General features: G+C 54.1%; 1 protein-coding gene, 1 non-coding gene and 2 pseudogenes across 2 annotated transcripts; 3 read left to right on the top strand and 1 right to left on the bottom strand.

The window, feature by feature from the left end:
- Nucleotides 1-12,443: 12,443 nt before the first annotated feature.
- Nucleotides 12,444-20,387, bottom strand: LOC126983125 (uncharacterized). The gene is made up of 7 exons (XM_050835622.1): nucleotides 17,630-20,387; nucleotides 16,923-17,581; nucleotides 14,485-14,691; nucleotides 14,072-14,363; nucleotides 13,524-13,795; nucleotides 13,042-13,279; nucleotides 12,444-12,787 (listed from the first exon to the last, which is right to left on the bottom strand). The coding sequence occupies exons 1-7, from the start codon at nucleotides 20,385-20,387 to the stop codon at nucleotides 12,444-12,446; spliced, it is 4,770 nt and encodes a 1,589-aa protein (XP_050691579.1).
- Nucleotides 20,388-22,075: 1,688 nt separating this feature from the next.
- On the top strand, nucleotides 22,076-22,501 carry LOC126983375 (histone H3-like; annotated as a pseudogene).
- A 23,036-nt stretch (nucleotides 22,502-45,537) lies between these two features.
- LOC126983422 (5.8S ribosomal RNA) lies at nucleotides 45,538-45,697 on the top strand (annotated as a pseudogene).
- A 559-nt stretch (nucleotides 45,698-46,256) lies between these two features.
- On the top strand, nucleotides 46,257-51,252 carry LOC126983424 (large subunit ribosomal RNA). Its single transcript, XR_007735887.1, has one exon. It is a non-coding gene; the product is annotated as a large subunit ribosomal RNA (ribosomal RNA).
- The last annotated feature ends 13,211 nt before the right edge of the window (nucleotides 51,253-64,463 follow it).

Genomic DNA, 64,463 nt, shown 5'->3' with positions numbered 1-64,463 from the left:
CGGGCCGGCGTGCGCCAGGAAAGATTAGGTGATCCTGTTGACCCCGGTGGCGGTGTCCTTCCTGGGGATGGCCCGCTCCAGCTCCCATAGCTCTATAGGCGCGTCAGTGGCATGCGCCTGTAGGCAGGCCTCCCTGAAGGCGGCTACTCTCCCGGGGGCTGTGGGTGTAATGCTAGGCGCGCAACGGCACCCCCCGCGACGGCCCTCAGCTTCCGCCAGAGGACTGCAGCGGACGTACAGCCGTCAAGTCCCTCGCACCACGCCAGCCAGTGCTCCTCCTGCACCCGGTCAGCGGTTTCCCTGGCGCGACGGACAGCAGCGCGCAGCAAGCCTCGCGTCGCCTCCGTGTTTACTCTCCTGTTAAGTTTGCGGGCCTGGTTGACTCGGTGGTTCGCATCCCTCACCTCCTCGGTGTAGTACCACCTGTCGCGATGGACCACCGCCACAGGCCGGAGGAGGGGGATCGCCTCATCAGCAGCCGCTGTGAAGGCGTCAACCAGGCGCGCGTCCGCCGCCTCGAGGTCGTCGGGCCGGATGGTGGCGGCCAGACGACGGGCGACGGCCCCGCGGAACCGAGGCCAGTCAGCCCGGCGCAGGTTCCAGCGCGGAGGCCGCTGTGGTAACACAGGGGGCGGAACAGGGAGTGCAACAACGGAGGCGAAATGGTCGCTCGCGAGGTGCGGGTGGAGGGTCCACGTTGCGCCGACTGCAAGTGGCTGCGACTCAAAGCTGAGGTCCAAGACGCCACCAGCCACTTGCGTGGGCACCCCGGTGTTGAGGAGAGTAACCCCAGGCACGTCCTCCAAAGCCGCGGCAAGGTGGCGCCCGGCGCGGTTCCTCCCCCCGCTCCCCCACCTTTCATGGTGGGCGTTGAAGTCGCCCCCGATGAAGGTGGGTTCGTCATTGGCTAGGGAGAGGAGTTCAGTGAAGTCGGGCTCGGCCCGCGGCCCGCTATACACGCAGTAGAACGCGACACACGCGCTCGACAAAGTCATCTTGACTGCCAATACCTCCACACCGACACCGCACAGCACGGGGCGATGCACTCGAGAACAGGGAAGTACATCCCTGACCAAGATACAACACCCACGCGCCGCACCGGCGACGGTAGGGAGGTAAAAGGCCCTGTAGCCCTTGAAAGGCACCGACTGGCCTCCCGAAGGAGCGTCTCCTGTAATAGGATGACGTCAAAGCCGTCGGTGCCGATCGCAGCTCGCAAGAGGTTAACCTTGCCGCGCACGCCGCACACGTTCCACTGCATAACACTTAGCGGTCGGTTGCCGAGGAGGCCCCCGGGGTGATCACAGGGGCCGCCGCGCGCGAGGGGGCCGGCTCCCGGCGCTTCGGGGTCACCATGCCCTTGGGCTGCGGGATGCGGGAGCGGGTTGGAGCCGCCCGCACTGGGATGTGCGACCGGGGCTTGGCAGTCTGAGACGCCTGCGCTGGTTGGGCCACCGAGACGGCGGGTGCCACTGCTACCTGGGAGGGTGCGTCGACCTCCATGCGGGCCTCCGCCGCGGGAGGTGGAGCGTCCTCGCGGGCAGGGATCTGCACAGTTGGGGGCGCAGCAACTGGAGTTTGCAGCGGGGTGGCGGGAGACGCGACCGGACTGTCGACGGTGGGGAAACTCCTCCACCGTCGCCTTCGCGATGACTCGCAGCGCCGCCTCGTCCGGTGTGAGCTTTAGGAGGCCGGTTAACGCCAGAGCGAAGCTCGCCAGCATCCCCTCTAGTGCAGCCCTGGTGACCAGGACATGGCCGGGAGGAGGAACCAGGGGTGCAGCTGGCGCGATCAATGGGGGGCGCGGCCCGCGGTTCCTCCGACGCCTCACGCGCTGGGGGAGGGCCGGTGGAGGCAGTGCGGGAGTGAGCTGCGTGGAGGGGACCGAGGCGGATGCCGGGGGTGGGGGAGGGGCTGGTGTTGAGGTGAAGGCCGGTTGGGTTTGCGTGGCGGGCGGTGGAGGAGGCGTGGCTGGCGGCGGCACAGCCGGAGGAGCGTTGCCGCGGGACGTGGCCGGTGGTGGGAGGGCCGGGAAGTGCTCCTGGGAGGCGAGCGTTGTCTGACCGGGTGGGGCGGGACGACGCTGGGACCTCGAGCGGGAACGCCCGGCCCACGCCGGCCGAGAGGGGTTGTGTGCCGCACGCCACTCCTCCTGCCGCTGGATTCCCCGGTCCACTATGTTCAACCGGGAGGGGCAGCGCCGGCTCCACGCATGGTGATGTTGGCGGCAGTTGGGGCAGAGGGCGGTCACGCTCTCCCCGGCCTTGTATTTCGCAAGGCAGGCCTCCGTCATGTGCGGCCCCGAGCACATCCCGCATACTGCCTGGCGATTGCAGCGGGAGCGATGGTGGCCGTATTGCTGACAGCGATAGCCCCGGAGGGGCTCGGTGTTGAAGGGGCGCGTATAGAACATGCCCCAACTCCCTAGGTCGAGCTTACACGGCAGGGGGCCCTTCACTGAGATGAGGACCTGCCTCGTAGCCAGGTTGTCCCGCGTAAGGCACCTCTCCGCCGTGACGACGCTCGGGTGTCGGAGGAGAGCTTTGAGAGGCATGGCAACCGGGTAAGATGTTATAACCCCCTTCGTGGTTGCGTCGCCCATCAGCCGCAGCTGCACCACCTTCCCGTGCACCTCCTTGGTGTCCAGGAGGGCGCGGATGGCTTCCTCGGTAGGTAGAGTTACCAGCACGCTGCCGTTCTCCAGGAATCTCATCTGGAAGCGGAGCCCGAGTTCCTCCTCCAGGGCTTCCGCCAGGTCGAGGGCAGTCTCGAATCCCGGTGTAGGAGGGACGACAACTTTGGGTTTGGCAAGAGCCGCAGCAGCTTGGCGGGCAGCTGCCTGCTCGGGGTGAGAGACGGCACCGTGCAGGGTGGTATGGGCAGCGGCGGAGGCAGGTAGAGCAGTAGCGACGGAGGCAGGTGAAGGAACAGCGGTGGAGGCAGGTGAGGTGGCGGTAGCAGTAGTACGGGGGAACGGCGTCGGGCGTGAGCCGCTGGGCTGGGTGGGGGTAGCAGAGGTGCCAATATGCGAGCGGGAGCGGAGAGGCGAAGGTGGCGGAGGTGGGTGGGAGCGGTGGTTACGGTCACGCACCTTCCCTACTACCACCCAATCCTCATCAGAAGAGTCGGGGAGCGGGATAAGGGCCGCCTCATCACTCTCACTCCCCGACTCAAGGCGTAGCTGCTTATCCGCAGGCGACTCGGAGTCGGAGCTGTCCGAGTCGCTAGCGGGGCGGACACGCTTGTCCGTGGACATCCTAACGACGAGACAGCTCTAGGGCTCTAGGGCTGGACCACAGCTAGACATTTAACAAAAAACAAAACAAAAAAAAAGTTTAACAAAATCTAGCCTACAGAGAGCCGGGTAACCTACGGCAGCGGAGGGCTACAGCCAGCCCACCCTCTAAAGGGCTCGGCAGGCGCCGCTGTCGCCCCTTGCGGGTCTTGGGGGACCTAACAATAACCCTGTTTTTTCCTTTAACCACCCCTTTATCCTAAGGGGCCCCCTCGTGGCACTGCCCTCGGGGTTCGGCGTCGTACTAAACCAGGGTCTAAAGGCTCAAACACACAAACAAAAGACAAAAAAAAATGCACAAACACAGAGCAGTAGGAAGGCTGCAGTCGCGTGTAACTAGCGACGCGTGACCAGTGAGACGCAGACAGTGTACACTGGCACGGCAGAGCGCGGAGCAGGGTGAAGTGTGCAGCGCGGGGCAGGGAGTCGGCGTGCACAAGGTGGAAGGCGCGTGGTAACGGCTGGCAACTCCGGGGTGTGAGTGACACGTAGTCAGGGAGCACTGACACGGTGACTCACAGCCTGGCAGTAGCAGAGCAGCTCAATCGCTCGCCCGCGAGAGCTGTTGCTAGAAGGTGGGGGAGAGGTGTGCACGCTGCCAGGTCCGGGAAGCCAATGCCGGGCCGCCCTTCCTTTCCTTTTAAGATTAACCCCTAAGAAGGGGAACGGGCCTTTGTCGACTACGACGGCCCGTCGCAGTTATGGCTGGGGCTGTATATGTGCATACACGGCACGCCGCGCGCACGTGTGCATGTACATATATACATACACACGCGCACACACACGCCGATGTACGCACATATATAGATAGTAAGTCCAGCAGTCGACTATAACCGCAGAGGGGTCACCCTCACCTCTGCAGAAGGGCCACCCGGCTGCCCGACGGTCCACTGCCCATTTATGCTGGCGCCGCTTACTCGGGATCGCGGGGACGTGAGGCGGCACGCGCTCCCATTGGCAGGCTCGCTCGGCATCGCCAGCACTCGTTGAGCGAGCAACTCTCCCGGCCTCTGGGTCACCTATAGACTGCTGAGTTGCTCGCTCGGCTCAGCTACGGGCTGCTCCTGAGCGCCTGCTCGGAGGGCCCGTGCCTTCGTCGCTGCTCGCCGGCTTCTACCCGTGGCTGTGGCGGCGGCGGAGGCTTCCCCACACCCGCCGCACGCCAGCGGCGGGTTCCTCCCTGTGACGGGCCGTCAATCGACAAAGGCCCGTTCCCCCTTTTTAGGGGGTAAATCCCTAACGAACGAACGAACGAGGTGGCGGGTCAGTGGAACGCCAGCAATCCTCGGGCGCGCAGCCGGGTGGCCCTTCTACGTAGGCGAGGTGGACCCGCGGGGTCATCCTCGCTTAGGGCCACCCCTCCGTGGTCAAGTCGACCAGTCGGCTGCTCGCACGTGTCAGCTACGGGTGTCTGCTGGGCGCCTGCCCAGAGAGCCCGTGCCTCCGTCGCTGCTCGCCGGCTCTTACTCGTGGCTGTGGCGGCGGCGGAGGCTTCCCCACACCCGCCGCACGCCAGCGGCGGGTTCCCCCCTGCGACGGGCCGTCGCACAGACAAAGGCCCGTTCCCCCTTTTTAGGGGGTAAACCCAAAGAATAAGAATAAGAAGAAGCTTGCGGGCAGTGGAACGCCAGCACTCCTCGGGCGAGCAGCCGGGTGGCCCTTCTACGGAGGCGAGGTGGACCCGTGGGGTCATCCTCGCTTAGGGCCACCCCTCCGTGGTCAAGTCGACCAGTCGGCTGCTCGCACGAGTACCGCTACGGGTGCCTGCTGGGCGCCTGCCCAGAGAGCCCGTGCCTCCGTCGCTGCTCGCCGGCTTTTACCCGTGGCTGTGGCGGCGGCGGAGGCTTCCCTACACCCGCCGCGCGCCAGCGGCGGGTTCCCCCCTGCGACGGGCCGTCGCATAGACAAAGACCCGTTCCCCCTTTTTAGGGGGTAAATCCTAAAAGAAGAAAAAGAAGAAGAGGTGGCGGGTCGTCATTCGCGCTGCCGCTCTGACTACGATGGTATGTCTGCCCCGCTTCCTCCGCTCCTAGTCAGTCTCGCACGCGACGCTGTCAGCTGCAATTGTGCACCTGGCAGCCCGGCTTCCCAGCCCGCCATCTCACTCACTGTCCCGCGCTGCACTCCTGCTTCGCGCTGCCGTGTCAGGTTGCACTGTCTCGTGCACCTGTTCACGTGTCACTTGTTACACGCAACTGTGTGACTGTTGCTTCTCTTTTCTTTTGTTTTTTGTGTACTTGAGCCATTACACCCTGGTGTGGTACGAAGCCGAACCCCGAGGGGATTGCCACGAGGGGGCCCCCTAGGATAAGGGGGTGGTCATAGGAAGCACCAGGGTTCTTGTTAGGTACCCCAAGACCCATTAGGGGCAACAGCAGTGCTTACCGAGCCCTTTAGAGGGTGGGTTTGCTGTAGCCCCCTGCTGTTGTAGGCTATCGACTCTTTGTTAGGCTAGTTCTGTTTTTGTACTTTTTTTTTATTTTGTTTTATATGTCCAGCTGTGGTTCAGCCTTCGGGCTGTCTCGTTGATAGGATGCCATCTGACAAACGTGACCGCCCTGTCAGCGACTCGGAAGTCTCCGACTCCGGGTCGCCCTTGGAGAAACAGCTCCGCCTCGAGTCTGAGAGCGAGTGCGATGAGGAGACCCTTGCCCCGCTCCCCCCCTCGTCTGATGATGAGTGGGTGGTGGTGGAGGGGAGACGTCGACGCCGCTCTCGGCTGACGCCCGCTGCCGCAGCTGCTCGACCCTCTGCTTCGTCCACCGCTGCTGCCACGCCCGCTTCCTCTGACTCCTCGGCTGCCTCCTTGTTCCACGGTGGGCGCCAGGCGCCCCCAAACCGCGCCGCTACCTCTGCTGCCTCTGCCTCGCCCGGCACCGCTTCTATCTCCAACGCCGCTCCTGCTGCTTCCCTCCCTGCCACGCCCGGCACTGCTCCTCCATCACACCCCGAGTCTGCTGCTTCCGGCCATTCGACCCCCAAAGTCCTGGTTCCTCCGACGGCGGGGTTCGATACGGCTCTCGACCTTGCCGAGGCCCTGGAGGAGCAGCTTGGCACCCGCTTGCAGCTCCGTTTTTTAGAGTCGGGGAGCGTGCTTGCGACCCCGCCGTCGGATGCCGTGCTCCACTCCCTCCTGGCCGTTACCTCGGTCCAGGGCAAGCCTGTCGCCCTGCGACAGGTTGGCGAGGCCACCACCAAGGGCGTGGTGACCGCCTATCCCGTGGCAATGCCCCTGAAAGACCTCCTTCGCCACCCAGACGTCCTCTCTGCAGACAGGTGCCTGACGCGGGACGGGCTCGCCACCAGACAAATGATGATCACCCAGAAGGGGCCACTCCCGGGCTCCCTCGACCTGGGGAGCTGGGGGGTATTCTACACCCGCCCCTTCAACAAGGAGCCTCTCAGATGCTACCGCTGCCAACAATTCGGGCACCACCGCTCCCGATGCAACCGCCCCGCTGTGTGCGGCATGTGCTCCGGGCCGCACATGACAGAGGGGTACTTGGAAAAATACAAGGCCGGGGAGGGGGTGCAGGCAGCTTGTCCGAACTGCAAGCTGCACCACCACGCCTGGAGCCGCCGCTGCAGGTGGAATGGCAAGCCGCCCACAACCCGTCTCGCCCTGTTTGGACCCGACAGTCCCGCTCCCGCTCCCGCCCCCGCCACGTGCAAGCCCCTCCTGCTCCAGCAACGCTCGCCTCCGAGGAACACTTCCCCAGCCTCCTTCCGCCACGCGCCACCCGAGCCACAGCCCCGACCCCAGGGGCACCACCTGCCCCGCAACCTCGTGCGGACGCCATCAAACTCTCCACCTCAACACCTGCCTCACAACCCCCTCCTGCCTCCACCTCGGGCCCTTCGCAGCGGCAACACCGCGCTCCCACACCGCCACCCCCGCCCAAGGCACAGCGCAAACACCGGCGGCGCAGCTGTCAGTACCCGCTACGTCCGCAGGCTCCACCTCCAGGGCCAGTGCTCGTCACCAAGGACGCGCTGGAGGGCATGCTAACAAACTTTGCCTTGGCCCTCACCACTCTACTACAGATGACGCCGGACAAGGCAGCGATAGAGGTCATTGCGAGGGCGACCGTGGCGGAGCACTTTCCGACAACTGCAAACACAGCTCCAACACCTGCAGCGCCTCTAGAAATACGGAGCCCCGCCTCTCTTACCGCCGAGCCCATGCCGACCGTTATCCCCCTCCCTCACCAGGAGGCTGTGATGGACACAGACGCACCCGAGGCTCCCGCCACCCAGAGCTCACCACCGGGTCAGACAGCAGTCACCTTCGCCATCGGCCGCTCCCCACCACGGTCGCACGTCCCGGTGAGAACAGTCCCGCCGCGCTCCCGCATCCCACAGCCCAAACGGAAGGTTGAGCAGAGGCGCCGCGGCACTGCGCCCACCCTCACGACGGCCCCCGTGTCCACCCCGGCGGTGTCCGCGAGGGGCCGCCGCTGAGCGTCCTGCAGTGGAACGTCTGTGGCGTGCGGAGCAAGGTCCACCTCCTGCGGGCTGCGCTCGGCGCCGGCGGCTTCGATGTCGTCCTCCTGCAGAAGACACTCCTGGGTGAGGGCCAGTCGGTGCGGTTTAAGGGCTACAGGGCCTTCTACTTCCCTGCCGTTGCCGGTGCGGCGCGTGGGTGTGGCATCTTAGTCAGGGATGCACTTCCCTGCACTAGGGTGACTCACCCCGTGCCATGCGGTGACGGCGTGGAGGCGCTGGCAGTAAGGGTGGCGTTGCCGAGCGCGACCATAGAGCTTTACTGCGTGTACAGTGGCCAGGCTGCGGTTGCAGACTTCACTGAGCCGATGAGCCCACCTTCATCGGCGGCGACTTTAACGCCCACCACGAGAGGTGGGGGAGCCGCCAGAACAACCGGGTCGGCCGCCATATCGCAACAACGCTGGCGGACCTGCCAACTGTCACTCTGCTCAACACGGGGGAGCCCACTCACGTCCGCGGGGGGGTGCTGGACCTCTCCCTGGTGTCGCAGCCTCTTGCTGTCGGCGCGACGTGGGCCCTGCATGACAGCCTAGCCAGCGACCACTTTGCCACTATCACCACCCTACCTGTGGCCCCGCCTGTGCCTCCGCAACGGCCGGCACGCTGGAACTTGAGCAGGGCTGACTGGCCTAAGTTCCGCGCGGCGGTTGTCCGTCATCTGGCGACCACCGACAGGCCTGACGACTTAGAGGGGGCGGCGGCCCGACTGATCGAGATGTTCCGCAGTGCAGCTGACGAGGCCATCCCCACCACCAGACCTGCGAAGCGGAACTATAAGGACCGGTGGTACTACAATGCGGACATAAAAGAGGCCAACCACCGAGTAAATCAGGCGCGTAAACTCAACAGGCGTCACAACACCGACGCCACGAGGGGCCTCCTCCGGGCGGCCATCCGCCGGGCTAAGGCAACAGCAGAGAGGGTGCAAGAGGAGCACTGGCTATCCTGGTGCGACACCATTGACGCCGGTGTATCCACTGCCGTGCTCTGGCGGAGGCTCCGAGCGGTTGCACGAGGGGCCAGGCTTCACCCGCTTCACGCTTCACCCGCAGCCTCAAGTCGAGGCCGGGAGACTGCTTACCACCTTTGTCTCCCGGGCCTCGTCTGCCAGGCTGCCTCCGGCCACCAGGGAGCTACAGAGGGAAGCCTACGCTGCCAGGATCGAGGCATTCACGGCAGCCTGCAGGGAGGACCACGCTGCGACGCCCCCATCCGCGTGGAGGAGCTTGTGCGAGCCATCCCCAGGAAAGACACTGCCCCTGGAGATGATGCTATACCGTACACTTTCCTTCGGAACGCTGGGGCGGAGATGCAGGACGAAATAACGGCTATTTTCAACAAGTCCTATACTCTCGGTGCCCTTCCCGCGGCATGGAAAACAGCCACCATTGCCCCTATCCCCAAGGGCGAAGATGGCCAACACCGCCCCATCTCCATTCTCAGCTGCCTGGGGAAGACGATGGAAAGGGTCATCCTCTCTTGCCTCCTCTGGACCATGGGCCCTCTGCACCACCATCTGTTTGCCTTCCGGCAAGGCAGGGGGACACGGAACTGCGTCTCTACCCTCCTTTCAACCATCCTCGATATGGCGGCGTTAGTGGTGTTCCTCGACTTAGAAAAAGACTTTGAGCTTGCATCGGCGCCTGCCATTCTCTCGATCCTGGCGGAGAAAGGTGTACGGGGCCGCCTTTTAGCCTGGATAGGGCACTACCTCATAGGTCGACAGGCCGCAGTGCGCTATGAGTGCCCTCACACTCGAGGAGGTAGTGGAGGAGTGGTTGGAGAACTTCCTCCCCACAGTACGAGCATGCGACAGGGACTGGATCATCGGGATTCAGCATAGAAGCACACTTATAGCCAAGACGCAGGCGGCGGAGGCTGGTTTCCGCCCTTCGTGGGAGGGGCAGCGGTATTTCGCTTTGACCGAAGTCAGTGAGTGTGGAATACCAATGCGCTGATGGCGAGCCCACCGCCACTTCCTCCTCGAGCTCCCTCCTGCTCTCGGCTGTGGCGTGCTTAGGTGCGCCCCGTTTTACTTGTGAGCCGCTGGGTGGTAGCCTGTGCTTAACCACAGGGAGCAGTGTGGCCTCCGCAGCAGCCCTGTCCGCAGCATCGTTCCCTGGGACGCCGGCATGGCTGGCCACCCAGTTGAAATGAATTACCCGCCCCTTCCTCTGCATTCCTTGCATCCGGGCGTGGATGCTGGTAAGAAGGGAAATGTCGGTAGCAGGTTCGGCGAGGAGGGATTGAATGGCCGGCACCGAATCGCAGTGGAGGACGACAGCCCCCACGCCCTCCTCCTCAGCGTGTTTCAGGGTCCAGTTGATGGCAACAAGCTCCGCCTGCGTCGATGATGAGCCATCCTACAGTCGAATGAGCTTTGTGTGCCCCGCCGTAACAAACGCTGCACCGACGGCCCCTGTGTGGTGGTCGACAGAGCCGTCGGTGTAGTAAGTAGCTGCCCGAAGGTGCGAGACTTCCTCCACCCTCGCTGCTGCCTCCCTTGCCAGCTTCTCCTCAGACAGAATGGCCTTTTTTGATGGCAGGGGCTTGATGGTGGCGGTGAAGGACCGTAGAGCCCAAAGCGGCAGAGCCACATAGGCCGGGTGGGGCGCGTCAGGCGTCACGATGGAGGCACACGCCAGGGCATGTGGCCTTACCCTAACGGCTCCTACCGCCGCCCACAACCTTCGTCGGAAAAGGTCTGGGTCTTGTAGGAGGGCCTGCCCCACGGAGTCACGGAGTGACTCCGACCCCCTGAAGCGGAGCACCTTAACTAGGTGGCTGATGGAGAGCTGGTTGACCCTGGTGGAGATGGAGGGCAATTGGGCCTCCGCTCTTAGGCACACGCATTTTGTCCATCTCGGGGCCCCGAGAATGTGGCGGAGTGCCGCGTTCTGGGCCACCTCAAGCGGCTCGAGTGCAGCGGGGCTAACGGTGAGGAGGCATGGGGACCCATAGTCCACACAGGAGCGCACCGACTGGACATAAAATCGCCTCAGCACCCTGCCGCTCGCACAGCCCTCCGTCCGTGCCAGAGCGCGCATGATGTTGGTGCGGCTCTTCACCCTCGCACTGAGAGAGGCGATGTATAGCACAAATGAAAGCCGTGAGTCGATCGTCATGCCCAGGTACTTGTACGAGGGCACCCACGGTATCGGCTCGCCGCCAAGCAGGAGAGGCTCGGGGGGACGCCTCTGCCGGAACATCATTGCCTTGGTCTTGTCCCTGTTGACGACGAGGCCGAGGGAAGCACAAGCCTGGGTCAGGCGGCGGAGGAGCAGGCGAGCGCTGGCCACAGGATTTGGCCCCGTAGCCACCATGACCACGTCATCAGCATAGCACAGCACTTTGCAATACCTGCTAGTCGGGAGGGCCGCCATTTCCTCGACTAGCAGGTTAAAGAGAACGGGGCTCAGCACTCCATCCTGTGGCGTACCGTTCTACAGGTGCTCAACAGCGGAGGTACAGCCCTGATAGCGCACTGCGGCCTGTCGACCCATGAGGTAGTGCCCTATCCAGGCTAAAAGGCGGCCCCGTACACCTTTCTCCGCCAGGATCGAGAGAATGGCAGGCGCCGATGCAAGCTCGAAAGCTTTTTCTAAGTCGAGAAACACCATTATCGCCGCCCTATCGAGGATGGTTGAAAGGAGGGTGGAGACGCAGTCCCGTGTCCCCCTGCCTTGCCGGAAGGCAAACAGATGGTGGTGCAGAGGGCCCATGGTCCAGAGGAGGCGAGAGAGGATGACCCTCTCCATCGTCTTCCCCAGGCAGCTGAGAAGGGAGATGGGGCGGTGTTGGCCATCTTCCCCCTTGGGGAAAGGGACAATGTTGGCTGTTTTCCAAGCCGCAGGAAGGGCATCGAGAGTATAGAACTTGTTAAAAATAGCCGTTATTTCGTCCTGCATCTCCGCCCCAGCGTTCCGGAGGAATGTGTACGGTATGGCATCATCTCCAGGGGCAGTGTCTTTCCTGGGGATGGCTCGCACAAGCTCCTCTCTGCAGGCTGCCGTGAATGCCACGATCCTAACAGCGTAGGCTTCCCTCTGAAGCTCCCTGGTGGCCGAAGGCAGCCTGGCAGACGAGGCCCGGGAGACAAAGGTGGTAAGCAGTCTCCCGGCCTCGACTTGAGGCTGCGGGTGAAGTGGCGGCCTAGGCCTGGCCCTTCGTGCAACCGCTCGGAGCTTCCGCTCGGCAGTGGATACACCGGCGTCGATGGTGTCGCACCAGGATAGCCAGTGCACCCTCTCTGCAGTTGCCTTAGCCCGGCGGATGGCCGCCCGGAGGAGGCCCCTCGTGGCGTCGGTGTTGTGACGCCTGTTGAGTTTACGCGCCTGATTGACTCTGTTGTTGGCCTCTTTTATTTTCCGCATTGTAGTACCACCGGTCCTTATAGTTCCGCTTCGCAGGTCTGGTGGTGGGGATGACCTCGTCAGCTGCACTGCGGAACATCTCAATCAGGCGCGCCGCCGCTCCCTCTAAGTCGTCAGGCCCGTCGGTGGTCGCCAGATGACGGACATCCGCGGCGCGGAACCTAGGCCAGTCAGCCCTGCTCAAGTTCCAGCGTGCCGGCCGCTGCGGAGCCACAGGCGGTGCCACAGGTAGGGTGGTGATAGTGGCAAAGTGGTCGATGGCTAGGCTGTCATGCAGGGCCCACGTCGCGCCGACAGCAAGAGGCTGCGACACCAGGGAGAGGTCCAGCACCCCCCCCGCGGACGTGAGTGGGCTCCCCCGTGTTGAGCAGAGTGACAGTCGGCAGGTCCGCCAGCGTTGTTGCGATGTGGCGGCCGACACGGTTGTTCTGGCGGCTCCCCCATCTCTCGTGGTGGGCGTTAAAGTCGCTGCCGATGAAGGTGGGCTCATCGGCGGCGAGTGAGAAAAGCTCGGTGAAGTCTGCAACCGCAGCCTGGCCACTGTACACACAGTAAAGCTCTATGGTCGCGCTCGGCGAGGCCACCCTTACTGCCAGCACCTTCACGCCGTCACCTCATGGCACGGGATGAGTCACCCTAGTTCAAGGAAGTGCATCCCTGACCAAAACGCCACACCCACGCGCCGCACCGGCAACGACAGGGAGGTAGAAGGCCCTGTAGCCCTTAAACCGCACCGACTGGCCCTCACCCAGGAGTGTCTCCTGCAGGAGGACGACATCGTAGCCGCCGGTGCCGAGCGCAGCTCGCAGGAGGTGGACCTTGCTCCGCACGCCACAGACGTTCCACTGCAGGACGCTCAGCGGCGGCCCCTCGCGGACGCCGCCGGGGTGGACACGGGGGCCGTCGTGAGGGTGGGCGCAGGGCCGCGGCGCCTCTGCTCCACCCTCCGCTTGGGCTGTATGATGCGGGAGCGCGGCGGGACTGTTTGCACCGGGACGTGCGACCGTGGTGGGGAGCGGCCGATGGCGAAGGTGACTGATGTCTGACCCGGTGGTGAGCTCTGGGTGGCGGGAGCCTCGGGCGCGTCTGTGTCCATCACAGCCTCCTGGTGAGGGAGGGGGGTAACGGTCGGCATGGGCTCGGCGGGAAGAGAGGCGGGGCTCCGTATTTCTTGAGGCGCTGCCGGTGTTGGAGCTGTGTTTGCAGTTGTCGGAAAGTGCTCCGGAACGATCGCCTTTGCAATTACCTCTATCGCTGCCTTGTCCGGCGTCAGCTGTAGTAGAGTGGTGAGGGCCAAGGCAAAGCTTGTTAGTATGCCCTCCAGCGCGTCCTTGGTGACGAGCACTGACCCTGGGGGTGGAGCTGACGGACTGACAGTTGCGCCGTCGGTGTTTGCGCTGTGCCATGGGTGGGGGGGGGGGCGGTGTGGGAGCACGGTGTTGCCGCTGCGAGGGGCCCGAGGTGGAGGCAGGATGAGATTGTGAGGCAGGCGTTGAGGTGGAGGGTTTGATGGCGTCCGCACGAGGTTGCGGGGCAGGTGGTGCCGCTGTGGTTGGGGTTGTGGCTCGGGTGGCGCGTGGCGGAAGGAGGCTGGGGAAGTGGTCCTCGGAGGCGAGCGTTGCTGGAGCAGGAGGGGCTTGCACGTGACGGGGGCGGGAGCGGGACTGTCGGGTCCAAGCAGGGCGAGACGGGTTGTGGGCGGCCTGCCATTCCACCTGTCTCTGGATGCCTAGCTCGACTATAGTCCTCCGTGTGGGGCAGCGGTGGCTCCAGGCGTGGTGGTGCAGCTTGCAGCTCGGACAAGCTGCCTGCACCTCTTCCCCGGCCTTGTATTTTTCCAATCACCCCTCTGTCATGTGCGGCCCGGAGCACATGCCGCAAACAGCGGGGCGGTTGCATCGGGAGCAGTGGTGCCTGAATTGTTGGCAGAAGTAGCATCTCAGAGGCTCCTTGTTGAAGGGGCGGGTGTAGAATACCCCCCAGCTTCCCAGGTCTAGGGAGCCCGGGAGTGGCCCCTTTAGGGTGATCATCACCTGTCTGGTGGCGAGCCCGTCCCGCGTCAGGCACCTGTCTGCAGAGAGGACGTCTGGGTGGCGAAGGAGGGCCTTCAGGGGCATTGCCACGGGATAGGCGGTCATCACGCCCTTCGTGGTCGCCTCGCCAACCTGTCGCAGGGTGACAGGCTTGCCCTGATTCGAGGTAACGGCCAGGAGGGAGTGGAGCACAGCTTCCGATGGCGGGATCGCAAGCACGCTCCCCGACTCTAAAAAAACGGAGCTGAAAGCGGGTGCCAAGCTGCTCCTCCAGGGCCTCGGCAAGGTCGAGAGCCGTATCGAACCCCGCCGTCGGAAGACCCAGGACTTTAAGGGTCGAAGGGCCGGAAGCAGCAGACTCGGGGTGTGATGGAGGAGCAGTGCCGGGCGTGGCAGGGAAGGAAGCAGCAGGAGCGGCGTTGGAGGTAGAAGCGGTGCCGGGCAAGGCAGAGACAGCAGAGGTAGCGGCGTGGTTGGGGGGCGCCTGTCGCCCACCGTGGAACAAGGTGGCAACCGAGGAGTCAGAGGAGGCGGGCGTGGCAGCAGCGGTGGCGGTCGTGGTAGCAGCGGTGGCGGTGGACGAGGCAGAGGGTCGAGCAGCGGTGGCAGTGGGCGTCAGCCGAGAGCGGCGTCTACGTCTCCCCTCCACCAGCACCCACTCATCATCAGACGAGGGGGGGAGCGGGGCAAGGGTCGCCTCATCGCACTCGCTCTAAGACTCAAGGCGGAGCTGTTTGTCCAAGGGCGACCCGGAGTCGGAGACTTCCGAGTCGCTGACAGGGCGGTCACGTTTGTCAGAGGGCATCCTATCAACGAGACAGCCCGAAGGCTGAACCACAGCTGGACATATAAAACAAAATAAAATAAAAAGTACAAAAACAGAACTAGCCTAGCAAAAAATAAAAGCCGCTAGCCTTCAACAGCAGGGGTCTACAGCAAACCCACCCTCTAAAGGGCTCGGGAAGCACTACTGTTGCCCCTAATGGGTCTTGGGGGACCTAACAAGAACCCCCTCATCCTAGGGGGCCCCCTCGTGGCAATGCCCTCGGGGTTCGGCTTCGTACCACACCAGGGTCTAATGGCTCAAGCACACAAAAAACAAAAGAAAAGAAAAGCAACAGTCACACAGTTGCGTGTAACAAGCGACACGTGAACAGGTGCACGACAGTGCAACCTGACACAGCAGCGCGAAGCAGGAGTGCAGCGCGGGACAGTGAGTGAGGTGGCGGGCTGGGAAGCCGGGCTGCCAGGCGCAGAAGTGCAGCTGACAGCGTCGCGTGTGTGTGTGTGTGTGAGGATTTATCCCCTAAAAAGGGGGAACGGGCCTTTGTCGGTGCGACGGCCCGTCGCAGGGGGGAACCCGCCGCTGGCGTGCGGCGGGTGTGGGGAAGCCTCCGCCGCCGCCACAGCCACGAGTAAGAGCCGGCGAGCAGCGACGGAGGCACAGGCTCTCTGGGCAGGCGCCCAGCAGACACCCGTAGCTGACATGTGCGAGCAGCCGACTGGTCAACTTGACCACGGAGTGGTGGCCCTAAGCGAGGATGACCCCACGGGTCCACCTCGCCTCCGTAGAAGGGCCACCCGGCTGCTCGCCCGAGGAGTGCTGGCGTTCCACTGACAGAGTCGCGTGGTGGTGAAGGATTTGCCCCCTAAAGAGGGGGAACGGTCGCGTTGTTGTTGTTGTTGTGTGGGATTTACCCCCTAAAAAGGGGGAACGGGCCTTTGTCGATTGACGGCTTGTCGCAGGGGGGGATCCCGCCGCTGGCGTGCGGCGGGTGTGGGGAAGCCTCCGCCGCCGCCACAGCCACGGGTAGAAGCCGGCGAGCAGCGACGGAGGCACGGGCCCTCCAAGCATGCGCTCAGGAGCAGCCCGTAGCTGAGCCGAGCGAGCAACTCAACAGTCTATAGGTGACCCAGAGGCCGGGAGAGTTGCTCGCTCGACGAGTGCTGGCGGTCCACTGAACGGTCGCGTTGTTGTTGTTGTGTGGGATTTACCCCCTAAAAAGGGGGAACGGGCCTCTGTCGATTGACGGCCCGTCGCAGGGGGGAACCCGCCGCTGGCGTGCGGCGGGTGTGGGGAAGCCTCCGCCGCCGCCACAGCCACGGGTAGAAGCCGGCGAGCAGCGACGGAGGCACGGGCCCTCCGAGCAGCTGAGCCGAGCGAGCAACTCAGCAGTCTATTGGTGGCCCAGAGGCCGGGAGAGTTGCTCGCTCGACGAGTGCTGGCGGTCCACTTGCTTGCTTTTAAGATTAACCCCTAAGAAGGGGAGCGGGCCTTTGTCGACTACGACGGCCCGTCGCAGTCATGGCTGGGGCTATATATGTGCATACACGGCACGCCGCGCGCACGTGTGCATGTACATATATACATACACACGTGCACACACACGCCGATGTACGCACATATATGGATAGTTAACACCCCTTCCCACTAAGTGGGTTGGGGCACAGGCGCACCAGGCGTCCTGTAGCTGACTTAAAAATCCAATCACGCACATACACACAAACACCCACACATACATACAGCCACTCTAACACGCCCACATATACAGAACAGAGAGCCTACCTGGGCGGCTCATATGCCCGCACTAGGGCAGTAAGCGCCCTGTCGTCCAGGGCCCCCACCAAGGCTGGCGCTGAGAGCCCGTCTCGGTTGGGAAGCAGGTTGCGCGTCGCACCGCACTCGAGGAGGTAGTGGAGGAGCGGCTGGAGGACCTCCTCCTCGCAGTAAGGGCACACGACAGGGGCAGGGTCATCAGGGTGAAGGACTGACGCACATTTGTAGCCGAGACGGAGGCGGCGGATGTTGGATGTCTCCCGTCTCGGCAGGTTTGGCGGGGGTTGGCGGGCGCCGGTGTTAGTGGCCGCCGAGTACCAATACGCGGACGGCGAGCCCGCAGCCAGGGCCTCCTCCAGCTCCCTGACAACCCCAGTAGCAGATCGTGCGGCCATGTCCCTCTTCACTTGGGCCAGGCTCACCACAACAGGCCGCGTGACAGCAGGCAGGAGCGTTGCCTCAGCAGCAGCGCCGTCCGCCGCCTCGGTGCCCGCCACGCCCGAGTGGCTGGGCAACCAATTAACTTTTACTGGGCGCCCCGCTCCTCTCAACTCTGCCAGCCTCGCGAGGATGGAGGTGAGGAGGGACACGTTGTCGCGCGGGGGGTCCTGTAGCAGAGAGCGGATGGCAGGGACTGAATCGCAGTGGATCAAGACAGGGCCCCGACCCCCCTCCACTGCATGATCCAGCGCCCCGCCAATGGCTGCCAGCTCAGCCTGGGTGGAGGAACAGCCGTCTGGCAGACGATATACAGCAGTGGCCCCATCGCACACAGAAGCAGCGCCGACAGCCCCCGTCTGGTGGTTGACGGAGCCGTCTGTGAAGTACACGGAGGCTCAAGGGTGCGCTGCTTCCCGCTCTCTGCTGTCTGCCTCCCTGGCCAGCTCCAGAGGGGTGAGGAGGGCCTTCCTTTTGGCGAGCGGCCGTATGGTGGCTGTTAAGGCAGGCGGCTCCCACGGGGGGCGGGCAACGTAGGTGGGGTGGGGGGCATCCACAGCCGTCGCAAGGGCGTGGGGGAGTCCGCTCCTGCGAATCGTGGCCGCCGCCACAGTCGCCCACGTTATCTTGCGGAACAGGAGGGGGTCCTGCAGGAGGGCCTGCCCGACGGAGGCGCGGAGCTGCTCCGCCCCCATGCGTCTCAGCAGCGCCGCCAGATGCCCCACTGAGAGTTGGGTGACTCTCGCGGCGACGCTGCACACGCATTTCGTCCACATGGGGGCGCCAACGATGACGCGGAGGGCGGCGTTCTGAGCTGTCTCCAGCGGCCGAAGCGCCACTGGACCCACCGTCAGCAGGCACGGCGTCCCGTAATCAATACAGGACCGAACGTCCTGGACGTAGAAAGTCCGCAGGACCCTGTTCCCAGCCACACCCGCTGTTCTGGCAAGGGCCCTCATCACATTAGTGCGCCGCCGTACCTCGTCCCGCACGCGAGCGATGTGCGGGCCGAAGGACAGACTGGAGTCAACAGTGACCCCGAGGTACTTGTAAGTGTGCACCCACGGCACGGGCGTACCCTCGAGGTCGAAGGGCTCAGGAAGGTGGCCGTGGCGGAAGGCCATGGCCCTTGTCTTAGTCCTGTTGACGACCAGCCCTAGGGCGGCGCACGTCTGGTTCAGCCGGCGGAGGAGCTGGCGGGCGCAGGCCACGTGGTTGGGGCCCCACACCACCAGGGCCACATCGTCCGCATACGATAGGACTCTGGCGTTTCCGCTCGTCGGAAGGGATGTCAACTTCTCGACGAGCAGATTGAACAGCACGGGGCTCAGGACGCCACCCTGAGGCGTGCCGTTCTCAAAAGTCTCTATCGCGGACGTATGGCCCTGAAATCGGACGGCCGCTCTCCGTCCCTCCAGGTAATGGCCCACCCACGCCAGCAGGCGGCCACGGACGCCCCTTTCAGCTAGAATGGAGAGCATGGCTGGGGCTGAGGCGAGCTCAAAAGCTTTCTCTAGGTCAATAAATACCACCACCGCCCGTCTCCCCAGGACACCAGAGAGGAGGGTGGATATGCAGTCCCTGGTGCCCCTGCCCCGGCGAAAGGCAAAGAGGTGGTGATGGAGGGAGCCCATCGCCCACTGAAGGCGCGGAAGTAGGACTCTCTCCATACACTTGCCGAGGCAGCTTAGGAGGGAGATCGGCCGATGTTGGAGCCCGTCTCCACTCTTGGGGATGGGAACAATGGTGGCCAGCTTCCAGGAGGCTGGCAGTGCTCCGAGCTCGAGGGATGTGTTGAAGAGTCCCAGAACCTCTGCCTGCATGTCCGGGCCAGCGTTCGCCAGGAAAGAGTAGGGGATCCTGTTGACCCCGGTGGCGGTGTCCTTCCTGGGGATGGACCGCTCCAGCTCCCATAGCTCTATAGGCGCGTCAGTGGCATGCGCCTGTAGGCAGGCCTCCCTGAAGGCGGCTACTCTTCCGGGGTTCGCCTCCCTCAGCAGGTCGCGAGTGTGGACCGGAAGCCGGGCGGAAGCAGCACGGGAGGAGAAGGTGGCAACAAGCCGCTCCGCCTCGGCCTGTGGCTGTGGATGTAATGCTGGGCGCGCAACGGCACCCCCCGCGACGGCTCTCAGCTTCCGCCAGAGGACTGCAGCGGACGTACAGCCGTCAAGTCCCTCGCACCACGCCAGCCAGTGCTCCTCCTGCACCCGGTCGGCGGTTTCCCTGACGCGACGGACAGCAGCGCGCAGCAAGCCTCGCGTCGCCTCCGTGTTGACTCTCCTGTTAAGCTTACGGGCCTGGTTGACTCGGTGGTTCGCCTCCCTCACCTCCTCGGTATAGTACCACCTTTCACGGTGGATCACCGCCACAGGCCGGAGGAGGGGGATCGACTCATCAGCAGCAGCTGTGAAGGCGTCAACCAGGCGCTCGTCCGCCGCCTCGAGGTCGTCGGGCCGGATGGTGGCGGCCAGACGACGGGCGACGGCCCCGCGGAACCGAGGCCAGTCAGCCCGGCGCAGGTTCCAGCGCGGAGGCCGCTGTGGTAACACAGGCGGCGGGACAGGGAGTGCAATAACGGAGGCGAAATGGTCGCTCGCGAGGTGCGGGTGGAGGGTCCACGTTGCGCCGACTGCAAGTGGCTGCGACACAAAGCTGAGGTCCAAGACGCCACCAGCCATGTGCGTGGGCACCCCGGTGTTGAGGAGCGCAACCCCAGGAACGTCCTCCAAGGCCGAGGCAAGGTGGCGCCCGGCGCGGTTCCTCCCCCCACTCCCCCACCTTTCATGGTGGGCGTTGAAGTCACCCCCGATGAAGGTGGGTTCGTCATTAGCCAGGGAGAGGAGTTCAGTGAAGTCGGGCTCGGCCCGCGGCCCGCTGTACACGCAGTAGAACGCGACACACGCGCTCGGCAAGGTCACCTTGACTGCCAATACCTCCACACCGGCACCGCACAGCACGGGGCGATGCACTCGAGAACAGGGAAGTACATCCCTGACCAAGATACAACACCCACGCGCCGCACCGGCGACGGCAGGAAGGTAAAAGGCCCTGTAGCCCTTGAAAGGCACCGACTGGCCCTCCCGAAGGAGCGTCTCCTGTAATAGGATGACGTCAAAGCCGTCGGTGCCGATCGCAGCTCGCAGGAGGTTAACCTTGCCGCGCACGCCGCACACGTTCCACTGCATAACACTTAGCGGTCGGTCGCCGAGGAGGCCCCCGGGGTGATCACAGGGGCCGCCGCGCGCGAGGGGGCCGGCCCCCTGCGCTTCGGGGTCACCATGCCCTTGGGCTGCGGGATGCGGGAGCGGGTTGGAGCCGCCCGCACTGGGATGTGTGAGCGGGGCTTGGCGATCTGGGACGCCTGCGCTGGCTGGGCCACCGAGACGGCAGGTGCCACTGCTGCCTGGGAGGGTGCGTCGACCTCCATGCGGGCCTCCGCCGCGGGAGGTGGAGCGTCCTCGCGGGCAGGGGTCTGCACAGTTGGAGGCGCAGCAACTGGAGTTTGCAGCGGGGTGGCGGGAGACGCGACCGGACTGTCGACGGTGGGGAAACACTCTTCCACCGTCGCCTTCGCGATGACTCGCAGCGCCGCCTCGTCCGGTGTGAGCTTTAGGAGGCCTGTTAACGCCAGAGCGAAGCTCGCCAGCATCCCCTCTAGTGCAGCCCTGGTGACCAGGACATGGCCGGGAGGAGGAACCAGGGGTGCAGCTGGCGCGATCAAGGGAGGGCGCGGCCCGCGGTTCCTCCGACGCCTCACGCGCTGGGGGAGGGCCGGTGGAGGCATTGCGGGAGTGAGCTGCGTGGAGGGGACCGAGGCGGATGCCGGGCGCGGGGGAGGGGCTGGTGTTGAGGTGGAGGCCGGTTGGGTTTGCGTGGCGGGCGGTGGAGGAGGCGTGGCTGGCGGCGGCACAGCCGGAGCAGCGTTGCCGCGAGACGTGGCCGGTGGTGGGAGGGCCGGGAAGTGCTCCCGGGAGACGAGCGTTGTCTGACCGGGTGGGGCAGGCCGACGCTGGGACCTCGAGCGGGAACGCCCGGTCCACGCCGGCCGAGAGGGGTTGTGTGCCGCACGCCACTCCTCCTGCCGCTGGATTCCCCGGTCCACGATGTTCAACCGGGAGGGGCAGCGCCGGCTCTACGCGTGGTGGTGCTGGCGGCAGTTGGGGCAGAGGGCGGTCACGCTCTCGCCGGCCTTGTATTTCGCAAGGCAGGCCTCCGTCATGTGCTGCCCCGAGCACATGCCGCACACTGCCTGGCGATAGCAACGGAGGGGCTCGGCGTTGAAGGGGCGCGTGTAGAATACGCCCCAACTCCCCAGGTCCAGCATGCCTGGTAGGGGGCCCCTCACCGAATGAGGACCTGCCTCGTGGCAAGGTTGTCGCGCGTCATACACCGCTCTGCCGTGACTGCGCTCGGGTATCGGAGAAGAGCCTTGAGAGGCATGGCAACCGGGTAGGTGGTCACCACGCTCTTGGTGGTTGCGTCGCCCATCAGCCGCACGGAGGGCTTCCTCGGAAGGCGGGGTGACCAGCACGCTGCCGTTTTCCAGGAAGCGCATCTGGAAGCGGAGCCCGAGCTCCTCCTCCAGGGCCTCCGCCAGGTCGAGGGCAGTCTCGAACCCCGGTGTTGGAGGGACGACAACCCTGGGTGTGGCAGGAGATGCAGCAGCGTGGCGGGCAGCAGCCTGCTCGGGGTGCGAGACGGCACCGAGCAGGGTGGAATGGGCAGCGGCGGAGGCAGATGAAGGAGCAGCGGTGGAGGCAGTTGAGGTGGCAGATGCACTGCCTGACGGGGGCGGGCAAGCGCGGGACTAGGAGGCAGCGCATGCGCAGGACGCAGACCACCGCTCCTCCCCCGCTAGCAGACTTAGCTGTTCTGTTCGTCCGTAGCCATGGCCCGTAACAAGCAGACTGCCGGGAAATCAACCGGTGGCAAGGCGCCAGGCAACCAGTTGGCCACCAAGGCCGCTCGCAAGTCGGCCCCGGCCACCGGAGGAGTCAAGAAGCCTCACCGCTACAGGCCCGGGACCGTGGCCCTCCGTGAGATCCGCCGCTACCAGAAGAGCACCGAGCTCCTCATCAGGAAGCTGCCCTTTCAGCGTCTGGTGCGCGAGATCGCCCAGGATTTCAAGACCGATCTCCGCTTCCAGTCCTCTGCCGTCATGCCTCTGCAGTTAGACTCCGAGGCCTACTTCGTCGGTCTCTTCGAGGACACCAACCTCTGAGCCATCCACGCCAAGCGTCTCACCATCATGCCAAAGGACATCCAGCTGGCCCGTCGCATTCGCGGCGATCGTGCCTAAGCGCGGGTTGCCCGTCCGAGTACAATCTGCTCACACTACATCTAGGTTATTTTCAGGGCCAGTCACTTTCCGGGAGAGAGTTTGGACAGACACTGGGGCCGGCAGGGGGGGAGGAGGATCACTGGCTCGTTGCCTTTCCCACATATCCTTCTGCTTCATAATCTCATATCAATTGGTTTTGGTGGCGGGGGTTGGCTTACTTTGATTTCTCTCTTCACTTATTTCAAATGGCTGGTGCACGAGTAGGGAATTTGTGGGGACTACCTGCAGGCAGGAAGACAGGAATTACCAGAAAATCAGAAAACGCAACATCATGATCTGAAAGTGGTGGGAATGAAGTATTTAAACCCGTAGTCTCAAGTTATAGCTATGGGTGTTGGGATTATCTTGTTGAACATTTGACTCTGAGGGGGAATTACCAATATCAAGGTCCAAAGGTGAGGGAATTACTTTCAGACGATCACTGTGAACTTCTAGACTAACTCCAGTATTTGACTCGAGAACCTCGAACCGATATCCCCTGACATTCAGAACAACTCGGTAAGGACTCACAAATTGTGACTGTGTCACCCTATTTTAATCCCACCGAAGGCGAGAAAGGAGTATCCTTTCTAACTTCTTCCCCAAGCAGCTCAGGAGTGAGATGGGGCGAAACTCACCTCCGTCACCGCTCTTGGGGATGGCGACGATGGTGGCAGTCTTCCAGGCTGCAGGGACAGCTACGCGTACATAGGAGGCGTTGTACAGGGCGACGATTTCGGCGTGCCGAAGAAAGGCGTAAGGTATTTTGTCGTCCCCCGGGGCCGTGTCCTTGTCAGGGATGGCCTTTTCCAGCTCGTGGAGGTGTATGGGGGCGTCGTTGGCATGCCCCTCTAGACAAGCCTTCCTGAAGGCTCGCATCCTTGCCGGGCACACCGCCCTCTGCAGTTCCCTGGTGATGGGGGGAAGCCTCTCAGAGGCAGCACGGGTCACAAATGTATCGATTAGCCTGTCTGCCTCCTCCTGCGGCTGCGGGTGCAGCGCTGGCCAGGCGACCGCCCCCTCGGCCACTGCGCTTAGCTTGCGCCAGAGTACGGCAGTGGACACACTGGCGTCGAGTGAGCCGCACCACTTCAGCCAGTGCTCCTCCTGCATTATGGCCGCAGTCGCCCTAGCCAGTCGGATGGCAGCCCTTAACAGATCTCTCTTGTCGCCTCAGTGTTGACCCGGCGGTTGAGTTTCAGGGCCTGATTTACCGGTGGTTGGCCTCGCGTAATTCGGGGCAGTAGTACCATCGGTCCTTACGGCCCGGCACCACAGGTTGCGAGCGGGGTATCGCCCCGTCTGCCGCCCGCCGGAAGGCGTCAATCAGGCGTATCTCCGCCCCCTCTATGTCGTCTGGCCGGATGGTGTCGGCGAGGTGGCGGTCGACGTCTACCCTAAATCTCGCCAAGTCCGCTCGGCCTAGGTTCCAGCGCACCGGTCTGGGAGGTAGCAGTGGTGGCGGAACCGGAAGGTTGACGAGGGTTGCAAGGTGGTCGCTCGCAAGACTGTGGTGGATGGCCCACGTCGCCCCGACGTCGAGCGGCCGCGTGACCATGGAAAGGTCTAGCACCCCTCCCCTGACGTGCGCTGGCTCCCCCGTGTTCAGGAGGGCGACCTGAGGCACCTCCTCCAACGCTGAGGCGAGGTGCCGCCCAGCGCGGTTTCTCCTCCTGCTCCCCCACCTCTTATGGTGGGCGTTGAAGTCGCCCCCCATGAAGGTGGGCTCATCGTTAGCGAGGGAGAGGAGCTCTGGGAAGTCCGGTACAGCAGTTGGATTGCTGTACACGCAGTAAAACGTGATAGTTGTGCTCGGCAAGGCCACCTAATAATAGCGACGGTACTCAAGTCGGACGTCGAACCGAGAGTGTTCTCGGACGCGGCCAAGCAGGTAGTGGGAAACCTCTTCCCGGAAACTCCGGCTCGGCAAGCTTCTGAACCACCTGTCCAGGCTCCCTCCCCCAGCGGACCGTCATCAACCCCATCCACGCCGCCCCCTCGTGCTCTGAAGACCCCCCCCCTCCGCCCTCGTGCGCGCGAACAGCTCCGCGCCCCTACCGACCCCCCTGCCCGTTGCAACCAGCCAGCATTCTCCGTTGGTGTCACCGCCCCCTGCTTCCACCTCCCTGAACGCGGGCGGGCTGCCGACCCGGCCGGTGGTGGACCGGGACCCGCGCTCCAGGAAGCTGTCCATGTAGATGCCCACCGCCTCACGGTCCTACAGCGTAACATCTGTGGCATCCGTTGTAGGTCACAAAGGACACAAAGAACACAAAGGAAGAACAAACAACAGCAGACCTGCTGGTCCTTACGAGGTTGTTTGTGACAAGCTACACTAACTATCTAATCAAAGGTGGAAGAAGAAGGACAGCAAAGGCGAAGGCTCCTCCCCACCCCCCCATCCCTCCAGCCAAAGCTGGCAGGAAAGGAAAAAGAACCATGCAGCATGGAAAAACTGCATGGAATTTATGTAGGAAAGAGGAAAGAACTACCATTACTGCTACCACTAACCGGGCGATAAAAGCGGACAAGGACACCAGTATTCGAAAGAACTAAACGTTATTACGACAATTAGTAATATCTTAGTTGCTGGTTGGATTCAAAACACTTGTCTAATCTATTCTTGAAGGCCGTAACTGTTGTATTATCAACGACATCACAGGGTAGAGACTTCCAAGCATTAACAACTCGATTGAAGAAGAAGTGTTTAGCTTCGTCCGACGAGAATCTTTTACCACTTATCTTCAAATTGCGATTTCTTCTTGTTCTATTTGATCGATCAAGTGTAAAGTAATCTTCCGCAGTAATATCAGTGAATCCTTTAAACATTTTAAACACTTCTATTAGATCGCCTCGCATTCTTCGTTTTGATAGGCTGAATAAATTTACTTCTTTAAGCCTTTGTTCATATGACAAATTTCTCAACCTAGGAATCATCTTTGTTACTCTTCGTTGGACCTGTTCCAACTTTTCTGTCTTTTCTGTGGTAGGGACACCAAAACTGTACACAGTACTCTAGACGGGGTCGAACCAACGAATTAAACAGTTTTAATATTACTTTTTCCGATTTATTATTAAAGACTCGTCCGATGAAGCCAACCAATTTGTTTGCAGTTTTAACTACCTCTGAGCAATGCTGACCGGGCTTTAAATCGCTTGATATAGTAATTCCAAGATCCTTTTCTTTACTTACTGCAGAAAGTTGTTGGCCATTCATTACGTACCGAACGCGATTGTTATTTTTTTCCGATGTGCAACACTTTACATTTGTCAACGTTAAATTTCATTTGCCATTGATTGGCCCAACGTGCAAGTCGATCTAGTTCTGATTGTACAGCTTCTTCGTCGAGTGTCGCAGTTACTTTACTAGCAATTTTTGTGTCATCAGCAAATTTTGATACTTTGCAAGTGAACCCATCATCGATATCATTAACATAAATTAAGAAGAGCATGGGGCCAAGCACTGATCCTTGAGGTACGCCGCTTTTGACATCGAGCCAGTTAGATGTAACACTGTTTAGAACTACTCTCTGTTTCCGCTCAGAGAGCCAGTCCGCAAGCCAATTGTGAACGTTACCCGAGATACCGTGCGCCAGTAGTTTGCTGAGCAATCGTTGGTGGGGGACCTTGTCAAATGCCTTTTGAAAATCCAGATATATGATATCTACTGATCTGCTTTCATCGAACACCTCAAAAATATAGTGAAAAAAATCAAGTAAGTTAGTCAAACACGAACGTTTACTACGGAAGACATGTTGCGAATTATTTATTATATTATTTTCTCCGAAGAATTTCACCATATTGTCGCGAATGATAGTCTCCATTAACTTACAAACAATAGATGTCAGGCTAATTGGTCGATAGTTTCCTGGATGAGACTTGTCCCCCTTTTTGAAAATTGGTGTGACATTTGCAAGTTTCCAATCCGACGGAACTTTTCCAGCTCTCAAAGATTTATTGAATATGATGGAGAGTGGTTTACAAATTTGATGTTTGATTTCTTTTAAGACCATAGGGGTAATTTTGTCTGGACCAGGAGCTTTGCTTAATTTAATCTTTTCAATTGTGCGTAAAATGTCACTTTGTACGATGAGCACGCCACTTAACATCTTTTCGGGCCTTCTAACCTCCGGCGGTTGAGGTAATAAACAATCTTCGTCGGTAAATACGGATGCGAAAAAGTTATTTAGGATTGTAGCCATTTCATTTTCATCGTTCGTGTGGTTACCATTTTTATTAGCAAGCGGTCCGATACCACCAGTGAGTGACTTTTTAATTATTTACATAGCTAAAAAATTCTTTAGGATTAGATTTACTTGTTTCCGCTATATATTCTTCAAGATTTTTCTTGCTTCGTTTTATTAATTTCTTGGTTTCGCGGCGAATTTTGTCCAACTCTAGTTTGTCAGCCTCGCTCTGAGTTGATATGTATCTACTGTATACGCATTTTTTTAAGAGATAGGCTATTTTGAATTTCGTTATTCCACCATTTGGGTTTCTTCTTAGAAGCTGAACGTCTGTTACGATAGGGTACGCATATGCTTATGGCATTGTTCAATATTGTGGTGAAGGCCCCCCAAGATTTATCAATATCTGTTTCCGCCGTGATTTCAGTCCAGTCAGAATTATTTAGAATTGATCGGAGTCTTACGAAATTAGCTCTCTGATAATCAGGCACCTTTTCTTTACTAGGAATTACTTTACTTTCTTTCATATTGATGCTGAATGTGATTGTTCGGTGATCGCTAGAACTAAAAATTGGACCAACATTTACTTCGTTAACTAGATCAGCTGTCGTTGAAAAGATGAGGTCAAGTATATTATTTTCTCGAGTCGGTTTTTGAACGTCTTGATGCAAATCACTTTCTAGTAAATTTGTGTACAGGTCGAGCCCTGTATGACAGTTCAACGGTTCACTCCATCTTTTCACTGGCAAGTTAAAGTCCCCAACAGTTACTACCTCGTAACTGCTACTTGTTTCTAATAATAATTCACTTAATGCGTGGTCGATATCAAGAGTCTGCCTTGGCGGTCTGTAGATACGTCAAATTACTATTTAACTATATTTATTTTTAATTTCAATGAAGACCGTGTCTACATTGGTTATAATATCTGTTTTCACGGATACTGGATGGAGAGAGTTGTGGATATAAAAGATAACGCCTCCACCCTGTCTGTCCTCTCTTTCATGACTAAAGATGGTATAACCCGGTAATCTATATTCCGCAATGAAATATCTATTAGAAGTGTCTATCCAAGATTCTGTGACTCCGATGATGTGATAATGATTTGTAGCTGCGAGGACTTCTAAGTCTTCAAATTTGTTACGTAGGCTACGAGCGTTTACATAGCAAGCTTTAATGTGATTCGAGTCGGGAGTTTTGCGGGTTGAGTGCACCCTTACGGTGGAGCTGCTGGTGTTCTCGCCTCTGCATTTTTTTGGCTTTCGAAGAGCCACTTGGTCACAGAGCAGCCTCCCGAAACGGGCTGCTCCAACAGGGTTTAAGTGAATGTCATCAGGAAGGAACAAGTCTGAATCGTAGTAAAAATTGTTCCACAAGTTAACGAACTGGACGTTTTCTTGTGAGCAAAGGGACTGAAGTCTGTTGTTTGTGCTGAAGGCCTTATTGTAAAAGTTAGATTCGGCACTGACCCTCGGGAGGATTCCTGAGATTATGATGTTACTGGCATCCGTTTTACGTTTATACTGCTTGATCATGCGGCGGTATTTCTCAAGCAGTTCCTCAGAAGGGGTTGTGTTTACGTCATTTGTCTCCGCGTGAATGACAAAGAGGGCGTTTCGGTCGGCATTTCTCGTGACATCATCGCACGCTGCGGTGATGTCGTCCAGTCTGGCACCTGGATAGCAGTAACGCTTTCTGCGGGCGTTTGATGAACGACCACAGAACTCAACCAGCTGGCCACGCACCACGGAGTCCCCAACTAGGCGAGTCTCGAACTCATCCTCCATGGTGTCTACCAGCACCTGGAACCTATTGAAGGTAGTGGGGGTCAGTAAGTCCTTGGTTGCCTGCTTCGGTTTGGCTCCATTCCTTACAGGTTGGAACCCGACATCCTGTGAAGCAGGAAGAGAAGCGTTAAGTGGGGCAGGATGGAAGTTGTCCTGTGAGGTAGGCTGGGAGTTAGCCTGTGAAGCAGGCTGGGGGTTAGCCTGTGAGGCAGGCTGGGGGTCAGCCTGTGAGGCAGGCTGGCGGTTGTCCTGTGAGGCAGGCCGGGGGTTAGCCTGTGAGGCAGGCTGGGGGTTAGCCTGTGAGGCAGGCTGGGGGTTAGCCTGTGAGGCAGGCTGGGGGTTATTCTGTGAGGCAGGCTGGGAGTCAACCTGTAAGGCAGGTAACACGTCCTCCCGTGAAGCAGGAGGGTCGTCTGGAGAGGGCACAGTCTCGGTGGAGGGCCTCTCCACCATCGGTGGTGAAGTCACTGCCACATTAGATGAAACAAATTCCTGAAGGGCTACAAATTTCTTTTCAAGATCATTGTGCTTGACTTTCCATTCAGTCACAGCCTTCTGAAGATGTAATCTTTGAACGCAGAGGCGGCAAGTTTTACTCAGCTGGAAGAACTGAGCTGCAAAATGTCCGGGACAGACGTCACACTTAAGGTTCGAAGGCATTGTTAGAAATTTAAGCGAATTAACAGTTTGGGCAAATTTTAAAAGCGCTTTCGAAATAACTTAAATTGTGACCATAAATTGAATTGTATAAAAATTGTGCATGGAAATTAGATACTGCTGTGTTAGATGCCTCCAACACTGGGAGTTCGCTCCCACAGGGTTTTGAAAACGCCTCAAAGACCAATCGCTTGTCCTGAGCCTCGGTCACGAGAGAGACTTTCACAACCCGGCGCTTTTCAGCTATTGTCCTCGAAGTTTTGTCCCATAGAACGGGGCCGGCGTAGTCTCACAGAGCAGAGCTGGCAAGGGAGGAAAGGAACCAGCAATTCGTTCCCACTTTCCGAAACGTCTAGCCCAACTCTGCGACCCTTTCGAGGCCTCGCCAGTGGCACCTGTCACCAGGTGTTATCCACCAACTCTAGAGAGTATCAGACGCCCTTCCTGAGAGACCAAAAGACTGAAATATTCCTCCACCTAGAAGCCGGGAGATACAACCACAAATGGCCCACGGAAGACATCTCTTTCAGGAGAAAACAAGAACCAGCTGCTATGCAGAATAGGGATGGGAGTACCGTCGACAGAGGGGAGGGACGGGGAGCTCACACCGACAACTGGTTCCCAGGGAGGCTTTTTAGTGTAGAGGTCGCCACACTCATCTACACCGCGGGCCTAAATAATTAGGCACGGTCCAGCTGACTAGGACCCTGGAACTCCAGCCATTGTCTCAAAAAGAGATCCTCTGCCTGCAGTCCAATCCACCACTGCTGCTGCCCAGAGGCTTCACCGTGACCCTGGCACGGGAGACAGAGCAGGTATTACACCTTGTCCAAGGGTGACCTGAGACTATGCAGGGCAGGGACGTCTAGTTCCCTGAGGTGAAAACAATTCACCCGCATACCGGGTGCGTGCCGCAATGGCGCGAGAGTCTCTGGATGTGGTTATCCTGCAGGAGACGCTCCTTCCAGAGGAGCGCGTGCCCTTCTTCCGGGGATACCAGTCTGTTTACCTCCCTGCCGTGGCCGGTCAGACAAGCGGGTGTGGTATCTTGGTCAAGGATTCACTTCCTTGTTCTCGAGTTCGGCACCCCGTGGCTTGCGGCGACGGCGTGGAGGTATTGGCTGTCACCATCGCGCTTGCCCGGACGCGCCTGACTTTCTATTGCATCTATTGTGGGCCTGCGGCGGAGGAGCCTTACTTCGGTGAGCTGTTCACGCTTGCCAGCGAGGAGGCCACCTTCATCGGGGGAGATTTTAACGCTCACCACGAACGATGGGGCGATGTCAGGCGCAACCGGATAGGGCGCCTCCAATCTGCCACCCTCGACGAGACCCCTCGGGTGTCCCTCCTTAACACTGGTGAGCCGACACACCTAGCGGGGGAGGTCTTAGACCTCTCCTTTCTGTCGAGGCCCTTGGGGGTAGACGCGGCATGGTAGCTCCACCACCACTTCGTGAGCGAAGACATCGCCTCCGTGGTCACCCTCCCGGTACTGCCGCCCGTTATCCCTCCCCGTCCACCTTGCTGGAATCTCCGCAGGGCTGACTGGGATAAATTCCGCCGCTGTCTCACCACCCACCTGGCCGAAACTCCCCGCCCTGCCGAGGTTGACGCTGCCGAGGCCCGCCTGGTCGCCGCCTTCCACTCCGCGGCGGACTCCGCCATACCCGTCTCCCGGCGACCCACCTTCCACCACAGGGACAGGTGGTACTATGACGAGAAGATCCGGGAGATAAACCACCGCGTCAACATGGCGAGAAAGCTCAACCGCCGCCATAACACCGAGGAGACTCGACGCCTGCGGGCCGCGGGCCGTATAGCCAGGGTAACGACCGACCGGGTGAAGGAGGAGCGTTGGGTCGCCTGGTGCGCCTACCTCGACTCCGCCACGCCGGTCTCCCTCCTCTGGCGAAAGATTCGCTCCATTAGCCGAGGGGCCGTTACCAGGCCGGCGCTTCACCCCCGGCCTCGGGAGGAGGCTGAACGCCTCGCCGAGCTCTTCGCCTCCCGTTCTGCCTCCGCTCGTCTCCGCCCTGCGGTCCAACTGAGGCAACGCCGGGTAAACCCTGGAAGGTGGCTGTCGTACCAGCGGGCTTGCCTCCTGCCACATCCATCGGACGCTACCATTCTCGTCCATGAGCTCCGGCGAGTTATTCCGGACCGCAATACCTCGCCAGGGGAGGACAAGATCAGCTATTCCATGCTGCGCAATGCTGGTCCTGCCATGGAAGCGGAGATACTCCACCTCTTCAACGCCTCATACGCCTCTCGCACTGTCCCCGCTGCCTGGAAATCCGCTGCCATTGTCCCCATCCCGAAGGCATAAGAACATAAGAACGCAGGAGTCTACAAGAGGCCGGTAAGCCTGTACAAGGCAGCTCCTTTGAACCTAAGCTCCCGTGTATCTAACCCCACATAATATCGCTGTCAATGAATTTATCTAGTCTATTTTTGAATGTGACAATTGCATTGGCACTCACCACATGACTGATAAGCCTATTCCACTCATCCACCACCCTGTTAGTAAACCAATTTTTGCCTGTGTCCCTGTTTAAACCCATTACTTCGTGTCCTACCAGGTTCTCTTACCAATAAAACCTTATGAATGTCTCCCTTATTAAAGCCCTTCATCCATTTATAAACCTCGATCATGTCTCCACGCACCCTTCGCCTTTCTAGAGAATGCAAGTTTAACAGTTTGAGTCTTTCCTCGTATGGCAAGTTTCTCAACCCCTGAATCATCTTAGTCATCCTCCTCTGCACTGATTCTAACATTTTGATATCCATTCTATAGTAAGGTGACCAGAATTGAACCGCATAGTCAAGATGAGGTCTAACTAATGCTAAATATAGTTTGAGGAAGACTTCGGGGCTTTTGTTGCTTACGCTCCTTGAAATAAATCCCAGAACCCTATTAGCTTGATTTCTAGCTTGAATGCATTGTGCCCTTGGACGGAGATCAGAGCTCACTAACACCCCTAAATCCCTCTCGCACCCAGACCTGCTTATGAGAGTTTCATTTAAGCAATAGTTGTGTGAGGGGTTGTTCCTACCTACACTCAGAATACTGCACTTCCCTACATTGAACTCCATCTGCCATTTATCCGCCCAGTCATACAATCTGTTGAGTTCACCTTGGAGAATACTAGCGTCCTGATCCGACTCAATTACTCTACCGATCTTGGTATCATCTGCAAATTTACTAACATCACTACTAATTCCTGTATCTAAGGCAGGGGATACCACGCAGTACCGCCCCATCTCCCTCATCAGCTGCCTGGGCAAGACGATGGAACGGATCCTCTTTTACCGTCTCGAGTGGGCACTGGGTCCCCTTCTTCGCCACCTCTTCGCTTTTCGCCGGGGCAAAGGCACGCGGGACTGTGTGTCAACTCTCCTGTCGGGGGTTGTTAGCAGCAAGGCAGTGGTGGTCTTTTTTCCATTTTGGCGGCTAAGGGCGTGCACGGTCTTCTTCTCAGCTGGGTCGGACGGCGACGGTCCGCTTCCAGGGCATCTCCTCAAGTTCGAAAGACTTTGAAAACGGGACGCCGCAAGGAGGCATTCTCAGCCCTCTTCTCTTCAACCTCTTTGTGGAGCAGCTCGTACGCCTCCAGGGGAACGGGCAGGCATGGGGTCCTGAGCTACGCGGACGACATCGCCATCGTCTCCTCAGGACCCAACCACGTGGCACGGGCCAGCGCCATGCTCCACCGCCTCCTTCCCTCCTGCACTGAGCTTGGCCTCGTGCCCAACCCGGCCAAGTCGAAGGCCATGGCGTTTGGTTATGTCCTTCCCCCGGACCCCCTCTACATTGACGCCGTCCCCGTGCCTTTGGTCCCTCAGTTCACCTACCTGGGCATGCTCCTCGAGTCTCGCCTTTCCTTTAAGCCCTGCATAGCCTCCGTCCGAGCGAAGATGATGTCCCGCATTAACGTCATGCGGGCCATGGCGAGTCCCTCCTGTGGGGCGGGGGACCGTGTTCTGCGCTCCTTTTATGTGAGCGCAGTCCGGTCCTGCCTTGACTACGCTGCTCCATGTCTCTTCACGCTGCCTCCCTTCTCCCCGGACCAGCTCGAGACTGCACATAACTGCGCTCTCCGCATCCTGCTCGGCACCCCCCGCTGGACGAAATGCGTGTGTCTGCGGGTGGAGCCCTTCATCTGCTGCGTCGCCGAGCGTGTCAAGCAGCTCGGTGTGGGCCACATCGTCACCCTGCTACGCAGCGCGGAGGCGGCTCCCTTTGCTGAGCGAGTGAGACGGTCTCTCCACCATGACCCACTCCTCTTTCGGCGGCAGACGTGGCAGACCGGCATCGCCCGGATCATCAGCGAGCAGAGACTGGCGCACATGTTGACAGCGCCCCTTGACCTCCCAGTGCCGGTCTATGTTCCTCCTCCTCCCTGGAGACCCCGCTCCTTTCTTCTATCTCTCCGGCCCCTTCCTGCTAAAAAAACACTCCTTTCCGCCGAGGAGCTTCGGCGCGAGGCTTTGGGACGTGTCGCTGGTGCGCTCCCTCCCAGTGTACTACACTGACGGCTCCATTCACCACCTGACGGGGGCTGTTGGTGCTGCTTTTGTGAGTGGGGGAGAGACTGCCCTTTTCCGCCTTCCCGATGGAAGCTCCTCCACGCAGGCGGAACTGGCGGCCGTCTCGATGGCCCTCCTCCACGCTGAAGAATCGGCAGCGGGGCCTGTAATCGTGTACTCAGACTCTATGACTGCCTTTCAGGCCATCGACCGGGACAACATTGTTAACAACGTCCGCCTCATCACCTCCATCTGGCGGACTCTGGGGGCCTTAGAAGCTGCTGGCCGACGCGCAACACTTGTCTGGTTGCCAAGCCACTCGGGTGTTGTGGGCAACGAGGCAGCTGATGCAGCGGCGAAGGATGCTACCCTCCTCCCTGCAGTCAACATCCACCTGCCGCCCAGTCTCAGCCACCTCCGCACCACCTTGCTGTCGAATGCCGGGCGAAGCATCGCTGCTGCGCTTGAGTACTGTATTACTGAGGGCTCCCCGTCAGGCTGCTGGTACGCGGCCGCTACGGACATGGGACGCTGGCGGTTAGGTGTCACCCACCCTCGCCCCATCAGTGTCCAGCTGCACCGCCTGCGTCTCGGCTACAAATGCTTCTCGGAGCTCGATCCTGAAGACGTCAGGTGGAGGGAATGCGACCACTGCGACGAAGAACAAGATTGTCCGCTACTACATTATATCTTAGAATGCCCGCTCACAAGAGACCCTGCCCCCAACCCTGAGGGACACTCTGCCCCTGAACTCTTCTTTCACCTAGGAGAGACGGCCGTGGAACAGCTCGTCAGACGATACCCGCCACCTCGCTAAATCTTCATGCAGTCCACATAACGGGCCGTCCATAGACTAGGGCCAGTTTCCCCTAGGGTTACTCAGGCCAGTTGGTCGAGTTCTGTAGTCGTTCATCAAACGGCCGCAGAAAACGTTACTGCTATCCAGGTGCCAAACTGGACGACATCACCGCAGCGTGCGATGATGTCACGAGAAATGCCGACCGAAACACCCTCTTTGTCATTCACGCGGGGACAAATGACGTAAAGACAACCCGTTCTGAGGAACTGCTTGAGAAATACCGCCGCATGATCAAGCAGTATAAACGTAAAACGGATGCCAGTAACATCATAATCTCAGGAATCCTCCCGATGGTCGGTGCCGAATCTAGCTTTTACAGTAAGGCCTTCAGCACAAACAACAGACTTGAGTCCCTTTGCTCACAAGAAAACGTCCATTTCGCTAATTTGTGGAACAATTTTTACCACGATTCAGACTTGTTCCTTCCTGATGGCATCCACTTAAACCCTGTTGGAGCAGCCCGTTTCGGGAGGCTGCTCTGTGACCAAGTGGCTCTTCGAAAGCCAAAAAACACGGAGGCGAGAACACCAGCAGCTCCACCGTAAGGGAGCACTCAACCCGCAAAACCCCCGACTCGAATTACATTAAAGCTTGCTATGTTAACGCTCGTAGCCTACTTAACAAATTTGAAGACTTAGAAGTCCTCGCAGCTGCAAATCATTACCACATCATCGGAGTCACAGAATCTTGAATAGACACTTCAACTAGAGATTTCATTGCGGAATACAGATTACCGGGTTATACCATCTTTAGTCATGAAATAGAGAACAGACAGGGTGGAGGCGTTATCTTTTATATCCACAACTCTCCCCATCCAGTATCCGTGAAAACAGATATTAAAACCAATGTAGTAATTCTACTTACCTACAGACCGCCAAGGCAGGCTCTTGAAATCGACCACGCATTAAGTGAATTATTATTAGAAACAAGTAGCAGTTGTGAGGCAGTAATTGTTGGGGACTTTAACTAGCCTAGTGAAAAGATGGGGTGAACCGTTGAACTGTCATACAGGGCTCGACCTGTACACAAATTTACTAGAAAGTGAATTACATCAACACGTTCAAGAACCGACTCGGGAAGATAATATACTTGACCTTATCTTTTCGACGACAGCTGATCTAGTTAACGAAGTAAATGTTGGTCCAATTTTTAGTTCTAGCGATCACCGAACAATCACATTCAGCATCAATATGAAAGAAAGTAAAGTAACTCCTAGCAAAGAAAAGGTTCCTGATTATCAGAGAGCGAATTTCGTAAGACTACGATCAATTCTAAATAATTTTGACTGGACTGAAATCTCGCCGGAAACAGATGTTGATAAACCTAGGGGGGCCTTCACCACAATATTGAACAATTCCATAAGCATATCCGTACCCTATCGAAACAGACGTTTAGCTTTTAAGAAGAAACCCAAAAGGTGGAATAACGAAATTCAAAATAGCCTACCTCTTAAAAAACGCGTATACAGCAGATACATATCAACTCAGAGTGAGGCTGACAAACTAGAGTTGGACAGAATTTGCCGCGAAACCAAGAAATAAATAAAACGAAGCAAGAAAAATCTTGAAGAATATATAGCGGAAACGAGTAAACCTAATCCTAAATATTTTTTTTGCTATGTAAGTAATAAAAAAAAGTCACTCACTTGTGGTATCGGACCGCTTGCTAATGATAATGGAAACCACACGAACGATGAAAATGAAATGGCTACAATCCTAAATAACTTTTTCGCATCCGTATTTATAGACGAAGATTGTTTATCACCTCAACCGCCGGAGGTTAGAAGGACCGAAAAGATGTTAAGTGGCGTGCTCATCGTCGAAAGTTACATTTTACGCACAATTGAAAAGATTAAAGTAAGCAAAACTCCTGGTCCAGACAAAATTACCCCTAGGGTCTTAAAAGAAATCAAACATCAAATTTGTAAACCGGTCTCAATCATATTTAATAAATCTTTAACTGTTGGAAAAGCTCCGTCAGTTTGAAACTAGCAAATGTTCCACCAATTTTAAAAAAAGGGGGACAAGTCTCATCCAGGAAAATATCGACCAATTAGCCTGACATCGATTGTTTTTAAGTTAATGGAGACTATCATTCGCGACAATATGGTGAAATTTTTTGAAGAAAATAATATGATAAATAATTCGCAACATGTCTTCCATAGTAAACGTTCGTGTTTAACCCTTTGAGGGTTTCTGGTACATATATGTACCATAAATTTATTTGAGTGTGACACATATCCTTTTTTTTTTTTTTAAAGATTGATCATAGAAAACGACAGTGTAATGCTTGCTCTTTCCTTTTCTACCGACTATATGGCAACTGTTACTCTCCAAGGTGTTCGTTAGTCCATGGGCAGTTGCGCTGTTACGCCCGTCGTGGAAGGACATTATTATAGCCTTTACAGTAAGTATTTTGATTAACATTTCTTAAATTACTTTACTACTATTTTTTTCTTATATGTGTATACTTTACGACTATATTACTCATGAGTTGAAATTTCTCGTTTTCATATATAAGAAATGATCATTTGTTTTTGTGGTACACCGGTGTACCATTATCCCTTTGTCTAATTTTTTTCAATTTCTTTAATTATCTTCCTTCAAGTTATTGTTTATGCTATAAATTCTTATTGGGCCTACTTTTTCTTGATAAACGTGTTTTTAGAGATAATTTAGCCTAGCTGTGACCTAAAATCAAATAAAATTACTTATTTCAGATGACCGGAAGACGAAGAATTCTGAATATAAATGAAAATGAAATTCAAGAATACTTATTTGGCGACACCAGTGACACGGAAGATGCTCTAAATCTTGATGAGGAGGACATTGGCTTTCTTGAAGATGATATTGAGACAATGAATACTTGTGGAGATGAAGATTCTACAATTATAATTGATCCTGCCGATTCTGGGCAGATTCCTGAGACTGTGGATCAAGCACCTAATTCCAAGAATAATGAAGAGGACTCTCCTTCCACCTCGTCATTAACTTCTGTCAACATCACTAACTTCAGATGGAAAAAAATGGATGCTGAGAATGCTGAAAAACTTTTTGCTGTTTCAAGAGACACAAAAGATGAAAAAGAATTTGGTCATATTCTTATTGATACAACAGACGATCCTAGTCCATACGAAGTTTTTGGCAAAGTAGCAAAGTTTGATGAGTTTCTTTGTGATGTAGTCATTCCAGAATCTAAGCTCTATGCATCCCAGAAAGGCCATGTTTTTGATATTGAAATTGATGAACTAAGAGCTTTTTTTGGGATGAACATTGTTATGGGATATCATGTACTTCCTTCATATAGAGACTACTGGTCAAGTGATCCTGATTTAGGGGTACCATACATTGCAAATGTCATGCCACTAAAGCGATTTGAGGAAATCCGATCTATGCTGCACTTCAATAATAATGATCTAATGAAAAAGCCTACTGATCCCATGTATGATAGATCTTTCAAGATAAGACCTGTATTGAAACACTTCAACGATGCATTTTTGAGTGCTCTCTCCCCAACTAAATATCAAACAATTGATGAGCATATGATAAAATTCAAAGGCCAAAATGCAATGAAGCAATATGTGAAAGGTAAGCCTGTAAAATGGGGATTCAAAATGTGGTGCAGGTGTGACTCTAAATCGGGGTATTTGTTTGAGTGTGATCTGTATACAGGAAAGAAATGTAGTAAACCTGAGCATGGCTTGGGAGAAGGAGTAGTTTTACAGCTAACAGAAAAAATCAAAGGACTTGGTTGTCAAGTGTTCATTGATAACTTTTTCAATTCTCCATTACTGCAAGCTTTGCTTCACAAAGACAAAATACTTAGTGCTGGAACAGTTCGTCAAAATCGCAAACATGTACCCAAGGCACAGGTTCCACAAGATAAAAACATGAAAAGGGGCGATATTGCTTGCTTTGCCTCTAATGATGTGTGCTATGTGAAGTGGATGGATAACAGAGCAGTCCATATGGTTTCCAACTTCCTTTCTCCTTTCCCTATTCATGAAGTAAGGCGAAGAAAAAAAGAATCAAGTGCTAAAGTATCAGTAAGCTGCCCAAATGTAATAAAACAATATAACGCAAACATGGGTGGAGTTGATATAATGGACCAGAAGAAAGTGACATATCAGATGGATCACCGATCGAAATACAAATACTACCTTAGGCCTGTATTTGATCTAGTTGACATTGCAGTCAATAACTCATTCAGTGTGTACACAATGATGTCAGAATCACTGTTTCCAGAAATTGAAAAGCTTGATGCTAAAACATTTCGAAGAATTGTAGCTAGACAGCTCATAGGAAACTACACAAACCGAAAGAGAGCAATACCTAAAACTTCAATAGCGCATAATTCAAAAAAGGCTCGCCTCTCTAACGTGAGATTCAGTGTAGGTCATTCCATGGAAAAAGTAGATGAAAGACAGAGATGTAAACTTTGCACCAAAAGGAAAGTTCAGAACAGAACTAACAACAAGTGTGTTGAATGTGGTGTATACTTATGCTATGTGAAAGATAGAAAATGTTTCAAGCTGTACCATGAAGGATCATAGAATAAGTATGGATATATATCACTGAATAGATAATTTTCTATTTTTAGTTCAAAAGAAAATTTTAGTTGAACTGCATCTTAGGAAACTGTTCCAAAAATATGTAAATGTTGTAGGAAAAAGTGTGTCATGTTCGTAAAATAATGTCATTTTTTTCATTTTTTTTAATTTTCTATTCTCAATATCTAGTATTTCTATAAAGAAGGAAATAAATAAATATATGTTTAGTTTTTTCATGCTCCTTTCCCTTATAATAACGATAATTCTTTTATTATAATACAATGGGATTCCATATGAGAAAATTTCTCAAGGCGATTACTGGTACATATATGTACCATGCACTAATATCACTATTTATGTACAATTTTACAATATTATCACATAAACATGATTGATTACCTCTAGAAACACAATATATATAGAATTTGACAAAAGATATATGCTAGAAAAATTATATCCCTTAAAGAGCTAACTAACTTGATTTTTTTCATTATATTTTTGAGGTGCTCGATGGAATCAGATCAGTAGATGTCATATATCTGGATTTTCAAAAGGCATTTGATAAGGTCCCCCACCAACGATTGCTCAGCAAACTATTGGCGCACGGTATCTCGGGTAACATTCACAATTGGCTTGTGGACTGGCTCTCTGAGCGTAAACAGAGAGTAGTTCTAAACGGTGTTACATCTAACTGGCTCGACGTCAGAAGCGGCGTACCTCAAGGATTATTGCTTGGCCCCATGCTCTTCTTAATTTATGTTAATGATATCGATGATGGGCTCACTTGCAAAGTATCAAAGTTTGCTGATGACACAAAAATTGCTAGTAAAGTAACTGCGACACTCGACGAAGAAGCTTTACAATCAGATCTAGATCGACTTGCACGTTGAGCCAATCAATGGCAAATTAAATTTAACGTTGACAAATGTAAAGTATTGAACATCGCCAAAAATACCAGTCGTGTTCGGTACGTAATGAGTGGACAACAACTTTATGCAGTAAGTAAAGAAAAGGATCTTGGAATCACTATATGTAGCGATTTAAAGCCCGGTCAACATTGTTCAGAGGTAGTTAAAACTGCAAACAAATTGGTTGGCTTCATCGGACGAGTCTTTAATAATAAATCGGAAAAGACAGTAATATTAAAACTGTATAATTCGTTGGTTCGACCCCGTCTAGAGTACTGTGTGCAGTTTTGGTCTCCCTACTACAGAAAAGACATCGAAAAGTTGGAACGGGTTCAATGAAGAGTAACAAAGATGATTTCTAGGTTGAGAAATTTGTCATATGAACAAAGGCTTAAAGAAGTAAATTTATATAGTCTATCAAAACGAAGAATGTGAGGTGTTCTAATAGAAGTGTTTAAAATGTTTAAAGGATTCAGTGATATTAATGCGGAAGATTAATTCATAATTGATCGATCAAATAGAACAAGAAGAAATCACAATTTGAAAATAAGTGGTAAAAGATTATCGTCGCACGAAGCTAAACACTTCTTCTTAAATCGAGTTGTTAATGTTTGGAACCCTCTTTCCTGTGATGTCGTTGATAGTACAACAGTTACGGCACACGACTACCTTCGCGACCGCTCAGCAAAGGTAATGTTCCAAGGCCACGTTTCCAGCGAGCAGGGCTTCGAGAACGGCACCCCGCAAGGGGGCGTCCTCAGCCCAACGCTTTTCAACGCCCTCAAGGAAGCCCTTGGTAGACTTCCGCTAGGACGCAACATCACCCTTCTCACCTACGCCGACGATCTCGCGTTAGTCGCCGTAGGTAGAGGCAACAGGCTCTCATGGACACAGAAGGCCCTCGACTCAGTCACCGCTGCCTGCAGAGACCTAGGTCTCTCGGTTTCAACCAGGAAGTCGAGGGCGATGTCGGTCCTCGGCCCGACGCCTGAGCAGAGCCTGAGGATACATGGTGTACGACTCGAGTGGTGCACAGCGTACCAGTACCTTGGAGTGTGGATCGACCACAGGCTCACCTTCTCGAAGGAGGCTGAGTACCTGAAGAGCCGGCTCATCGTGATGCGGAGGATGACGACCACGAGAGCGGGGGCGACGCACCGAGTCCTTAAACTGTATTACGTACAGGCCGTCCGTTCCCTTGCGGACTACGCGGCGGTGGCGATGGTGTCCCTCTCAGACAGCGTCGTGACTTCTCTCGAGAGGAGCCAGAACGACGCGCTGCAGCATATCCTCGGAACGCCCAGGTGGACGAAGCTAGAGGCTCTGCGAGCCGAGGCTGAGCTCCCTCCCCTGATGCTCCGGATCGAACAGGTGGCAGCCGCGTAGGCAGCCAAAACAGTCGTCAGACTGTCCGACACCCCTGCGAGACGGAGGTTACTAACTTCTCTAGCACAGGATGCCAAGATTTTCACCGGCAGGACGTGGGCACGAGGGTTAGCAAGAGCGACCCGACTCTCACTCCCGGACGTGGACCTGGCAGGAAGAGGACCGGACGAGAAGGCAGAGGGCTAAGTCGACCCGCCGCCATGGGCTGCGGATGTGGCTCGCTTCTACATGGAACCCCTGCCTTTCAGCAAGCAGCAGTGTTCACGCGAGACCTTACTCGCCCACGCAAGAGGAACCCTTGCCCGCACATCTTCGGATGGGGCAAGTGTATACTACACGGACGGATCCGTCGACCGAGAGAGAGGCAGAACAGCGGCGGCCTTCGTGAGCGGCGAGGAGACACACGGTTGGCGGACCGGCGACCACTGCTCTACCCTTCAGGCAGAGCTAGTGGCTCTCCTGACAGCGCTCCAGCACGCCCTTCGCACCGACAACAAGGACATCAACGTTTACACTGACTCGATGACAGCACTTCAGACGCTCAGACGAGACAGGGTACGTGACAACATCAGACTGGTGACTATGACACTCTGACGCGCCTGCGACGCGACGAGCGAGCCGTGACGTTCGCCTGGATACCCAGTCACGTGGGTGTCCCGGGCAACGAGGCGGCGGACGCAGCAGCCAAGCAGGCGCTGGACCAGGACCGGATCGCGATCGAGGTCCCTGTTAGCTTACAACAGCTAAAACGCACAGAGAAGAGGACTACAGGAAGGCGCGCGCTCGCGCTAGTGAAGGACGCTGAGGCAACCTCAGCGTCCCTTCAATGGTACGCCAACGCCACCGGCTACGAGACCGTTCCCCTCCCCTCCTCCTTAGCGAAGAGGGATAGGGTAATGATCCGCCGACTGCGACTCGGCTACCCGACCGTTCGCTCCTTCATAGCGGACTACGAGGGCGAGTTGTGCCTGCACTCCCTGGAGGATACGGACGACCCCCTCGTCCACTACCTCCCGGACTGTGCGCAGACAGGCCCGCTAAGGACGATGGCGGCCAGGAGGGGTTACACCCCTTGCGGAGAGAGAAGAACAGCTGCAGCAAGGATGGTACGGTACCTGACGGACGACCTCGGGACACTCACGAGGTTCCTCAGACAGAGAGAGCTTCCACGGTAAACGACGAGACAGCATGACTTTTTTTTATTTATTTATGTAATTATTTATTTATTTTTTTATTTTATTTATTTATTTATTTATTTGTTTTTATTTATTTATTAATTTTTTTTTTTATTATTATTATTTTTTTTTATTTAAACTTTTTTTTATATTTATTATTTTTTTTTCTATTTTATTATTATTATTATTATTATTATTATTATTATTATTATTTTTTTTTTTTTTATTATTTTTTTTTTAATTTTTTCCTTTTTTTCTATTTCTTTGTATTTATGTATTTATTTATTTATTTTTTTCTCCACTCTCCAACACCTTCGACTATACTTGCGTGGTTCGAATGACCCACTTTAAACAAATGATCCCTTTCCTATACAAAGGACCCTTCCACCTGTCACTTACTGTTCAACCTTTCGGTCTCCTGCAATCCCCTCCGTTCCGCTCACCTCCTCTGGCTGGACCCCACCAAAAAGGTCTGTTTCTAATGCCTCCCACTTTACTTGCGTGGTTCGAATGACCCACTTTAAATAAATGATCCCTTTGCTATACAAAGGCCTCTTCCTCCTGTTATCTAACTGTGCTGCCTTTTACCCTCATGGAATCCCCTCCGTTCCGCTCGCCTCCCTCCGACTATCAGGGCTGGACCTCATCAAAAGGTCCCTCCGCTATACGGAGTACTTCTCACACCATCCACTCCACAAAATATACGTACAAACCGCTATCGGCCTCTAACTTCCTTATTTTCAAACATTCACACCTTTCAGTCCTTGGGACCTGGAGTGGGGTTGGGTCGGTCGCTCATTGTACGCTGCGCACTGGCCATTGGAGCCGCGCTGGGTGCGGCTCTGGCGTTTTTGGGCGGGGCGCGTCCATGGCTAAGAGAGATTAAAGAGAGAGGCGGGCCAGCCTATGGCATATAGCCCGCGAGGGCTAACAACCCTCGAAACGGAAAGGAAGGAAGGAAGGCCCACTACTCCAACCGCGCTCCCTATTGGTCCGCGCTGCACCCGGAGCAGGCCAGGCCTCGCGACGGGAGACTGCCGCTCTTCCCACACTCCCTTCTGCTGCTACTTTTGATGCTGCCTCCCTGACTCTGTTGCTGCTGCTGCTGGCGCTGTAGCTCGCTACGACGCGACTGCAACCAGGAAACGTCGAGGATTCATCTACTGCATCATCGCGGCTGGAACACCATCGGTTTCCGCCATCCTCCGCTGACACAACAAAGAGCCCTTGCTCAAACAGAAAGAGATATTGTGTTTGTTTTTTTACCTACTCCGCATCTCTGCCTTTACCCCCTTCCCCCTCTCATCCTATATCCTTTTCTGGCCAACGCCCCAGACGCTGAACTGTGTGAAGGTGAACCCCGCGGCTATATGCACAAGGGGGGCTCTTCTAGCTGCCTTAAGCACAGGATCAGCAGGGCACCAGTTCTGGACTGACGGTTCACCGCCCGGTGCATACTGTCACGCTCCGAACAACCACAACAGCCCGCTGGCTCGCATGGGGTGCTCTTCATCGAGTGTCCCGCGTGGCCGGCAGAGTTTAATTTGAAAAACAATAGAGTGCTCAAAGCAGGCTACACTTACGGCCTGAATGCCTATGCATGGAATAATGGAATAGGACCTCTGTTCTATTTTGTCGGTTTTCTGAACCCGAGGTAATGACTAATAGGAACAGGCGGGGGCATTCATATTGCGACGCTAGAGGTGAAATTCTTGGACCGTCGCAAGACGAACTACTGAGAAAGCATTTCCCAAGGATGTTTTCATTAACCAAGAACGAAAGTTAGAGGTTCGAAGGCGATCAGATACTGCCCTAGTTCCAACCATAAACGATGCTGACCAGCGATCCGCCGGTGTTATTCCCATGACCCGGTGGGCAGCTTCCGGGAAACCAAAGTCTTTGGGTTCCGGGGGAAGTATGGTTGCAAATCTGAAACTTAAAGGAATTGACGGAAGGGCACCACCAGGAGTGGAGCCTGCGGCTTAATTTGACTCAACACGGGGAACCTCACCAGGCCTAGACACCGGAAGGATTGACAGGTTGAGAGCTCTTTCTCGATTCGGTGGGTGGTGGTGCATGGCCGTTTTTAGTTGGTGGAGCGATTTGTCTGTTTAATTCCGATAACGAACGAGACTCTGGCCTACTAACTAGTCGACGGATCTCCAGCAATTGGTGTCCAGTTCGCAGCTTCTTCTTAGAGGGATAAGCGGCAACTTTAGCCGCACGAGATTGAGCAATAACAGGTCTGTGATGCCCTTAGATGTTCTGGGCCGCACGCGCGCTACCCTGAAGGGATCAACGTGTCCTCCCCCTCCGAGAGGAGCGGGTAACCCGTTGAAATCCTTTCATGATAGGGATTGGGGTTTGCAATTGTCTCCCATGAACGAGGACTTCCCAGTAAGCGCAAGTCATGAGCTTGCGTTGATTACGTCTCTGCCCTTTGTACACACCGCCCGTCGCTACTACCGATTTAATGATTTAGTGAGGCCTTCGGACTGGCGCTCCTGGATGCCGGGCCAACGCGGTTCCGCCACTGGGCTTTCGGCGCCTCGAACTGACGGAAATATGTCCAAACTTGATCATTTAGAGGAAGTAAAAGTCGTAACAAGGTTTCCGTATGTGAACCTGCGGAAGGATCATTAACGTGTTTGCCCGACGCTGTTAAAACACTAAAACCAAACACGCTGGGTGGCCGGGACTCAGACTGTCCCGGTCTGGAAGCCCATCCTTCCCTCCCTTCGCCTCGTGCGAGGCGAAGGCGAGGACCAACCACGCGTCGCTGGCGTGAGGCGGGCAGAGCATCCGCAGCGGGCAGAGCTTCCGACGCCCCAGCCGGCGACTACTCTTCTTAAACCAACCCTTCCCAGGGTGGAATAAACACACAGTCAAGCCTTAGACAGTATGTCTTCCCACATCGTCTCCCGAGGCAGAGACGGCGGAAGTCTGATGAGAGTCGGTAGCGTCCGACGTAAAACAAAAATACAACTCTTAACGGTGGATCACTCGGCTCGTGGGTCGATGAAGACCGCAGCAAGCTGCGTGTCGGTATGTGAATCGCAAGAATACCAGATACATCGACAAGTCGAACGCACATTACGGGGGCGGCACTCTCATGTGCTGCCGACACTCCTACACGAGGGTCGGATATACATTCCATACATCGGCTTTGTCAGCTATGACATGACCGCATTGGGGAGTTTCGCCTGTTGCTACTAGCGGGCGTTCCCTTAAGGCCATGAATGGTTACCGGCCACGTCACGTCTCTGACGGGCGCGTACGTCGGTGACACGGAGCTTATGGACACAGCGGGGAGGAGAAGGAGGAGGTGGTCTCCTCGGGACTTGGTCTCGGGACTGCCTCTTCTTCTTCCTCCTCGTCTGCTGTTGTTGCTATCCGTATCCTGTCTCGTTTCGGAACCCCAACCTGTGGCGCTATGAGTCGGACGGGCTAAGGTGGCTCTGCTTTGCGTGATAGGCAGGAGAAGGCGACCGGGCCGGTTATTTACTCGACTAACCCGGATCACCCTACCTCTCCTTGCTGCGAGCAGACGGAAACAACCGCGGGATCACGTCCCGCGTGTCTGTGTGCACCACCGCCGACTGGCCGCCATTATTGAAAGGAAGGGACCGACGAGCTGTAGAGCGAGGCAACTCCTCCCCTCCCGCCAGCAACAAGGATCTCTTATTGCTGCTACTCCAATGTCGACCTCGTGTTAGGGTAGAGTACCCGCCAAATTTAAGCATATTAATAAGCGGAGGAAAAGAAACCAACAGGGATTCCCTTAGTAAGGGCGACTGAACCGGGAAGAGCCCAGCGCATAACCTGGCGTCGTGACCCGGCGCCAGGGGTGTTGCGTTTCGGAGGGCCCGGCACGTAGTCTCTCACCGCCTAAGTTATGCTTGAAAGCGGCCGCTACCCATGGAGGGTGACAGGCCGGTGTGGCGGAGCCCGCGAGGGTACGCGTGATATTGTCGGAAAGGGCCTCTCCGTAGAGTCGGGTTGCTTGAGAATGCAGCCCTAAGCAGGTGGTAGACTCAATATAAGGCTAAATAATATGACCACGAGACCGATAGCGAGCAAGTACCGTGAGGGAAAGTTGAAAAGAACTTTGAAGAGAGAGTTCAAGAGTACGTGAAACCGTTAAGGGCCAAACGGGTGGGACCTCGAAGGTCGAACCGAGGGGATTCGGCTCGTCGGCCAGAGCTGGCTGGGCTGCGGGATTCGCTTATGCGACCCAGGAACCCTTAGGCGTGCCCACGTCCGAGCCGGCGCCGGCGGGCGTATTTCCCCTCGTGATGTAGGTCGCCGCGACCCGTTGCTGGGGACGTCGAAGGCCCAGGCGGATTGGTACCCCGACGTCTGCGTTTACGCGGTCGAAGGGGGAAACCTCTGGTGTCCTGGCTGCCCTGCGACGGTCGTGCAGGAGAGGGGCAAACTCTCTCGCGGCGTGCAAAAGGTCGGTGACCCACCCGACCCGTCTTGAAACACGGACCAAGGAGTCCATGTGTGCGAGTCATTGGGCGCACTAAACCCAGAGGCGTAATGAAAGTGAAAGGGGGGCGTCCCGGGGTCTTCGGGCCTCGGTCGGCGTCCTCCGGGGCCGATCCCCGACCGGCCGCTGCCGCCGAGTTTCCCATCCCAAAGCGTGGTCGAGGGGGGTGCGCGGGGTGAATCCCCTTCCCCCGTCGCTTACCTCCGGCCTCGCGGGTGCTCGGTGCGCACGGTGGTCCGTCTCCTTCGCGGGAGGCGCTTGTACGCAGGGGGGCGCAGGCCCGGGACTTCCCATTCGACGCCGTCGTGCAAATCTGTTGTTGGCCTCGCCAGCTTTGCTTGGGCTCTCGGTTGGCGCGCCGCGCATCAGGCGGGCTTCGGGTGGGGGTTTCGGCTCTCATTTGGGTTCGTCCCGCGCGGTTTTGCCTTCCGATCCTGCTCTGTCTGGAGTGGCCTAGCACGCGTGCTGTCGGCAAGTACCATGAGCAGACATGTTGGACCCGAAAGATGGTGAACTATGCCTGGCCAGGATGAAGTCAGAGGAAACTCTGGTGGAGGTTCGTAGCAATTCTGACGTGCAGATCGATTGTCAGAGCTGGGTATAGGGGCGAAAGACTAATCGAACCATTTAGTAGCTGGTTCCCTCCGAAGCTTCCATCAGGATAGCTGGTACTCGCGGAAACGGAAGAGTTTCATACGGTAAAGCGAATGATTAGAGGTCTTGGGAACGAAACGTCCTCAACCTATTCTCAAACTTTAAATGGGTGAGATGCCGAGCTTGCTTGAGCGCTGAAGCTTAGGCGACTAATCCGAGTATCTAGTGGGCCAATTTTGGTAAGCAGAACTGGCGCTGTGGGATGAACCAAACGTCGAGTTAAGGGGCCTAAACGAATGCTCATCTAGACCCCATCGAAAGACGTTGGTTGCTATAGACAACAGGACGGTGGCCATTGAAGTTGCAATCCGCTAAGGAGTATGTAACAACTCACCTGCTGAAGCAACTAGCCCTTAAAATGGTATGGTGCTCAAGCATTCTCCCGATACTCGACCGCCGGTGGCACTAAAGCCCAAGCTCCCCTCTTCACCGGGGGGAGCCCAGGCCTCCAAGCCCCAGCGAGTAGGAGGGTCGCAGGGGTGAGCGCTGAAGGGATCCGGCGCGAGCCGGCCTGGAGCCGCCCCTGGTGCAGATTTTGGTGGTAGTAGCAAATAGTCCAGAGAGACTTCCCTTGAAGGCCAATGTGGAAAGGGGTGCCATGTGAACATCAGTTGGACATGGGTTAGTCGCTCCTAAGCCCAAGGCTAAACCCTTATCCCACGCTAGAGGGAACGGCCAAGCGAGTTGTCGTCATCCGTGGCGGCTCATCCGTGAGAGATTCTTCTCAGTTGCCGATGGGAATTCGTGGCGAAAGGGAATACGGTACTTATTCCGTAACCAGGCCTGGATGCCAACCGGGGCTAGGTTCCTTCTTGGGCCGGCCCTTGGTGCAGGAACCTGGTAACGGGAACCAACTTGCGTCCATCGGCGGTGGTCCGGGGAAGAGTTTTCTTTTATGTTTAAGGCGCCGTGACCCTTGAAACCACTCGCAGAGCGAAAGGGTGTTGGTAACACGGTCTGCCGTAGAGCACCGCGATTCTTGCGGCGTCCCGCGTACCACTGCCGGTCCGTGAAACATGCGAGGCAGGTAACTGCATGGGGCGAAGCGGGGGGGTCTGCTGCTGCGTTCTGCGGCGTCACGGCTCAGCGCACGTACGCACGCGGCCTCCGCGATGCACCCCAGTTTCGGGCCTGTGCGTACCCATATCCGCAGTCGGTCTCCAAGGTAAGAAGCCTCTGGTCGATAGACTAATGTAGGTAAGGGAAGTCGGCAAATTAGATCCGTAAATTCGGGATAAGGATTGGCTCTGAGGATCGGGCCAGTCGGGCCTGTGCGGGAAGCGGGCCTGGGCCTGGGCTCTGAGGCTCTGAGCTGCGCGCGGTGATGGGTGATGCCGTCTACCCTGCGGCACCAACGTCGCCGGTGTCCGATCACCCGCAGTGTCTCGCCTTCCCCGGTGGCGGCGACCCATTCCAAATGCGGCCTCGCGTCGCGCTGTCCTTGTTACCAGCTCGCCGGTGCGGCGGTGCTTGTCTGGTCCGGGTTCGCAAAAGCGGCCGGCGGGCGATCACCGCGTCGTTGGGGCCCTCCGGTCGCTCCCGGTCCCACTCCGCCGTCCGCGCTAAAGCCGCAGGGTTCGCGCAGCGCCGATCGCAGGCGGGACACGCTCATGCGAGGTGGGGCCAACGGCCCGGCGTGCGGTAGCTCGCATTTCGCGGTGGCGGCCCTAGCCCTCTCGCCACTCGTGCCGAGAGCTCGGACCGGCGTGTCTCCGGCCCTCCCGTGGAACGCGCTAGGCTGCGTGGGCGCGGGGGCTCCGGCTCTCTCTATTGCCGGCTTTCGGCCGGTTAAGTAGCAGCAGCAGTCGTCCCTCGCTCCAAACCCACTTCGGCTGGCGCCCAGCGATCAACTCAGAACTGGCACGAACCAGGGGAATCCGACTGTATAATTAAAACAAAGCATTGCGATGGTCAAAGATAGGTGTTGACGCAATTTGATTTCTGCCCAGTGCTCTGAATGTCAAAGTGAAGAGATTCAACCAAGCGCGGGTAAACGGCGGGAGTAACTATGGGCAGAATACTTTCCAAATGAAGATGAACGATTCCCTGTGTTAGGCGGGGCTCCGCGCCCTTGTCCCCGCTCGCTAAGATCCTTTTGTGGATTAGACAGAGTGGAGGATAAGCGGCGCGGCTAATAGGGGAGGAGGAGACCGTTGAGACAAATGCCTCGTCATCTAATTAGTGACGCGCATGAATGGATTAACGAGATTCCCACTGTCCCTATCTACTATCTAGCGAACCCACAGGCAGGGGAACGGGCCTGCGCCTAACAGCGGGGAAAGAAGACCCTGTTGAGCTTGACTCTAGTCTGATTTTGTAGAGAGACATCAGAGGTGTAGCATAAGTGGGAGGTCGTCACATCAGGGGCTTGCTCCGTGCGGAGACAATGAAATACCACTACTCTGATTGTTTCTTTACTTACTCGGTGAGACGGAATCGGAGCTTCCCCACGTGGGATTATCTTCTGTTTCTAGACTAAAGCGGCGGAAGGAAGGGAGCGCCGCGATCCGCTCCGAGGACATTATCAGGTGGGGAGTATGACTGGGGCGATACATCTGTCAAACGATAACGCAGGTGTCCTAAGGCCAGCTCAGCGTGGAGAGAAACCTCGCGTAGAGCAAAAGGGCAAATACTTTCCAAATGAAGATGAACGATTCCCTGTGTTAGGGGGGGCTCCGCGCCCTTCTCCCCGCTCGCTAAGATCCTTTTGTGGATTAGACAGAGTGGAGGATAAGTGGCGCGGCTAATAGGGGAGGAGGAGACCGTTGAGACAAATGCCTCGTCATCTAATTAGTGACGCGCATGAATGGATTCACGAGATTCCCACTGTCCCTATCTACTATCTAGCGAACCCACAGGCAGAGGAACGGGCCAGCGCCTAACAGCGGGGAAAGAAGACCCTGTTGAGCTTGACTCTAGTCTGATTTTGTAGAGAGACATCAGAGGTGTAGCATAAGTGGGAGGTCGTCACATCAGGGGCTTGCTCCGTGCGGAGACAATGAAATACCACTACTCTGATCGTTTTTTCACTTACTCGGTGAGACGGAATCGGAGCTTCCCCACGTGGGATTGTCTCCTGTTTCTAGACTAAAGCGGCTGAAGGAAGGGAGCGCCGCGATCCGCTCCGAGGACATCCTTCTCTCTGGTGGGGAGTTTGACTGGGGCGATACATCTGTCAAACGATAACGCGGGTGTCCTAAGGCCAGCTCAGCGTGGACAGAAACCTCGCGTAGAGCAAAAGGGCAAATGCTGGCTTGATCCTGATTTTCAGTACGAATACGGACTGCGAATGCAGGGCCTATCGATCCTTTTGACTTTGTGAGTTTTAAGCAAGGGGTGGCAGAAAACTTGCCACAGGGATAACTTGCTCGTGGCAGCCAAGCGTTCATAGCGACGTCGCTTTTTGATACTTCGATGTCGGCTCTTCCTATCATTGTGAAGCAGAATTCACCAAGCGTTGGATTGTTCACCCATAAAAAGGGAACGTGAGCTGGGTTTAGACCGTCACGGGACTGTCCTATTTGCGAAAGTCCAATTTTCGTATCGGACCGTTTTCGACAACCGGCTATATCTCGGGAACTGAGGCAGACCCCGGGAATACGATTGCGCCATGTTCTGGGACTACAGCGACAATGGGTTAGGTGGGGTGACCACTTGAAGGGGTCGCTTAAGTAACAAAATAGGATAGGACCGTGGTGGGTGAGACGGTCCTAAAAGTTTTTTCACCATTGTGCAAAAACTAGGCCACCGAGACCCACGAAACTCGAGTGACTAACGTAACAGCCCACTGAGCGTCGAATGAACGCGGTCTCGTCAAAATCACGAAAAAACTACACCTACCACAAAAGACGCTCTTAAGTAACACTGATTCCACCTGACACGTTGGGCCACTTGAACGAAAAAAAGCAAACCAGCGATAAAACCATTAGTATGCAGTCTTTTGAACTCATTTTCGGATATGATGCGGGTGGTGCACTAACAAATCAAATCATGGGAGCTCATCAAAATACAACGTGTTTGAAGGGACTTTAACTCGATTTTTTGGTTTCGGCCGTCACTTTTCTTAAGTAATATTTGGGGTCGACCGAGAAGAACTCAACGCTGCAAACGCAGACTCACAGGTATAAGGTAGTTTTGCATGCCGAACTCAAATCTGAACTGAACGAAGCCCTAGCGATGCAACTTTTCGCACATCAACGCGATATCAACGGCTTAAGTACACTGAATTGGCGAATCCCGCTTTTCACCCGTCGATTTTATAGAAGGACCGGGACAGTTTATACAATTTTCGGACACTGTCCTGGACCGTCCCGCTCATATCATAACACCCTTATAAATAGGATGTACAGAGTCAGCAAACAGTGTTTCCGGGGCGTTGGAGGCTGGCGAGCAAGAATATGACCTCAAACTTGGCTGATTCGCAAATTGAAGTGGGTTTCTGAACACCTCATATATGCTAAGTAACCGAATGGTATCAGCACTCACTAAGTGCTCCATGCTTCCCTGAAACTTAGATCTTCAGTGGTATAGTGCACTTTTGCTATTTTAAACCATCTACGCCTACTTTGATCAATTTTCGAGCAATATCTCCACAATAATCGCCATTTTCTTAAATACTTGGGGTTTTGAAGCTGCTTAGACTATCCATGGGTACTATAAATTATTTACAATAAAGCCAGAGTCGAATAACCTACCTACATAGGATAGTAAGGGATTTATCTCGTTCTCGTCGCTTAAGTAACATGAAACGTCTCAGCCCTAAGCTTGCTCTAACCGACGGGTCCTTTTCATCGTCCTAAGTAACATGAAGTGGCTTAGTCCTAGTTTTTATTAACTGATAGGGCCCCTGCACACACCCTTACACACATATGAGGTTTTTGAAGCTGCTTAGACTATCGACGGGTACTATAGTTTATTTACAATAAAGCCGGAGTCGAATGACCTACCTACGTAGGATAGTAGGGATTTATCTCGTTTTTGTCGCTCAAGAAACATGAAACGTCTCAGTCCTAAACTTGCTCTAGCCGACATCGTCCTAAGTAACATGAAGTGGCTCAGTCCTAACTTGTATTCAACTGATAGGACCTACACATAGCCTTACACACATGGGGGTAGAAAACTTTGAAGATAAGGAAAGTGGGAAACAATCCCCCCAGAAGAGTAGTAGTCTTGATGGACACACCCTTACACACACTGGGGGTAAATAAGCAAGCAACTTCAAGGCTCGTGTCCAGAGGATTTCCCCATCACGTTGCGTGACGAAACCTCCAGCCTTGTCAAATAACTAGCACTAATGACGGGCACTAGAGTTTATTTACAATAAAGCCAGAGTCGCATGACCTACCTACATAGGATAGTAAGGGATTTATCTCATTTTTGGTCGCTTAGGTAACATGAAACGTCTCAGTCCTAAATTTGCTCAAGCCGACATCGTCCTAAGTTACATGAAGTGGCTCAGTCCTAACTTGTATTCAACTGATAGGGCCTACACATAGCCTTACACACATGGGGGTAAAAAACTTTGAAGATAAGGAACATGGGAAAGAATCCCCCCAGAAGAGTGGTCTTGAGGCACACACCCTTACACACACTGGGGGTAAATAAGCAAGCAAATTCAAGGCTCGTGTCCCGAGGATTTCGCCAACAGGTTGCGTGACGAAACCTTCAGCCTTGTCAAATAATTAGCACTATCGACGGGTACTATAGTTTATTTACAATAAAGCCATAGTCGAATGTCCTACCTACATAGGATATTAAGGGATTTATCTCGTTTTTGTCGCTTAAGTAACATGAAACGTCTCAGTCCTAAACTTGCTCTAGCCGACATCGTCCTAAGTAACATGAAGTGGCTCAGTCCTAGCTTTTATTTAACTGATAGGACCTACACATAGCCTTCCACATATGGGGGTAAGAAACTTTGAAGGGAAGGAATGTGGGAAACAATCCCCCCAGAAGAGTAGTCTTGAGGCACACACCCTTACACACACTGGGGGTAAATAAGCAAGCAAATTCAAGGCTCGTGTCCGGAGGATTTCGCCATCACGTTGCGTGACGAAACCTCCAGCCTTGTCAAAAAATAATTAACACCGTTAAACTTGACACTCAAAATACATAAAATACAGGTCTGTGTAGCGTAGCTCTATCTAATATTGAAAACATAAGAACATAAGAACGTAGGAGTCTGCAAGAGGCCTTAGGCCTGTACAAGGCAGCTCCTTTGAACCTAAGCTCCCGTGTATCTAACCCCACCTAATATCGCTGTCCATGCATTTATCTGATCTATTTTTGAATGTGAGAATTGTATTGACACTCACCACATGACTGCTAAGCCCATTCCACTCATCCACCACTCTGTTAGTAAACCAATTTTTGCCTATGTCCCTGTTGAGTCTGAGTTTATCCAGTTTCAACCCCCTTATTAAAGCCCTTCAGGAGGACAGCTCGTGACTGCGTTGGCTCAAGCGCACGCCCTTTAGGCAGAAAGGCAACTCAAGCGCCCCTCGAGGTAGCGAGGCACCTCTAAGACTAGGTGTGAACACCATTGCCTTATTAAGGGCCGAGTTCGGAAAAAAAAATAAAAAATACCTTCAGCTGGAAAGAGAGTCGTTGGGTGATGGACGAGCTGGGTCTGTCCATCTCTCTGTCTGTCAATGACTCTCTGTGGCATTCGGTGCCTCTCCGTCCGTGTTTGTCTGTCTTTCCGAGTGTCTGGGCCTCTTGGGGACACTTTGGCGGCCAAGGCCAACCGTTGCGCTTCTTTCCCGAACATTTGTGATGTTAAGCCATCTAATGGATTCGAGCGCTGCGCCGGCAGTGTTAAGTGACCAGTCCTGGTTTCAGCTCCGTCACAGCCCTCTTTCAGGCAAGACCCGCTCCAGCGGGGCGGGCTAGTCGAATATCAACTCAGAATGGGACGGTCTAGTTGCGTCGGGTGAACGGGTGAACCGTCGGGTGAAGGCTCTTAAGTAACGTCTGAATCGTTCAGGTAACAATATCAGATCAGTTGGCGGGTTAGTTTGCGGACTCGCCAATTCAGGCCGAAAATGTTACTTAAGCGGTATGGCGATTTTCCTTCAGGGCAGTCCGTCCATGTTACTTAAGGGTTTCTGATATTGGACAGTTGGTCGCGAGACAAGTTAGTTTAACCCTACTGTTGGCAGTTGTGTCGTTGATACATCAGTCCTGCTCGGTACGAAAGGAACGGCAGGTCCTGACATATGGTTCCGCTCTTGGTCGATCGGCCAGTGGAGCGAGGCTACATCCGTGGGATTATACCTGAAAGCCTCTAAGACAGCATCCCGGCTGGATGACCAACGATACCGCGTACGGCCTACATCGGGATGGTCACCATTGAATTTTCGAGAGATTCGCTCCCCGTTCGTTCGCTGGCGAGGCTAAAAGATGGACCCGTGCAGAAGGAACTCGGGAGTGCCTCGACAAACAGGTTCAGGCTCTCTCCCCCGTAGTAGAGAACACCCAGATGCTGATGTGCCGTACCGAATCGTTCGCAAACGACTTACATACCGGTCACGATGTTGTTGGCGGCAGAGCAGCATCCTCACTACGAACTCCCAGTGTTGGAGGCATCTAACACAGCAGTATCTAATTCCCATGCACAATTTTTATCCAATTCAATTTATGGTCACGCTTTAAGTTATTTCGAAAGCGCTTTTAATATTTGCCCAAACTGTTAACTCGCTTAAATTTCTAACAATGCCTTCGAACCTTAAGTGTGGCGTCTGTCCCGGACGATTTGCAGCTCAGTACTTCCAGCTGAGTAAACGTGCCGCCTCTTCGTTCAAAGATTACAACTTCAGAAGGCTGTGCCTGAATGGAAAGTCAAACATAACAATCTTGAAAAGAAATTCGAAGCCCTTCAGGAATTTGTTGCAAGCAATGAGGCAGTGACTCCAGCATCGATGGTGGAGAGGCCCTCCACCGAGACTGTGCCCTCTCCAGACGAATCTCCTGCTTCACGGGAGGACGTGTTACTTGCCTCACAGGTTGACTCCCAGCCTGCCTCACAGGCTAACCCCCAGCCAGCCCCACAGGCTAATCCCCAGCCAGACCCACAGGCTAACCCCCAGCCTGCCTCACAGGACAACCACCAGCCTGCCTCACAGGCTGACCCCCAGCCTGCCTCACAGGCTAACCCCCAGCCTACTTCACAGGCTAACTCCCAGCCTGCCTCACAGAACAACTTCCAGCCTGCCCCACTTAACGCTTCTCTTCCTCCTTCACAGGATGTCGGGTTCCAACCTGTAAGGAATGGAGCCAAACCGAAGCAGGCAACCAAGGATTTACTGACCCCCACTACATTCAACAGGTTCTAGGTGCTGGCAGACACCATGGAGGATGAGTTTGAGACTCGCCTGGTTGGGGACTCCATGGTGCGTGGTCAGCTGGTTGAGTTCTGTGGTCGTTCATCAAACGGCAGCAGAAAACGTTACTACTATCCAGATGCCAGACTGGATGACATTACCGCAGCGTGCGATGATGTCACAAGAAATGTCGACCGAAACACCCTCTGTCATTCGCGCGGGGACAAATGACGTAAAGACAACCCGTTCTGAGGAACTGCTTGAGAAATACCGCTGCATGATCAAGCAGTATACACGTAAAACGGATGCCAGCAACATCATAATCTCAAGAATCCTCCCGAGGGTCGGTGCCGAACCTAGTTTCTACAGTAAGGCCTTCAGCACAAACAACAGACTTCATTCCCTTTGCTCACAAGAAAACGTCCAGTTCGCTAACTTGTGCAACAGTTTTTACTACGATTCAGACTTGTTCCTTGGTGATGGCATCCACTTAAACCCTGTTGGAGCAGCCCGTTTCGGGAGGCTGCTCTGTGACCAAATGGCTCTTCGAAAGCCAAAAAACGCGGAGGCGAGAACACCAGCAGCTCCACCGTAAGGGAGCACTCGACCCGCGAAACCCCCGACTCGAATAACATTAAAGCTTGCTATGTAAACGCTCGTAGCCTACGTAACAAATTTGAAGCTTCAACTTGAAAGTCCAGAAGACCACCTATCAACCCGGACTCTAGATTCTAGGATCAAAGATGAGCTCTGGGAGGGCAGCATGAGCCAATGCAAGATGGCGCCACTATAAACACTCGCCAGCAACAAATCAACATCACATCATCGGATTCACAGAATCTTGGATACACACTTCATATAGATATTTCATTGCGGAATATAGATTACCGGGTTATACCATCTTTAGTCATGAAAGAGAGAACAGACAGGGTGGAGGCGTTATCTCTTATATCCAAAACTCTCTCCATCCAGTATCCGTGAAAACAGATATTATAAACAATGTAGACACGGTCTTTATTGAAAAAAAAAAATCTCGTAAAATAGTAATTGGACTTATCTACAGACCGCCAAGGCAGACTATTGATATCGACCACGCATTAAGTGAATTATTATTAAAAACAAGTAGCAATTGCGAGGCAGTAATTGTTGGGGACTTTAACTTGCCAGTGAAAAGATGGGTTGAACCGTTGAACTGTCACACAGGGCTCGAACTGTACACAAATTTACTAGAAAGTGATGTACATCAACACGTTCAAGAACCGACTCGGGAAAATAATATACTTGATCTTATCTTTTCAGCGAGAGCTGATCTAGTTAACGAGGTAAATGTTGGTCCAATTTTTTGTTCTAGCGATCACCGAACAATCGCATTCAGCATCAATATGAAAGAAAGTAAAGTAACTCCAAGTAAAGAAAAGGTACCTGATTATCAGAGAACGAATTTCGTAAGACTCCGATCAATTCTAAATAATTCTAACTGGACTGAAATCTCGGTGGAAACAGATATTGATAAATCTTGGGGGGCCTTCACCACAATATTGAACAATGCCATAAGCATATGCGTACCCTATCGTACAAGACGTTCAGCTTTTAAGAAGAAACCCAAATGGTGGAATAACGAAATTCAAAATAGCTTATCTCTTAAAAAAATGCGTATACAGTAAATATATATCAACTCAGAGTGAGGCTGACAAACTAGAGCTGGACAGAATTCGCCGCGAAACCAAGAAATTAATAAAACGAAGCAAGAAAAAATCTTGAAGAATATATAGCGGAAACGAGTAAATCTAATCCTAAAGATTTTTTAGCTATGTAAATAATTAAAAAAAGTCACTCACTTGTGGTATCGGACCGCTTGCTAATAATAATGGTAACCACACGAACGATGAAAATGAAATGGCTACAATCCTAAATAACTTTTTCGCATCCGTATTTACCGACGAAGATTGTTTATCACCTCAACCGCCGGAGGTTAGAAGGACCGAAAAGATGTTACGTGGCGTGCTCATCGTAGAAAGTGACATTTTACGCACAGTTGAAAATTTTAAAGTAAGCAAAACTCCTGGTCCAGACAAAATTACCCCTAGGGTCTTAAAATAAATCAAACATCAAATTTGTAAACCGCTTTCCATCATATTCAATACATCTTTAACAGCTGGAAAAGTTCCGTCGGATTGGAAACTAGCAAATGTCACACCAATTTTCAAAAAGGGGTACAAGTCTCATCCAGGAAACTATCGACCAATTAGCCTGACATCGATTGTTTGTAAGTTAATGGAGACTATCATTCGCAACAATATGGTGAAATTCTTCGAAGAAATTAATATAATAAATAATTCGCAACATGGCTTCCGTAGTAAACGTTCGTGTTTAACTAACCTACTTGATTTTTTCATTATATTTTTGAGGTGTTGGATGAAAGCAGATCAGTAGATATCATATATCTGGATTTTCAAAAGGCATTTGATAAGGTCCCCCACCAACGATTGCTCAGCAAACTATTGGCGCACGGTATCTCGGGTAACATTCACAATTGGCTTGTGGACTGGCTCTCTGAGCGGAAGCAGAGAGTAGTTCTAAACGGTGTTACATCTAACTGGCTCGATGTCAGAAGCGGCGTAACTCAAGGATCAGTGCTTGCCCATGCTCTTCTTAATTTATGTTAATGATATCGATGATGGGCTCACTTGCAAAGTATCAAAATTTGCTGATGACACAAAATTTGCTAGTAAAGTAACTGCGACACTCGACGAAGAAACTTTACAAACAGATCTAGATCGACTTGCACGTTGGGCCAGTCAATGGCAAATTAAATTTAACGTTGACAAATGCGGAAGATTACTTTACAATTGATCAGTCAAAAAGAACAGGACGAAATCACAATTTCAAGATAAGTGGTAAAAGATTATCGTCGCACGAAGCTAAACACTTCTTCGATCGAGTTGTTAATGTTTGGAAGTCTCTACCCTGTGATGTCTTTGATAGTACAACAGTTACGGCCTTCAAGAATAGATTAGACAAGTATTTTGAATCCAACCAGCAACTAAGATATTACTCATTGTCGTAATAACGTTAATACTGGTGTCCTTGTCCATTTTTATCGCCCGGTTAGTGGTAGCAGTAATGGTAGTTCTTTCCTCATTCCTACATAATTTACATGCAGTTTTTCCATGCTTTGGCTGGAGGAAAGGTGGGGAGGAGCCTTCGCCTTTGCTGTCCTTCATCTTCCACCTTTGATTAGATAGTTAGTGTAGCTGGTCACAAGCAGCCTCGTAAGGATCCGTTAAGACTTCTCCCTAACAAGGCTGGAGGTTTCGTCACCCAGCCTGATGGCGAAATCCTCCGGACACGAGCCTTGAATTTGCTTCCTTCTCCGCGGAGATCGATCCTCCGACCAACGAGGAGGCGCCTGCCTCATCCTCGTATGGTGGTGGGTGATCCAGCGTCATTTATTAAGTCGTGTGCTAGCTCCTACGACAAGCTGGATATGTTCCCTACAAGTGATGTGAAAATTTTCACAAGAATTTGGGAATTATAGCATAAGTCAAGGGGACACTGGCCCTTCGTACGACATACAATTTGCTGTGTGGCGGGTAAACTTTGATTCTCGAGCGCCGGACGGGGCCCTCAGTCATGAACCATGTGGCGGATAAACGGCACCTGATGGCTCGCTTTGTCTCTTGAGCGCTGGCCGAGGCAGCAGTCACTGACTGCTCGAGTGACGGATGGACGGCGGGAATAACGGACTCACACCTAATGCCTCTTGAGCGCTAGTCGAGACAGAGTCAGTCATCGAGTGGCGGGAATAACGGACTCGCACCTATAAGGCCTCGTGAGCACTGACCGAGGCATGCGGGTAATCGGCGGCGGTAGCTCGCTCGCTCGCCCGCCCGACCGCCCGCTGGCTTGTCGGTATGTGTGCCGGGTAAACGGTGAGGGTAGGTCGCTCGCCCTTAATGGCTCGCTTTGCCTCTTTAGCGCTGGCCGAGGCAGTCACTGACTCCTCGAGTAACGGGTTAACGGCGGGAGTAACGGACAAGTCAAGGAGACACTGGCCCTTCAAACGACATACAATTTGCTGTGTTGTGGGTAAAATTTGCCTCTTGAGCGCTGGACGAGGCACTCATTCAAGAATCGTGTGGCGGGTAAACGGCGGGGGTTACGCGCCAGCACCTGATGGCTCGCTTTGCCTCTTGAGCGCAGGTAATCGGCGGCGGTAGCTCGCTCGCCCCTACTGGCTAGGTTTGCACCGTGAGCGCTGGACGAGGCAAGCGGGTAATCGGCGGGGGTAGCTCTCGCCCGCCCGCTTGTCGGTGCGTGTGCGACTGTGTGAGCCTGTTTTTAAAGGCACAATACTTTAGTCTTATCAGCAGCTTCCCATAGCTTCTCTCTGAACCCAGTGGAGGAGATAGCTAGGTAGATGAACGTAATAATCGTCTGTCAAGTACCCCAAAATTCGGACTGAGCCCTTTCTAGTTTCTTAAGACTACGAAAACGAGGTGATTCACTTTGTATCCTATGAACGTAAGTTCTTCGCGTCTCACTTTCAATTTGTTAGCGTCTCTCTAAATCAGCACTAAGTAACTCACTCCAGGAAGGAAGGCTTCACCAATGCTCCTCGTCATCCTCCCTGAAGGAAGGAAGGAAGGAAGGAAGGAAGAATCAGCAGTAAGTATAGTCCTGCGTGCAGACGGGTTTGGTGTTTGGTGCAGTGTGTTTGGCAAAGAAAAGCAGAAATGAATGAACATTCAAAAACATGACTAAGTAAATAAATCGGAGAAAGAAAAACTACTACTACTACTACAACAACAACCACTACTAAAGTATCAGAGCGAGTGAACTGACTGACTGCCCCGGGTTCCCCGTCCGCCAGGAGAACCCACGACGGAGCTCTCTGTAATGTTCGTCGTAAACTTTTTTTAATATATATATATATATATATATATATATATATATATATATATATATATATATATATATATATATATATATATATATATATATATACTACTACTACTACTACTACTACCACTGAAGTATCAGAACGAGTTAACAGGACTCTCGGGTTACCCGCCCGCTAGGGGAACCCCCGGAGAAGCTCTGCAATGTTCGTCTTAAACTTTTTTAATATATATATATATATATATATATATATATATATATATATATATATATATATATATATATATATATATATATATATATATATATACTAAAACAACAACCACTACTAAAGTATCTTGAACGAGTAAACTGACTGACTGTCCCAGGTTCCCCGTCCGCTAGGGAAACCACGGCAGCTCTGCAGTCTTCGTCTTAAACTTTATAATATATATATATATATATATATATATATATATATATATATATATATATATATATATATATATATATATATATATATATATATATATATATATATACTACTATTACCACTGAAGTATCCGACCAGTGAACTGACTGACTATCACAGGTTCCCCGCCCGCTGGGGAACCCAAGGCAACTCTCTGCAATGTTCGGCTTATACTTTTTTCTTTATATATATATATATATATATATATATATATATATATATATATATATATATATATATATATATATATATATATATATATATATATATATATATATATACTACTACTATTACCGTTGAAGTATCCGAGCGAGTTAACATGACTGTCCCGGGATCCCCGCCAGCTAGGAGGGCCCCGGCGAAGCTCTCTGAAGGGTTCGTCTTAAACTTTTTTTTTTTTTTAACTCCTGCAGCGCTGGCGGCGTACGCCGCAGTGTTTTACCCTTTAACAGCACTGGCGGCGTACGTTGTACGCCGCAATATTTCGCCATCTCCAACAAATTTCCAGGACTTTTCTGCCCTTTTATTTGGAGTTGGTATCACTCCCACATGTCAGAGGAATAATTGCCTGGCTCGGGAATCGCTCATCTGTGTACCTAGCTGCCCTGGTGTCACATGCTCGAAGTGTCACGCAAAAAAAGTTGGAAACTACGCACATTTTTGCAATTACATATTTTTACCGATACTTGGTAGGGTGGAACTGAAAGCCGAGAGCTCCAGCTATTCCTCGATGCAGTTTTGATACAAAGAAATGACATATCAACGTCATATATGAGAACATTCGGGGAATAGGCTATTTAGTAAAAGCTACCACCTCACTGCCCCGAAACTAGTGTGAGATTACTAGATGAGATATCAGATTACGCTCCTGATGTACAAATGTGGCAGAGCTAAGTGATATATGGGAATTTTGTTACAATTAAGGTACGTCCACACGATTGAGCACTGCTCGTCGGGCAAACACTGTTTGTTACCAGATCACGATAGGAAGCGGAAAATGATCGCTGATGTCGTCACTTGTACCTATCAAAAATTTCCCATATATGACATGGATATTGAAAATCTTTATATTAGGAGCATAGTCTGATATCTCATCTAATTAGAGAATGCCAGGTGGAGGTGGAGAGTGCAGTGAGGTGGTAGCTCCCAGGTAGCCTATTCGCCAATTGTTTTCATATATCATGCTGATATGCCACCCTTGTGTATCATAAGAACATCAGAAGAATAGCTGGAGATCTTGTCTTCCATTTAGACATTTCCAAGTGAGCATAAGATGTATATGCGTAAATGTGACTCATTTGCAACTTTTTCATGTGCCCAACTATGAGTATGTGATATCGAACCCAGGCGCGCCATTTGGTCCCTGACTCTTGAACTGGGAGGATGGCTTCGTCGCGGCGCCGCTGCCTCAAAGACGAAGAAATTTATAAAGCCCTGAATGTTACTGTGTCATCCTTGGGATCTAAAAATGAAACTACGAGGAAAGTATATAGTGATGCAACAGTGATCTGGATGACAGTGATCACGATTATGACTATCTTCCCTCAAGAATTGAGGATAGTGATGAATCAAGCGATGATGGTGACGATGTTATAAATAAACTTGTATTATTGAAAGGGGAAATAATAATCCCTGAGGGTGATGGTGATGGTGATGAGGGATAAGGTGAATCCGCGAATTGGCTATACTCGGAATCCATGTTGAGGAAAAAACGAAAGCATGAGGAAAGTGAGAGGGAAGACCAAGGTAAATATAGTCTACCGACAGGTAAAATCGTCCCCTCCAAACGCTTACTCTAAATTTGCGCTTCTGAGAGCGGGTGTGTGTGACGTCAGAGAGTGGGTGTGACGTGCAGTGACTTGCAGGACATGCATGGGGAACTTATCTACACACATACATCACATACAGCATGTGACAAGAGGCAAACAAAAATATATACCTTATTATGTAGACAATGAAAAGAATAAATAACCTGCTCGACACACAAAAAAAAAATCAAGACTAATGGGAGCTCCGTTGAATGAAGAGGCTCACCCACATCCAAGACCCAGACCTATACCACTCTGACGTCACGGGAAATGGGCGGAGTTTACCTATACCACTCTTTGACGTCACGGGTATGGGCAAAGTTTGGTACCTTGCCTGGGCGAGAGAGGGGGGATGATTTTACCTGTCGGTAGACTATATTTACCTTGGGGAAGACCATGCCTCCCGCGGTCACAGTTCGCGACCCTTGCCCCCCTCTCTCCCCCGTCTCAAGTCCCCCCAGCCTTCTTCGACCTGCGCTATAGAGAGGGTGGAGGAAGAGGCGGTGGATGATACACATGTGGAAGAGGGTGGAGAGGCCACATAAACCACCCCCATCAGGCCTTCTGCCCCCTTCTCAAGTACACCAAGTAGACCACAAGATCAACACCACATCCATGACCGCCACACAGTACCCCCATTCATCTCCCCTAGTCTTCGCCCCCCCCCTCCCTCCCCCCTCCCCTCCCTTACTGCCGGCCAAAACCTCGGCGGAGCTTGGGCAGCACGAGGGAAAAAAACGACAGCCACTTGGTGGTGGGGGTGGGTGTAGGCGTGGGCGAGCTGGGTGCCGCCAAACACGAGTTGCTCCAGGTAATGGTGGAGGTGATGATGGATATGATGGTGATGATGCTGATGACAATGGGGGACTGGAATGGAATTGGGAAGAAGTTGCCGACTTACAGACAGCTCTGCATCCATTCCTAGAGGAACACCTGCCAGGGAGCACCTGCGCCCACCTCAATTGTACCTCAAGTCGTCTTGCATTCTTCAAGAATTATTTTACTCATGACCTCGTACAATATATTGCGATGAATACAAACTTGAACAACTGGATGTACTTAAGGGTAAAATTGTTAAAAAAAAAGCCGTCGCCTGGCTTGGGTTCCTTTTTCACTGGATTATATTTTTTTTAGTGCTTGCTCCTGTTCTTCTGATGGGGATCATAAAGAAATCCAGCTACAAGAAATATTGGACCACTGACCCCCTCCTCAATACCTCCATATTTTGTCCAAGCTTTGTCCCTAAATCGTTTCGAGGATATTATGGGGAACCTCCACTTT

The sequence above is a fragment of the Eriocheir sinensis genome, chromosome 53 (genome assembly GCF_024679095.1).
Source record: "Eriocheir sinensis breed Jianghai 21 chromosome 53, ASM2467909v1, whole genome shotgun sequence".
Classification (NCBI taxonomy): domain Eukaryota; kingdom Metazoa; phylum Arthropoda; class Malacostraca; order Decapoda; family Varunidae; genus Eriocheir; species Eriocheir sinensis.
This window is presented reverse-complemented; position numbering and strand designations above follow the sequence as displayed.

Bases quoted from the DNA above. Each gene is read 5' to 3' on its own strand.
- LOC126983125 (XM_050835622.1), bottom strand. From the start codon at position 20,387: ATGCAGTGGAACGTGTGCGGCGTGCGCGGCAAGGTTAACCTCCTGCGA. The intron at 14,364-14,484 runs GCCCTGGAGGAG...ACCTCGAATCAG, and splicing joins CGGCTCTCGACCTTGCCGAG to GGCAAGCCTGTCACCCTGCG. The intron at 13,796-14,071 runs GCAACCGCCCCG...CTCCTGCTCCAG, and splicing joins CAGGCACCACTGCTCCCGAT to CAACGCTCGCCTCCGAGGAC.